This window comes from Chrysemys picta, chromosome 25 (assembly GCF_011386835.1).
Source record: "Chrysemys picta bellii isolate R12L10 chromosome 25, ASM1138683v2, whole genome shotgun sequence".
NCBI classification, from domain to species: domain Eukaryota; kingdom Metazoa; phylum Chordata; order Testudines; family Emydidae; genus Chrysemys; species Chrysemys picta.
The window spans coordinates 9,062,455-9,130,694 of record NC_088815.1 but is presented as its reverse complement, the minus strand read 5'-3'; the positions used below and the strand labels follow the sequence as shown (position 1 = coordinate 9,130,694).

Here is a 68,240-nt window from a genome sequence, read left to right as displayed (position 1 = left end):
ACCTAGCGCACGATCAGGGCACTTTTCAAACAGCCCCCTCCCGAGGTAGGTCACTGTCAGCGCAATTAGCGAGTGACAGAGCCAGGAGAGGAACCCAGGAGTCCTGGCTCTCCGTGCCCTCAGCCCTGCCTCTCGATTCTCTTTAGACCCAACTAGACTCTCCTTAAGCTGGCGAGGTTGAGGGGGGGAATGCACTAGAGCTCTCTGCTTAATTAGTAGCAATAGCTGAAGCACTTGAGAGACAAAGGCTCATCTCTGTCTGCCCCACTTTCACCAGCACTTGGGAGCCAGGGGTGGGGAGCAAACTGCTTGGAAGCCAGAAAGCACCCTGGATTCTGTCACCATGGCTGCACAAACACAGCTTCTGTTATCTACAGAGAGAGGAACAAAACCCTCCTCCCGCCCCCTTCCTGTCTCAGCTGCAGCTGATAAAAGAAGGAAAAATAAACTAAAACATCAGGAAACAAACAGGCAGGGAATAAATCAGCCTCCTTCAACACGTCCTATTTACATGAGGGGCCTTGGAACCGTTGGGTTTGCTTGATGCAGGGACTTATATTTCAAAACCAGGCTATCAATCCAGCCTTGCCAACCACTGGAGTGTCAACAGTCTGCAGCCAGGCCCCCCAAAATCATGAGGTTGGTTTAAAAATCATGAGGGTTTAAAAAAAAACCCATACACCTCTACCCCGATATAACGCAACCCGACATAACACGAATTCGGATATAGGGTGACCAGACAGCAAATGTGAAAAATCGGGACAGTGGGTGGGGGGTAATAGGAGCCTATATAAGAAAAAGACCCAAAAATCGGGACTGTCCCTATAAAATCGGGACATCTGGTCACCCTATTCGGATATAACCCGATAAAGCAGCACTCTGGGGGGGAGGGGGGGGGGAGAGGAGGGCTGCACACTTCGGCAGATCAAAGCAAGTTCAATATAATGCGGTTTCACCTATAACGTGGTAAGATTTTTTGGCTCCCGAGGACAGCGTTATATCGGGGTAGAGGTGTATATGGGGTCCCTTTTATTTGACTTCTGGTTTTGGAATCTTTAGGGTTTGCATTTGTCTCTACAACTCCAAGGGACAGAAATGAGATTTGGTGTAATTCACGTGACATCAGGGCTTTCAGAAAAGCGTCAAATATTGCGTGGCTTGCGATAAACCCGTGAAAACTGCCAACTCTGTAATAGCCACAGAGTCATAGAACTGAGGTCAGAAAGGACCATTATGATAATCTAATCACACAAGAAAGTTGCATCCTGTGACTCATGCATCAAGTTTAACTTCTGGTTGAACTCCAGTATGGCGTTTAGAAAGTCGTCCAGTCTCAGGTTAAAGAATTCAAGTGACGCAGGATCCGCCAAACCCCGACGTACATTGTTCCAATGGTTAACTATCCTTGTACGGCCCGGCTCCACAAAAGTAGTTAGACTCCTAACTTCCATTGCCTGGCTTCTGTTCTAGCCGTGGGAAGGTCGTGTGTATGGGAAAGGCTTTGCCTGTGTTAAATGTCTGGATCTGTTTTTCCTTTGGTGGAAAATGCCCTGCCTCCGCACACACATTTCCTCTAGTTAATGTTTCTTTGGTCCTCTAGCAATGCAACTTCGCCCCCGTTGTTCCAATCTGGGGCATGAGAGACGTCAATGGGAGATTTATTAAGAGAGGACTCACAGGAGTGAGCCCTTGCTCTTAAAACTCCCCACTAGTAAGCGGACTCACCTACATGAACTTGTTTAGTTTGCAGATTTCAGATCATAACAACAACTCACCAGGCCAGGCAGCCTTCCAAGATCAGGTTCTTGTAAATATCTCTGGCTGCCCTGATATTGCCACAGAAACGGCCCTGTTCTCCACTGCCGGATAAACAGTCACAAACATATGTAACCCCTGTTGTAATAATACGAATTATTTGATAGCCGGGTCTGGGGCTGGAACCAAATTTCCAAGGCCCAAGAGCTGGACCCAGGAGGCTATTTTCACTAGGTTGCTGATTCTCTCCAAGGTCTATCCATCAGCCCAGAGCTAAGAACAAGACTTCACGGAACCTCAGACACACAACATGGGAATAGATTTATTAGGTCATCCTACATGGGAAGGAGTGGTATCCAAGGGGTTAATTCTGGGGACTGTAAACCAAGCTGGGTTCTAAACCCAGCTTTGCCACTGACTTGCTGTGTGATCTTGCCCAATGTCTCTGCACCTCCATCTCCTCTGCTGTACAATGGGGATAACAGACCGGTGCTTCACAGCAGGGTTGTGAGGCACAAGCGCGTGCCTGGGGCGGCAAGCCGGGGGGGCAGCGTGCCGGTCACAGGGAGGGCAGCAGTGCGGCGGCCTTCGGCGGCATACCTGCGGGAGGTCCACCGGTCCCGCGGTTTTGGTGGCAATTCGGCGGCGGGTAGCCGAAGCCGCGGGACCGGCAGATCATCCGTGTGACCGCGGACTGCCTGCAGGCACGCTGCCGAAGGCCGCCTGACTGCCGTGCTTGGGGTGGCAAAAAACCTAGAGCCGCCCCTGGGCGCAAGGAACGAAAAAAAGCTGGCTGGGCAATTTGAGATCCTCAGATGGGGTGGAATCCATCCCTGTGCAGAGGGACCAGAACAAGATCTACGCATCCGTAAACTCTACGCCCCAGATTCTCAAAGGTGTTTAGGTGCCTAACTTCCACTGATTTCCTAACTACTTCTGAGGATCGGCCTACTTGAGTCACGGGAGAATTTGCTCCGCAAAGGAGGGAATGTCTTTCCCGCCCCCACCACAACGCCTTCTGCGTTGCCATCTCTATTGACTCAGGTGTCCCTGGCTAAGCATGGGAAGGAGTGGGGTTGGCTTATCAAGGAGCAGGGTGTATTTTTGACCAGCCCGTTTTGTGCAGTCCATGTGGCCCCTTGTCTCCTTGTTAGAATAATTTTTTATTGCAATATGTCCCCTGCTGCACCCGCCCCCTGTGCCACTTGCCTGGTCGGTCTTCTTTCCTTTGTCTGCCCCCTCCGTGGTCGTGTAACTGCTATTGTTCAGCCCCTGCAACTCAAAAGCCAGCCTGACCTAATTTGAATCAGCGCTATTGAATCCTTTCTTGTTTTATCTCCCGGCACAAGGGATGTGCTCCCAGTTCCATGGGCAGCCCAAATGAATGGCTAATTGGGGGTATTGTGAAGGCCGCTTTGTCTTTCAGCCCCGGTTGTCAACTTCCCTGCTTGATGGGGCTCTGAGCTCCCCTGAATGTCTCTCGGCTCTCGTGTAACAAATCATGCCGACGGTTGGGGGGCGGGGACCTTTGGAGCCATTCTGGTTTGTCACCGAAACAAAGCAGAGCACGACACTGCTCATTACAGCAGTGAAAAAGCCAATTGAGAAGGGGGTAATTCAGCCAGTGCAGTGACGGGAGCAATACACAGGGTCATTTACCCCTCACATCTAAATTAGCCCCTGCTTGCTCTTTTACGGTTGTTTAAACAACATCGAGAGGTTTGCAATTGAAACAGACAAAAGGCAGGAGGGGAAACCACCTGCTCATTGGTCACACAGCAGAACCGGAATAGATTCTAGGTGTCCTGATTGCCAGGCCAATGGCCTACCCACTGGGTAGCACCACCCCTCTCTGTCTTACTCTTTCTCATTGGGCCCGTCTAGATTATGAAATTGACCAGAATTAAGCCTGTTTATTGAACGTGGCAAGAGTGACTGCAATGAGGTGTTGGTCCTTATGGTCCCTCCGTGCCTTTTTGGGGGGCCCTGATCCTGCTCTTACGACTGCTGCGGGGATCGATCCACTCGTGCCCTGCCATCGCCTGGGCCGTGCTGTCTGTGCGAGGCGCAGCACAGACTGCGCCCTGTCCTTTCTCCAGAGTGTTCACTTATTGTTGGAGTTAAATAAGTCTTTGTGGTGTCGTTCGAAACCATCTGGTTTTGTCCTGGCTGATATTCACTCACCAGTGCTGCTGGAATGCTGGGAGACATTAACAAAAATGGTAATGCAGACAAGGTCCCACGGCTTCAGTGTGGCTATGGAATAATAAAGACCCAGGTCCTATCGCAATCTGAAACTATGTTTGCAATATTGCCAACCCCCAGACGCATGAGCCAGGCCCTCAAGAAATCACGAGATTGGCTTAAAAATCATGAGATTTTAAAATAAACCGATATAGATTTGTGTGGTTCTTTTGATTTGCCATCTGGAATCTGAGCCTTTGGGAGGCATTTGCATCACATTTGCAAGCTTTTCTCTGCAGCCACCAGGGCGAGAAACTTCCTTTTTTTAAAACATGGAAGCCAAGATCCTTATGTAACCTCATGACTGTAGGAGCTGGGGCTTTAAGAAAAACTCCAAAAATTGTGAGACTCATCATGAAATCATGAGATGATTTGCAGATGATGCAAAACGACTCAAGACAGTTAAGTCCAAAGCAGACCGCAAAGAGCTACAAAGGGATCTCACAAAACTGTGTGACTGGGCAACAAAATGGCAGATGAAATGCAATGTTGATAAATGCAACGTAATGCACATTGGAAAACATCATCCCAGCTATACATATAAAAAGATGGGGTCTAAATTAACTGTTACCACTCAAGAAAGCGATCTTGGCGTCATTATGGATAGTTCTCTGAAAACATCCACTCAATGTGCAGTCAAAAAAGCAAACAGAATGCTGGGAATCATTCAGAAAGTGATAGATAATAAGACAGAAAATATCATATTGCCTTTATATAAATCCCTGGTATGCCCAGATATTTAATATTACATGCAGATGTGTTCGCCCTATCTCAAAAAAGATATATTGGAATTGGAAAAGGTTCAGAAAAGGGTAACCAAAAATATCAGGGGTATGGACCAGCTTCCATATGAGGAGAGATTAAAAATACTGGGACTTTTCAGCTTGGGAAAGAGATGGCTAAGGGGATATGATACAGGCCTATAAAATCATGACTGGTGCGGAGAAAGTAAATAAGGACGTGTTATTTACTCCTCCTCATAACACAAGGACTAGGGGTTACCAAATGAAATTAATAGACAGCAGGTGCAAAACAAATAAAAGGAAGTATTTCTTCACACAACACAGTCACCCTGTGGAACTCTTCACCAGAGGATGTTATGAAGCCCAAGACTATAACAGGGTTCAAAAAAGAACTAGATACATTCATGGAGGATAGGTCCATCAATGGCTATTAGCCAGGATGGGCAGGGATGGTGTCCCTAGCCTCTGTTTGCCAGAAGCTGGGAATGGGCGATGGGATGGATCACTTGATGATTCCCTGTTCTGTTCATTCCCTCTGGGGCACCTGGCATTGGCCACCGTCGGTAGACAGGATACTGGGCTGGATGGACCTTTGGTCTGACCCAGTCTGGCCGTTCTTATGTTCTTAGGAGAGTTGGTAATACTGTTTGTCACTGGCTCAGCGATCAAACTAGGTGTCTGAACTCCCAGACAAGGTCATATTTACTGAAAGGTCCTTAGTGAATGGAGCCTTCTTCGGAAAAAGATGTTCAGGACAATGTTCGGGAGGGCAGCCCTGATGGTGGCAAAAGGCTTTGGTTTATTCTGTCTCTTCATTGGCAGACCTAGTCATTCAGCCTCAGATCCAGCCAGGAGGCATAAGTAAATTTAAGCACATGACTAGCCCCACTGAAGTCTACAGCTCCCAGTGAAGTCGAAGGGATGGCTCATGCGTTTAGAGTCACTTGTGTGTAAGTGCCTTCCTGGAGCCTGGCCAAGGACTGATGTCACTGTGTATGGAGCCCAGGTACCATGGTGCCAGGTGAGACAGAAAAGCCTAGGTAGATAGATAGATTCATTTAGTCCACATGTGAGTCTCTCTGATGAGTCACTCTCCAGCATATGGTTTTCTTTTCTAAAATTGCGCTGGCTGTGAATTTCTGCAGGCATTGAAACATGTCCTTGAGGAGCATAAAACTATAGACACAGCCTCAGCTCTAATCTCACCAAGACTTAACTGAATAGATGTCCCTGGAACCAGGTTCACTTTCACATACACTGGTAGGTGTTCAAACAGCTTCCTTCATCTCGGGGCTGCTCTCCAGCAAAAGCTGCTCTCACATACAGAGACACAGACACAAACATTCCAGTCTGGGCTGGTGTCCTCCTCTTGCCTACCATAACCGTGTCCACATACGGACTTTGCGTGCATGTCCCGATTGGGGAAGAGGTGGTTAGAGGAGATGGGTGCTGGGGTATGTGGCATGCACCATATTGTGCAAGCTCTGATTTCCAACAGGAGGGATTTTTCTTGTGATGAGTGGCAGTTTCTTTTTGCTCTTCATCAGGACTTATAGCCCAGCAGGGATCAAACTGGGGCAAGGAAGCACAGCTTTTACTGACCTTGACGGGGTTGCATCGACTTATATCCAGCACTGAGGCTGGTCCTTAGAGCTTGCCGTACTTTTTGGTGCAGAGGTCTGATTGGGCTGGCTCACAGCAGTTCAGTGAGCGATTACTTTTCCTGGGATGAGGCTTCCACTTGTGCTCCAGAATCCAAGCTTAAATTTATGAAACTAAAATAATAATCATCATTAATCACGATAATTAACTTGTCAACCCTTATGGTGGCAAAGAAAACCTTCAAAATGTAAACGGATGCGGTGACATCTGCCTGAGTCTGTCAGCTGCCTGAAACAAGATCTCTGAAACAGGTGTGAACCATCCCTACTGTTTGCAAGGAGGTATTAACACTGAAGTCTAATGTCAGCATTAGCCAAAGCACGTAAGAAAGACGAGAGATGACTGTGTTACGGAGAATTGAGTGGCCTCAAGTTGAGTGGGCAGAGTTGGGCTGTGGGCGGAGCGTGGGCTGTGGGCGGAGCTTGGGAGAACGCCTCCACTCATGTTTGTTCCACTCTCAGGATTGCCAACCCCTTTCAACATTGATCCATGTTTAAAAATCCTGAGTCAGCCCTTCCCCCACCCCCCAAAGGCATGAGTTTGGCTTGAAAATAAATCATGAGATTAAAAAACTAAAATAACATAAAAGTTTGGGGTCTTTTAATGTCTCTTCAGATTTCTGAGCCTCTAGTTTAGACAAGGGTTGTATTTTCATGGTTAAGTGGATCACACGCTGGACTGGGATGCAGGAAACTTGGGTTCTTTTCTTGGCTCTACCACTGGCCTGTGGGGTGACCTTGGGCAATTCACTTCCCCTCTCTGCCTCAGTTTCCCCATCTGTAAAATGTGGATAATGATGCTTTGAGCTCTACTGATGAAAGGTGCTATAGGAGGGCAATCTGGTGTTATTATTATTCATGCTTCTCTTTGCAGCCGTGAGGGCTAGGAACATACTTTTATTTAAAAAAATATATGGAAGCTGAGATTCTCATATAGTTGCATGATTCCAGCCTATATAATAGAAATACCAATTATCGTGAAACCCGGTAGAGCAGGCAACATTGCATGGTGAACCCTTAGGGTGACCAGATGTCCCGATTTTATAGGGACAGTCCCGATTTTGGGGGCTTTTTCTTACACAGGCACCTATTACCCCCCACCTCCTGTCCCGATTTTTCACACTTGCTGTCTGATCATCCTATGAGCCCTGGTTGTGCAAATAACCTGTTGGGTGACCTTGGGCACCGCTATGAGCCTCAGTTTCCCCATCTGTAAAATGGGGTTAGTGGCACTGACCTCCTAAGTAAAGGATCCTTTGAGATCTATTGAAAATGAGGTAGGGGTTATTATTATATTGTGCCCAGTCCTGCTCAGGGTTAACCTGGCAGTGCTGCGTGGTGGCCACGGAGAGCAATATTTGGCCCACGGGGTATTGGAGCAGAGGCAGGGCTTCTGCCCAAGAGTGTTGGAGCAGGCAAGGGAGTTGGCCCAGGCCCGAGTGGGCTGCTCAAGCCCTCTGAATCTCAGTGAGATCTCCGGCGCCGCCCTGCTGGCTGGCTCCATGCCTCTGACTCCGCCCCTCGGGACACCAGCAGAACTGCACCCAGCTTCGATGCGGCTGCAACGGAGGCTGAGTTGCTCCCCACACGGAGCTCCCCTTCTCTTCCCCCTTCTCCAGCAGCAGGTCCCTCACTCCTTCCACCCACCCCCAGAACTCCTCCAAGCTGCCTCCACATCTGCAGGATCCCGCATGACTGCCTGCCCTACAGGCCCCTCCCAGAGTCTTGCTCAGAAGGCCAAGGACAGACCTCTTGATGCTGCTGTCAGTTGCTTGGAACTCTCTTTCCTGAGCTGCGGGATCCTTGCTCTGCAAGGAGGGGAAGGAAGAAGGCCTGTCCTATATTTCTGCTCTTCTGCCGACACCTGGTGGCAGCTGCATCCACACTAGCCGCGACTTGGAGGCAAGTGGGTTGCTCAGGGATAGCACACCCGAGCCAGGCAGAATGCAAATCAATCAAAGGAAAATGCAAAGCTGAGACTCCCTGCCAGGCTGGCAGACAAATGAATCAAGCTGCTGAGTGTACCAGTTCAGGTTAGTTACTTCTTCCGTGGGTGCCCTCTACGCCGCGTGGGTTGGAATGGCTCTGTGGGCTGCTTACAGGCCTGAAGGTGAGGGGCTGGGGCTGGTAGCGGAGTGGAGGATATGCATGGAAGATGCCTACTCTGGCCAAATTTACAAAGTGGCCACTTATCCTAATTTTCAGAGGAGCCCAGCACGATGCAGTGCCCGATTGCTTCCTTTGGAGTTTGTGGGTTCTCAGCAGTTCTGAAAATCGGGGGTCTCAGGCTGGAGGCTCAAAAATGGAGGCACACAAAATCCTTGGCCTCTGTCATTCTGAGCTGGGCTTGTCACAAAGGGCTATAAGGAAGATACGCTGCCCTTGATCTGATATGCCACCATTTCAATGGATTCCCTTCCTGGGAAGCCTTGAAAAACCTTCACCAATTCCCTGGTGAATACAGATCCAAGCCCCTTGGATTTTAAAACAAGGAGAAATTAACCATTCCCCCTCCTTCCTCCCACCAACTCCTGGTGAATACAGTTCCAACCCCCCTGGGATCTAAAACAAGGAGAAATTAACCATTCCCCCTCCTTCCTCCCACCAACTCCTGGTGAATCAAGATCCAAACCCCTTGGATCTTAAAACAAGGAAAAATCAATCAGGTTCTTAAAAAGAAGGCTTTTAATTAAAGAAAAAGGTAAAAATCATTTCTGTAAAATCAGTATGGGTTTGATCAGATCAAGGGCATATTTGATCAGTATGATCTGAATGAAGTGGGCTGTAGTCCACGAAAGCTTATACTCTAATAAATTTGTTAGTCTCTAAGGTGCCACAAGTACTCCTGTTCTTTTTGCCCTTGATCTGTAGATTACATACACTTTAACTCCTCTGCAATTGAGAGGTACTGGGTGTTGAAAACCCCTGTTTAAATATACGATATGCCAATACCACGGGATGGATCTCGCAAGACAGCAAGCACCCTCATTTCCCATTATTGTCAACAGGAGCGGAGTGAACTCTTCACTGGATCACGCACATATTGCTCTTCATAGTTATTACTAACAATTAATATATTATACTACTCGTTAATTACAATGGCCCATATTCAGCCAAACACTTGCCCATGTGCTTAACTTTAAGCGATGTGTTGCCAACCCTTGCAATTTCACAGTATTCGGTGGTGCTTATTTTTAAACCCTCAGCTCCTGAAAGCAACACGAGACTCTCAATTTTCATTTAAAAAATATAAGTTTCTTGCTCTTGCAAAGAAAACCTGGAAACGTGAAGCAAGCACACCCTAAATGTTCTGAAATCAGAAGACAAATAAAAAAAAATCCAAATGTCTTTCTTCTTTCTTTTTTAATCTCATGCTTTTGGGGGCCTAACTCATAAGTTTTCAGTGTTTGTGGTTGGCAAACAAGTGACCAACGTCAGTCACATGGGTTAATGCATGATTGGAAGGCCTCTGGGCCCAGATCCTCAAAAGTATCCTCATAACTCCCATTGAACACAATAAAAGCACCCATGGAATAGAATAGTATAGACGAGAACCCATGCCTAAATTCCTCCGTAGGCCCTGATCCTGCAAAACCATTACGTGTGGGCATAGCTTAATGAATTGATTTAGGCTAGTCACACTCTTGAAGTTAAAACACAAACATTAGTGTTTGCTCGGCTAAGAGCCTTTTCAGCAAAGCATGTCCGCATGTACTCCAATATGAGTTACGCACATGCTTAAGTACTTTGCAACATTGGTTCCAATAATACTTAGCATTTAGACTTCACTTTATAATATGTTCAAAGTGCTTTACCAACGCTGACTTGCAACCAAGCTAATAGTGTTGCTTCATTGTTATTAATAATCAACATTTATTCTAATAATCAGTAATGAATTAATAGTACTTAACATTTCGGATCCATGCGAGTTCATTGCAAGGTTGAGGTATGTATTGCTGTTTGTATCTCCACAGCGCTTGACGAATTTTTACTTACTATATTCACAGATTCCCAGTATTTATAATTAATATTAATAATCAAAATATTTTGGAATCAGTCACAAATCTATAATATTTAGTGTTGATATTCCACCCTAGTTTTCCAGCTTGTTTTGTGAACTTTAACTTACTGTAAACACATTATTATGTGTTGTTAATTAATAATAAACCACCCCATAATTAATACATGAAGACTAATTAGGGCTTACATTGCACTTTACATTCTTAAAGTGCTGCTTGGCTTGTTCTTCTGTGTTTGCTGTGAGTGTGACTGTAAAATAAATATCAAATAACCTCTGGGTTTCTAACATTAATTATTTCTCAGACTTTTCAGCAATAGCCCAGAACACACAGATTTTTTCAGAGATATCATGACTTATGAGAAGCCTTTCACTCATGGGTTTCCGTAGTGTAGCGGTTATCACGTTCGCCTCACACGCGAAAGGTCCCCGGTTCGATCCCGGGCGGGAACATGGTCAATTTTTTTTATTTCTATTTTCTCAGTTTCATGCTCATTGAACATCAAGGTTTATTTAATCAATAAAAAAGAATCTTGATTTTAATTTCAAGTTAAATACCATGACCCTGCAGAGAATTCCTGTGGCCCCCTAGTGTTAAGCATTCTTCATTCATGACTGCTTATTAGAATAAAGGTTGATCATTACTTACAACTAAGCAATTAACAACTATTGTTTAAATTAAATTTTTGAATGAATTAAAAGAAAAAGAACACAGGCAGCTGCGTTGGCCGGGAATCGAACCCGGGTCAACTGCTTGGAAGGCAGCTATGCTAACCACTATACCACCAACGCGCTTCTGACGACCCTTCTCTGAGAACGCTACAGGAGAACAGCACAACTCTAGGAATGTACCATTTCCTATGTCTTGGAAGGGGGTAGTGACTACGAAAGGTATTCTGAGGACTAAACCAACGCCTGTGTGAGAAAGAGGGAGGGCTGGGCGAGAGAGAAGCCCAGAAGCCTCTTTTATCCTCCTCCCATTAGGTTTAGTTCCCTCCATGGACCCTCAAATCCCCGGCTGAACGATTCCATCCCTCTTCGGGAATCTTGGCTTCCCCTCCCCACGGTACAATGGTTGCGCCCAAGCTCCCCTATCCTCAAGAGTGGTTCCTCCCAAGCTCTTCTCCCGGGTGCCCCTCCCAGGGGCGGGCTGGTTCCTGGCGGACCTCCCCTCTCCACCCCGAGACCAGGGCGCTTCCGCGTCCGGGTTAAAGGTCGCGCCTGAGCAGGCCATCCCCCCCTTCCCCTCCCCGTTTCCGGGGCTGCTGTCTGAGTGTCCGGGACATGGAGCGGGAGTGAAGGCGCCACCGCCCCTCCCCTCCCCGCTGAGGAGCCGCCCCGGCCGGGGGAGGACGCCGAGCCCCGGGGTGAGTACGGGGGGGAGACGCCCCTCCCCGCCGGGGCTCTGACTCCCCCTCCCCAGCTTGAGGGAGGGGCGGGGTCACTGCCCCCCACATGAGGGGCGGGGTCACTGCCCCCCTCCCGCAGGGGCTATGGCGCGGAGGGGGGGGGCTCTCCCCCGGGGGCGGGGCTGTCTCTGGCTGGGCCTCTGTCCCCATTGCCCAGGAGGATGGGGAGCCCCCCCCCAGTGCCTGGGGGGGCGGGGGCTGTGTCATTGGCTCCCCCTCCCCAGATTTCCTGGGAGGAATGGGGAGCCTCGCCCCTATTGCCCTGGGGGTGGAGGGATGTCACTCTTCCCCCCCCCCCCAATCTCTTGGAGGGCGGGGGAGTCTGCTCCCCTGGCTGCCTCCTGGGGGTGCGGGTGGAGTGGGGGGGAGGAGGAATGTGCTCACTCCTTATTGTCGCAGGCAAGCGTCGACTCACCCTTTTGGCAGCTGGGCCGGAGGTTACAGTGACACACATTCCAGCTGCCCTCTTTGCTTGGCATTGCCTTGGCAGCCGGCTCCCTCCTACAGAGAAATAACCGCTTCTCTGGCCTGGCCTGTGACAGGAGCTTGGGCAGGGCTTCTCCGCCTTGCCGTTAATGCCAGTCGCTGTTGGCAGCTGCTCCATGCCAAGCCCTATTCCTCTCTGTGCAAGTTCTTATTGATTCCCCTATTTTGGGGTAGGTAGGTCTCGGAGCATCCAGACAACGCAGGGAACCATTTAAGGCTGTTGGGCCTGGGGGTGACAGCATCTTTGTGGGGCTTGCAGATGCAGCAGCAGTCCAGGGTCTTGCTGACGAGATTATAATTGCCCATCTTCTCAGCCTCTCTGCCAGATTTCTGATTTCTTAGGTCCCGTTAGTTTGGGTCATCTTCAGTTGGGAGCCATGGGCACTGCTGTGGCTCTTCTGCATAGAGTTTGATCCCCTAAGGGATTGTGAAAGGGTGTCCATTGGGTCAGACCCAATTCCAGTCCTGATGTGGTTCATACGCGCATCTAAAACTGTCCCCAAAATATTGGCTGTTTCTGCCTAGCCCCACTTTGAGCTTTCCGGAGTCAGGGAACATCATTGCCTGAAGCTCTCCCTGATGGAGAGGGCAAGTGAAATCGCCTCTGTACCTAGCCTCCCCTAGTGTACTGTTGGGTGATAAGAGGTGGTGGTTGTTTGGACAGGCCCAGGGGTCTGCTAGTGAAGGCTGTTAGTGCTGCAGATCTGGGGCGTATTTACAATCCAAAGCTCTACAAGGGGATGGGAGATGAGGGGGAGGTCCCATTGTACTTTCAGGATTTTCTTGGCTAGGATTTTGGGTGAGGGAAGAGTTATGCCTTAAAGACCCATTCCTCCTTACGGTCTTAAGGAGCAATAACATCTTGTAAATACCAATGACCCTGGACGTTTTGTCGCAGTCATCAGGGTGTTGCTGAGACAGAGAATTGCCAGCTCTGTAAACAAGAGGGGGTTATATTCTTGGTGGAGCTGGTGCCTGAAATATATGCAACAGACTTGAGTACTCTCTCTACTCTAGGGCCTTACCGCAATCTGGGCATTAAAGATTGAGATCATTCAGAAGATTTTAACTGGGAATTTGGCAGAAGGAAAAAGCTGCTGACTACCTGCATGGTTCACTGCATACTCTGAGCTTTGGTGCTGAAGAGCTAGGAAATCCACCTCTTAAAATATCTGGGTATTAATATCCCATATGGGTTAATTGGGATGGAACTGGACTGCAAAGCAAAGATATCCCCAGGAAGCTGCTCGGTAGGCCCCAGGCTGTGTCAGCAACATGATTGATGGAGGACTCCTTTTACAGTATTTCATTCCCATGCCAGGGGGAACTGCGGTTACATGAGATCTGTTCTTTCTCTCTCCTCATCTAGTTTCCTGTCTTGCCCAAGGCTCGCTGAGTAGTTAATGCAGAAGATAAAGAGGGTTCGTCTGGAAAACGAGACTGCAGGAAGTTGGAGAAGGTAACTTTCCTGGTCTCTATCGGGATCTTTGTGGCCTTTGGGACCAAGTGGTCAGAGGGCTACAATGAACATTCTGAATGAGTGATGGACACAATAAACCACCACCTGTTAATTCTGCCCATGGCATCCTGTGTCCAACTGTATTGAGAGTGCCTCAAACGTTTGAGGAAAATTACTTCTTTCCTACTGGAATTTAGGTTCCAGGCTTTAAAAGGTCTTTGTCTGCATTTGTCTACCCTAATGCTCCTCACTCCCCTACCTTTGCGGTTTCTCTTCGGCCTAACTTTCTTAAATTTCCCCCCTCCCCAAAACCTGCAGCCACGTAACCTTGTCAGATGTGGCAGATTAAGCAGGATGGTAAAACAGTATATTCGGACATCTTCAGACTCTTTTGTGTTGTGCCTGAGGAATACTGAACGTAGGATTAGAGGCTGACTGTTCCACTTCCACGGAGATCATCTTGGATCTTGGGCCATGTCTATGCTGCAGGGTCTTGAGCAGCATATTTATGGTGCTGTAACTATGCCAGTTTAACCCCATTGTGTAGACGCACTCTGCAGCGATGGAAGGGTTTTTTCCATTGCTGTGGGAAAACCACCTCCCCGAGTGACTGTAGCTAGGTCAACAGACGCATTCTTCCATTGACCTAAGCTGCATCTACACCAGGGGTTAGGTCGGCGTGGCTGTGGTGCTCGGGAGTGTGGATTTTTCTCACCCCTGAGTGCTGTAGCTATGTCAACCTAAATTTTAAGTGTAGACCAGGCCTCAATCACAGTGTGTTCTACAGACAAAATTCACCAGGAAGGGGAGCAGTGGGGTTAGTCACTGTGGAATGCGTGGTTGCAAGTATGTAAAATCTGGGTGTGAATGGACTGTCCTGGACTTAGGTCCCTGAAACCTGATCTGGCCTTGAAAGCCCTTCTTGCGAGGAGCAGTGTTGTTTGAATGATCACGTCACTAACCTTGAAGAGGCTTCACCAATTGGGTGGGAATTAGCTGTAGGGTGGAACGTCTTCACTTGCATGAAAGCTATTTTGTTTTACCAGCTGAGCAGACTTTTAAGATCCAAGCTGCCGTGGGATTTGGGAAGAGAGGCGTGTACCCAAATCACTGCTCTATCCCTCTTTATATCCTTATGTTCTCTGTGATGTATTTTTGATAGGCAGCCGTTTGCCTTGAAACACAGTATTAGTTACTTTGAAGGGGAAGGACATTAGACTGAATTTAATTCCCCCTGCATGGTTCTGCATTCACACCGGACAGACTCAAGAGTGTTGACACTCTGCAAAGTCTTGGGAGAAAGTTCCTCAAAGCTTGGTCCAATGTTTCATCCCGTTGTCCGCTGTCTCTGCCACTTTGGCTTTACTTCTGCTGCCTGCCGTGGCCTGATTGGAAAGTACTTTTCTTTGTTTAATTTTCAAGCTGTGATTTGTTTTGTTGGTTGGCTTCAGGGTCATAGATATTAGGAGTCGTGGGGAGACGTTTATTTTGAGGTCTCCTTTCTGTAGCGTCCACATTGTATTTTGCTCTCTGCACCACTGAGAGACTCAGGAATTGGAAGCTGCCATTTTACTCAGTCGCTGTAACTTAACGGAGCCAAGCTGTATTTTAGTTCAGTTTTTCTGGCCTCGTGTACTGTGGTCTGGTCTGCTGGTTATGCAGAGCCCACTCCGCTTTCTGGGTCTCAGGCAGCAGATTCTGTGTGTGGTTTGGATTGCTACTTGCCTAATCTCAGGTTAGTCTCTCAGAATGAAGTCCGGAGAGTAACAGATTGGAGGAGGAACTGTAGACTTTCCTTTTCCCTCTTGGTTAAAGGAAAAGAGGTTTGTGTGTTTGACATCACAAGAGGTATTTATTCATTAAGAGGGAAATCGAGTTGTCATTGTGCTTGACCGTTGAAAGGCATAATTCTATAGGACAGAATGTCTAATTGATAGTCAAATGAGATCAAGATGTAGGGAAGAAAACTTTATTCTGAAAAGGCTAGTGGAAGGTAGTGGGGAGTCCTCCAGGAATGCAGAAAGATTTCCTGGCAGAATCATTTGTGAGATAAAGTGGATTGAGATGAAACGATCTAACACTGGTTTATGAATTAACCACCCACCCTCGACTCCCGCCAGAATCAAATTGGGAGAGGGCTTGTTCAGGTCCTACAAGGTGCTGAGGCTGCACTTTCAGAGAGTTGGTGTATATTTCATGCAAATTAAATACTCAAGTCTGACAGGCACATGGTAGGATGGTCTCCTGTTGGAATGCAGACAAATCTCTTAAGGGGCAAGCTGCACTCCCTCATTTAAGAAATGTGACTTTAAAAAGGAAGTCTTGGTTAACGCTGGGCTGTTTAGAACAGGGGGCTTTTTTAAACTCCTATAGACCTTATTTACTACATTGTTATATTGATGCAGCATCCAGGATGGTGATTCTGTCAAGGTGATGAGACCCCTCTGGTTTCATTTATTTTCCAGCAAACTGAAATCTTTGTCCCAGAGTAACAGAGCTTTGACCCCATAAGATGACCATGAAGAAAGATGGTCCAGCGGTTAGGGTGTTAGCCTGGGACATGGGTTCCTTCCCTGCTCCAGCACAGGTTCCCTCAGTGTGTCAATTCCTATTTGTAAAGTAGCACTTGATAAAAGCATTGGCCTACCTCCTGTGGTGGTGTGAGGATAAATACGTATTGAGGTGCTCAGATACCATGTTAATAGGTAGGACTAGGAAATAATAAAGGGACTAGTGCTGTGGTGATTTGAGGGTGCCATTGCAGAAATGTCACTTTTTTAAGAAGAAAATGAGCCTTGCAGATTAGCTTGCTCTTGGGTTACCTGGATCTATGCTCCCTGGGCCCTGGTTCCACTGAAAATAAGGTCCCCGCTCTGACTTGTGGGCCCTTGCCTCATCTGGAATAAGGTTGATCAAGGGCAGTGTATCCTGCTTCTGGACTGTGCAGATCCCAGAAGTGCCTAATGGCTGGAGGGGCTGAACTGGAAGGTTTTATGACTATGGGAGATGGGTTGTGGGTTTTATATAATGTGATACTTGGGAAATCAATGAGGGATTCCTGCTGATTATGCAGTAGGAGTCCAGGATCTGCATTATTCCTGTGCCACTTTCCATTAGCCAACTCAATTGCACTGGTATCTTATTTTGTCATTTGTGCCACTTCACTCCCGGTTGCAGCAGCACTTCAAGTAAGGCAGGTGTCATGCCTTCGCTAAACCTATTTGAGATGCTTATCTGATCTCTGCAGGACTGGAAGGGGACTTTACTTCTGTATTCCCACAGGTCAGAAGTTTCTCTGTGCTCACCCATACATTGATGGTATCTTCCAATCAGGACCTATCCCATCTAAATGCCTGGAGTATGTTTCGCTTAGGTCAAATGATTAAGCACTTGCTACACCAGGTGCTTTCCTGCCCTGACTGATTTAACAGTTGACTTTTTTCCTGGAAGAAGTCCTGCAAATGAGTCTTGGGCTCAGTTAGCATCCTTTACCAAGTTGGGCGTGGGAGATGGAGTATTCCTTTCCATCTGGTACTGTTTGTTTAACTGGTAACCTTTATGAATGTGTAGGTAACTTTAGGATGTGTCCTTAGACGTTACCTGAATGCTCAGAGCTCCCTGTGAGTGAATGGAATGTGCCTAATCCGATTCCCCACATTAATTCATCTCCCCCACCTTCTTTCTCAGTTTCTTGACCAGTTCCGAGGGGGAAGAGAGGATGACTGCAGTGGATGCGCTGTCAGACAACACTGAAGTGGTCGAGATGGAGGACGCGCCTTCCCAGTTCCTGGTGGAGAAGCATTCATGGGATGGGCTGCGTGACATCATTCACAGCAGCAGGAAGTATTCAGGCATGATAGTGAACAAGGCGCCCCATGATTTCCAATTTGTCCAGAAAACAGAAGAATCCAGCCCACATTCTCATCGCCTTTACTATCTGGGTAAGCCTGGCTTCAGCCAGCCACCTTAATTAGTAGGTCACCTCGATAGTCCCTTGGCAGAGCCAAACCTGTCTCTGTCAGGAGGGTAAGCTTTGTTGGCTGATGTCTCCATTCATCGCTAGGCAGCCCGATGCCAGAGAGGAAGGGGGAAAAGAGAGGATGGTCTTGTGGTTAAAGCACTGGATTGGGACTCAGAAGATTTGGGTTCAGTTCCTGGCTCTGGTGTAGGCTTCTTGTATGATCTTGGGCTAGTCTCTTAATCTCTCCATGCCTCAGTTCCCCATGTGTTAAATGGAGATTAGCCTGCCTCTCTCCTACCCTTTGTTTAGACTGAACACTCTTCAGGGCAAGGACTAGCTGACCGCTTACGTATAGTGGCTGACCCAAATAGGGCCCCAGCTTGGAACCTCTGTGGGCCACTGCCTCTTTTCCTTTCTCAGGTGGACTTGGTTTGTCAGTTCTCCGAACTATGGAGTATTACCTCAAAAAAATGGGGATAATTTGGTTCTTTAAGCAGGTTGGCTATCCAGGGACCTGATAACTCGCCCTATGGTTATTGTATCCTTGCAAGCCCAGTGCATTTCATTGATTGGCCAGGTGATATCAGTTTTTTTCATAGAGGCAGCCCATCAGGCAGTCTTGTTGCTATTTTGCCCAATAAACTGGAAGAGCCTGACCTCCCTGTGGGTGTTGAGGATAAATCGGTGCTTGTAAATACTTTGACAAGAGGAAAAATAACTAGATACGGGTTGGGTATTAATGATGTTTCCTAGAGAAATATTCTGTTCCTTACCAGAGACTTGAGAGAAGACAGATCTTTGTGCTGTACCAGTTTATCGTTATAGGCAGAACCATGATGAAACTAATAAGCAACAGTTAAATACAGTGGCTGGATTTTATAAGGGCTGGATAATTTTATGGTCCGTAATAATTAGTTTTACAGGCTGTGAAAGGGAAATATTTCATGCTCCAGGGCAAAAGCTGATCATTACAGGGCTCAGTAAAGAACTTCCCCCACGTGCGACACTCCACACAACTGACCATGTTTCCCTGCAGTGGCCCCATTTTCCTTTGAAGCCTTGGATACTGGATTTGATGGACCAATGGTATGACCCATTCTGGTAACTCTAGCGTGCCTGTGACTGTTACTTATTGTAGTCCTCCGTACATTTTCATAGAGAAATTAGTGGAACAGGCACCCTGCAAACAAGTTAAACAGATGTGTTAAGAGGGAGGGAAAAGCATGTGGGTTCCTTAGTGAGAGAGTATGGACAATAATGGCTCTTCATTAATGAAGTTTGTCCATGTGTCAGACCAGAATACACACGTTAGATCCCCTTGGTGCTGGTTCTTTGGTGTAAGTGACAAAAGGTAGCCAGATGTTTAAGTACAGTAGGACCTCAGAGTTATGAACACAAGAGTTATGAACTGACCGGTCAACTACACACCTCATTTGGAACCAGAAGTACGCAATCTGGCAGCAGCAAAGACCAAAAAAAGAGCAAATACAGCACAGTACTGTGTTAAACGTTAACTATTAAAAATAAATAAAGGGAAAGTTTAATTTTTGTGGACAAGTTAAGGAAACTGTTTCTGTGCTTGTTTCATTTAAATTAAGATGGTTAAAAGCAGTGTTTTTCTTCTGCATAGTAAAGTTCCAAAGTTGTATTAAGTCAATGTTCAGTTGTAAACTTTTGAAAGAACGACCACAGCGTTTTGTTCAGAGTTATGAACAACCTCCGTTCCCAAGGTGTTTGTAACGGAGATTCTGCTGTAGTTGGCTTCTGAGTCTCATTTAATGTTAGTAATTTTTCTCCATCGTGTCAGGAGTTTCTAATTCATCGTCCTAGCTGAAGTCGCACAGTGGAATGACGATGATGATTCTAGTACCCAGTGTTAGATGATATATCCATATGTTTGATGTTTAATTTTCATTGCTCCCCAAGAAGATATATGGAACACAGGAGCAGATTAGATGTTGGCCGACTACATCTCTACCTCGATATAACGCTGTCCTCGGGAGCCAAAAAAATCTTACCACGTTATAGGTGAAACCGCGTTATATTGAACTTGCTTTGACCCACTGGAGTGCGCAGCCCCACCCCCCCGGAGCACTGCTTTACTGTGTTGTATCCAAATTCGTGTTATAGCAGGTCTCGTTATATGGGGGGAGAGGTGTATTTCAAAGCAGTGTCTAGTAATTCAATTTCAAAATATCTTAACTTCAAGGCATTCCCACAATATAGGGTAAAACCTTCCTACTCTTTTACAGCCTCATTAAGCTGGGGTTGAGTTGCCTGTTCTGTTTGATCCGTACTGCAGTAGGTAGTTATTGTGAAGAATCTGATTCTGGTTTAAGAGCTGTGCCTGTTGACGTTTCACCAATATGCTTAAAAGCAGCATACCAGTATTTTCCCACGGTTAGCATAAGTATTGCTTTCCAAGCATCCGTGTGGATCTTATTGGCGTATGCCCATTGAGGAGTGGGGAGGAGCGAGCAAATATTTTCTATTTGACCTTTGGAAAACTTTGATATCAGAACTGAGCATCTTTTCGACTTCATTTAAGGACCAAAATACAAAGTATGGAAAACTGGGGGACAATTCTTTTGCAGATACTGACAGTAGAGTCGTCCTAGATAATATTAGTACAGTACGAGAATATCCATAGATCGATCTGGAGGTTCACAGGTGGTTGTAGTCACGGCCTAGAGAATGCATCTGTAGTATTGTCTGTGTCCCTGACTGCAGCCTGTTCTGTTTGAACATGTTAGATCTTTCCTGGGCTGTTCCCATAGATTCTCGTGTTGTATCATGGCAGATGCTGCTTATATTAAACACCACATGCTCAGCATTTCAGTGTTTCTGCATCTCTGAAGATTCTATGCTTATAAGTTGCTTTGCTTCCTGAGTTCTTATAACTATATTTAAATGTTAATTGTTGTAAAGTGAATTTAGTGACAGAATAACAGGCTTGGAGACTGAAGGCTTCCTCTTCTGCACAGAATAGATGCCACAGGGACAGTAGCATGGGAACCTTCCCCCACATGGCATCCTGTCAGTGTACTACAGCCTTGATCTAGAGCATCCCCACCAGTAAAGGTGAAAGGAAACATTCATTGTCTCTGGTGCCTCTGCTGAAACTGCCAACATAGTTGCCAGCTGTGTTAGGTTTTTGAGGTTGGAAATTGGACCGGCACAAATAACTTCATTTTACCATGGCCACTGAACAGCCAGCAGATAGCAATGCCTTTTGGCCAGTATTCAACAAAGCCCCATTTGAACCTGGTCTCTAGGACCTAACGCTGTAACAGGCTGGTTGTGTTTGTTGGAACGCTCTTTCCGGGTAGCAGATCTTCGTTGTGCTGAGGAATGTTAAGAGGGTTCTGCTGACTCGGACACACCAGCTACAGGGGTCAGCTCGCTAGAGTGAGGATCTAGGGTGGCGGCTGAGCAGACTGTAGAGAGGAACCCTAGGAGCCGCCAAAGCTGGGAGAGGGTTCGAGTAGGACTTAGTCCTGTTGAAAAAATTGCATGTTAATAAAATTAAAGCATTTGGACCCTATGCAGTAAGTGGACTGTGTAAGAGCAGGTTGAGAAAAACACCTCTTAAAAAGTTCCTGAGCCATCTAGTCTTCCTGAATATTTAAGAAAATGGCCTTGTGTATCTGCCTTTCCTGGGTTAGTCCTGGCCGACTTCTCTGAAATTGCCCTGATTGTTTTGTTTTGTTCTTCCATACAGGGATGCCATATGGTAGCCGGGAGAATTCCCTTCTTTACTCAGAGATTCCCAAAAAGGTACGGAAAGAAGCCCTGCTACTCTTGTCATGGAAACAGATGCTGGATCACTTTCAGGTGAGGCGCCTCAACGTACTCTTTGCTGTGGTGGTGCGTGGGGACCCAGGCTGACAGTAGGATGTTGGAGTGGTAGCTGGTATGTTGGAGTTCGGTGAAGTGGCATGTAAGGCCAGGAACCAGGAGCAGGGCTTGGTGCTGTGGGCATGGCATTGGTAGAGTGCTGTGTGGGAAGATGCCTTCCCCAGTAATACAGGAGAGTGGCTGGTGTGCCAGGCATGGGGCTGGCAGTGAGAGCATGGAACAGGGGCTGGCAGTGAGAGCATGGAACAACAGCTGGCAGGGCAAGGACTGGTTTAACGTACCTAAGTCTCCTGTTGCCTGCAGCCTACCTCCAGTTATAAACCAGTAACATAAACTGTTGGGAGAATAGACCAGAGCTCTGGCTGTCTTGGCCAGACTCCCCCACCTGCCCTCCCTCCATTTGCACATTGATTACCATGTTTATTTTTGGTAACTTTGTACTTTTATCAAATGTGTAGAATAAGGATCAATCTGCCGTCTGCATTCTACACATACATTGCCAGCTAGACTCACATAAACCAGATTGAATTAGGAAGGGAAATGGATTCCCCCTCCCTATCTTCACAGGGGCCTGGTGTTCTGGTACCATTAATAATTTGCCAGCCTCAGCAACAAGAGGGTGGAAGGTGTGGGACTGGCTTTTGACTTCTCAGGTCTTCTGCTAAGCAGAGATTTCAAGTGCCTGGAACTACACTTGGCTCTTCTCAGTCCCCTTGAAACTAACTCAAGAGTCCTGGAATAGCAGTTGTTTGCAGTGTCTGACTTGGAAGCTGTATATGAGAGGACATGGATAATGTCATTAGGTGAATTGGCTGCTCCTAATTTGCATAAACAAGCGGCAGCTCTTCCTCCGTTTTAAGGTGGAGGTGCCATTCATAGACTACAGGTCCAAGCCTTTGGCTCAGATTTGGTTGGGGACATTGCAATTGGAAGGTCATGGGGGTGTAGCCTTTGTGGGCCACGCTTTCACACTAACAATGGTGGTTGCCATGCTGTAGGACTGCTGGCTGCATTTGGCTAGTGGGTTACATTCTGGCCACTCCTGGATTAGCTGGTCTCATTAATAAAGTGTTGCCATTCCTTCAGACCTGCAGATTGTCTCTCTCTGTCGTTCGCAACCAGGCAACCCCTCACCATGGGATGTACTCTAGGGAAGAAGAACTCCTGAGGGAACGCAAGCGTCTTGGGGTCTTTGGAATCACTTCCTACGATTTCCACAGCGAGAGCGGCCTCTTTCTTTTCCAGGCCAGCAACAGCCTCTTCCACTGTCGAGATGGGGGCCAGAATGGCTTCATGGTGGGTCTGCTAACGGCTGTTTGGGAGGTTTGAGGGATTCCGCAGTTCAGAGTGGTGTTCCCATAGTGGACACCTCTTGAGTCAGACCTTGGCTCTGGTCTACCATCAAGTCTTGTTTTCTTGGTCTTGGTTCCTTTGTGGGTGGGCTGGAGCTATCGAGAAGTTTGTGCCTTTGTTTGAAGCTGAAAGCAGAATAGGGGCACATCATGTGCCTTATTTCCCCAGGTGTCTCCAATGAAGCCGCTGGAAATCAAGACCCAGTGCACGGGACCTCGAATGGATCCCAAGATCTGCCCTGCCGACCCCTCCGTCTTTTCATTCATCAATAACAATGACTTGTGGGTAGCAAATATCGAGACAGGAGAGGAGAAACGGATGACTTATTGCCATAAAGGTAACCAGAACTGCTCTTCCACATCTGGAGGAGAATCACCTCTTACAACAAGAGTCTGACCAGAATGATTTACTCCTGTTTTTCATCTGAGTCTCATTCCCTTTCTGGATCAGTCTTTCTATTAACTTCAACCGCTCTGCTCTCTTTTATCTGCAGGTTTATCCAACGTGTTAGATGACCCCAAATCGGCAGGTGTAGCCACATTTGTCATCCAGGAGGAGTTTGATCGGTTCACAGGGTACTGGTGGTGCCCCACAGCCACCCTAGAAGGTCAGTTCTCTGCTTAGCCCTGGAGAGGCCAGGCTGCATTGGTAACATAATTAATGGCCCCTTTAAGGTGCTGAGTTCCAAGTCATTCATTATGGGATGTGCACTGTGTGCTGGTAAATATTTGTGTGAATAGTTAGTAGGTGCGGCATGACCCTAAGGGAGATGTGGAAAACCAGTAGGCCCAGTATGTGCTGCTGTGGTGGTCCTTGCAAGTCGATACAATTGGGAAACTGCATGATGGCAAATGGACCTATCTTGTCTTGTCCTAGGTTCAGAGGGTTGGAAAACGCTGCGGATCTTGTATGAGGAAGTGGACGAGTCAGAGGTGGAGATAATTCATGTTCCTTCACCTGCCCTGGAGGAGAGAAAAACGGATTCCTATCGGTACCCCAGGACAGGTCAGTGAGGCGCAGGGGAGCGACTAATGCAGCTGCTGCCTCATGCAGGCTGAAGCATCATCTGTGCTATCGACTTTGCATTATTAATCTAGATACTTACCAGGATTTAGGAGAAGGTCCGTAAATATTCAGGACAGTCTCTGAATCTGTCAGCACAAAGTTCATTGCAGGAAGGACAGCTAAAGTCCAACTTAAGTAAAGGGATTGCTGTTACGAGATGGAGGGTATCCCTTTGCCATATTGCTGAGTGCACTTGGAATCCCACCTTCTCCATGCTGGGAATGCTTGTCCCTGCATTCATTCACATGGGCAGGCATACTTCTCCACACATGGAATCTCTTATCTCCACACCAGCAATGCCATTCCCCAGGTGTATATCCACACAGAGCCAGATAGCATCAGGTTTAGATTTTTGTTCTCCTGGGATGCTCCGACCGCTTGCCATCTGATAATGGTGTTCTCTCTCATTGCTTCTTCCTCTGCAGGTAGCAAAAATCCCAAGATCTCATTAAAACTGGCAGAATTTAAAATGGACAGCCAGGGAAAGGTAAGCCGTGACTACTGCAACAGGAGCGACAGAGACACTGTGGCACCGTATAGACTAGCAGACGTATTGGAGCATAAGCTTTTGTGGGAGAATACCCACTGATATTTGCAACAGGAGGGTTCTCCCGTCAGCATAGGTAATCCATCTCCTTGAGGGGCGGTAGCGAGGTCGACCAAACTTTTTCCGTTGACCTAGCACTGTCTAAACCCAGTGTTCGTTCGGCTTAGCTACGTTTCTCAGGGATGTGAGTTTTTCACACCCCTCAGAGACATAGCTAGGCTGCTGTAAGTTTTCATTGTAGACCAGCCCACAATGTTGAAACATCCTAGTTTTTTAATACTCTTTTGGTCTCTTGTTGCAGATCGTGTGCGCTCAGGACAAGGAGCTGGTGCAGCCTTTTGCCACGTTGTTCCCTACGGTGGAGTACATCGCCCGGGCTGGATGGACCAGAGATGGCAAATAGTACATAGTTTTTCTACCACACACTACCCCCCACCCGCCCCACCAGTTTACTGAGCTATTACAGCCACTCACTGAAGAAATTTGCCTGTCACCTTCCACCATAAAGGCCTGGTTTTAAACCCACAAAAGCCAGTCTTGGCTGCCTTGACTCAGCCCCTGCAATAATATGGCCTTACACAGCACATGTAGTAACTGACCAAGTGGAGGACAGAGTGAAGGGCTTCACGTTTTCTAGCTTTTGTGGGTTTTAAGCCAGAACCGTAACACTGCCACAAGTGTAAATGACAGTGATGTAGGGTTACCATATTTCAACAAGCAAAAAAGAGGACGGGAGGAGCCCCGCCCTAGCCCCGCCCCTGCCCCTCCCACTTCCCGCCCCCCCAGAACCCCCAACCCTCCCCCCGTTCCTTGTCCCCTGACTGCCCCCTCCTGGGACCCCTGCCCCTAACTGCCCCCCGGGACTCCACTCCGTATCTAAGCCTCCTTGCCTCTTGTCCCCTGACTGCCCCAACCCTTATCCACACCCCCACCCCCAGACAGACCCCTGGGACTCCCACGCCCCATCCAACCACTCCCCACCCCCTGACAGCCCCCCCCCAGAACTCCCAACCCATCTAAACCCCTCTGCTCCCTGTCCCCTGACTGCTCCGATCCCTCTCCGCACTCCTGCCCCCTGACAGCCCCCCCCAGAACTCCCGATCCATCTAAACCTCTCTGCTCCCTGTCCCCTGACTGCTCCGATCCCTCTCCACACTCCTGCCCCCTGACAGCCCCCCCCAGAACTCCCGATCCATCTAATCCTCTCTGCTCCCTGTCCCCTGACTGCTCCGATCCCTCTCCGCACTCCTGCCCCCTGACAGCCCCCCCCAGAACTCCCAACCCATCTAAACCCCTCTGCTCCCTGTCCCCTGACTGCTCCGATCCCTCTCCCCACTCCTGCCCCCTGACAGCCCCCCCCAGAACTCCCGATCCATCTAAACCCCTCTGCTCCCTGTCCCCTGACTGCTCCGATCCCTCTCCCCACTCCTGCCCCCTGACAGCTCCCCCCCAGAACTCCCAGCCCATCTAAACCCCTCTGCTCCCTGTCCCCTGACTGCTCCGATCCCTCTCCCCACTCCTGCCCCCTGACAGCTCCCCCCCAGAACTCCCAGCCCATCTAAACCCCTCTGCTCCCTGTCCCCTGACTGCTCCGATCCCTCTCCCCACTCCTGCCCCCTGCCCCCCCTTACCCTGCTGCTCAGAACAGGGTGTTGGGCTCTGTGCCAGCCGGACACATGGCTGAGCTCCCCTGCACAACACAAAACCCGGTCCCTGGCCCTGCACAGGGTTGCCGGAGCGGGCTGCAGGAGGAGGAGCTGCCGGCCGGCTCAGAATGCAGGGAAGGGGGGGTGGGAGGAGGAAGCTGCTCCGGAGTCCAGCCCGGGACTTTCCTGCAGCCCTCCCAGCCGCTCGCTCTGCCTGGGGGGAAATCCCGGACATTGTGAGTGCTTTACAAATTCCCCCCGGACGCTATTTTTAGCACACAAAAGGAGGACATGTCCGGGTAAATCCGGACGAATGGTAACCCTAAGTGATGTATTAAGTGTGACCCCTCTCCCCCGGGAATTCAATTAAAATTCCATGACTAGGACAGTTAACCCATAGGCACATGGACACAACACTCCTGATAGGAAATGAGAACTTTATAAAGGGTCACATCATTAAATGGAACAATGATTTGTCCTGCCGCTGTCTGTGACCATGCCAGAGGCATTAGAGGAAGGTGAAAAATTCCCACAATGCACCTAGTCTTTTGTGCATTCTGTATATTGGGAGAACTCCTTTATCTCCGCAGAGCCAGCGTACACTTCTGGAACGTTAGTCTCTCAGCTGGTGTAGCTGTAGAAGTTGTTAATGGTCATAACATCCAGCCCTGAAGGACTGAGTGAATCTGTATTGGGGAACTTCTTGTTTGGCTAGATGGGAAGGGGTTCTTGTATTAGGGTGTGTGTATTTTCTAAGGGGTGCCTGGAAGATTTAGCTACATGGTTCCCGACATGCTTTACTTTGACAGTATATCGTTGTTTCCAAGTACAGCAGAAAAATAGTCCAGAGACCTTGGAGGTGAAGGTCCCGGCTCAGTGATTTGCTTTTCCAAGTACAAGAACCACGTCATGTTCATTTTTTCCCTTCCCCCACGCAAACCTGGATGATTCTCAGACATGCTGTGGCTCTCTTTTTCTTTAAAATTGTTACAGGACCCCAAAATAGCATCTGGAAAAAAATTCTTTCCTACTAAAATCTCTTTAATTTTGCTTAAAAAGCTTGCTAAGGTTTTGGCCGGCTTCAATCCAGATCATACTTGTTTTGGCTATTTATAAATTGTTTTCAGGAGATGTAATTTCTGTGGCTGATCAATAACTGGAGCATGCTGCACTTTCCTTTGGGCCTGTTCTTGATTAATTCACCATGCCCTAGCGCTAGGTTTACTCAGCGTTACATAGGAACCACAAGGCAGCGTTCTACTTCATGATACAACTGCCATGCACTAGGGCTCGTCGAGGTAGGCAGTACTCATTCGTTTATGAAATCAGGTCATGATCAGCAGGGTATCGTTCATGGGAGAACCTGCTCCTTCATCTTTCCCAGTTTTATAAACCCCTTCTGTTGTGGACACAGGCCCGAGGGGTGTCCAAACCAAGCAATGATGACCTGCCTCCTCTAGCCAGGAGGACTGCAATAGAGCACCACTCCTGATTAATCAGCGGTCTCCCTTGAGAGAGACGAAGCTGAGACTGGAGCAACTCCTTCAGTTTGCACTGATCTTTGGTCTGTTCCTTTCCCCACTCGCATAGCCAGGCAAAGGAAGCTGCAAAGTGGTTATTTTAGTTTCTCGTTTTGTTTTGGGGGCTCATGATAATACAAGTGGCCCTTGCTACCCAAGGAGCGGGGCTGCCCACTGAAAAGTTAAATTCTAAAAATGCAGCTCTGCTAATTGAGTTTCTTTGTAAATGGCCATTCTAGCAAATTCCCAAACAACCTGCCTGTATGTTACCCATGTACAATACCATGGATGCCTTGGGATTCAAATTTATGAGTCTTTCCAATAAATATGTAAGGCCGGAATGAGGGGGAGCCTAAATCCCCTTCTCGGCTGAGGAAAAGCTAGTGTGTTCTTGACATCCAAGATCTCTGTTCTGCAATGCTGTCAGTTTCACCTTTGCTAACTTCTTTCTTTCCAAGCGCCTGGGCCATGTTCCTAGACAGACCTCAGCAACGGCTCCAGTTAGTTCTCCTGCCTCCAGCGCTCTTTATCCCAGTACCAGAAAGTGAGGAGCAGCGCATCGAATTTGCCAAAGCCGTGCCAGAAAACGTCCAGCCATACGTGATCTATGAAGAAGTCACAGATGTGTGGATAAATGTAAGGGCACGGGGCTGTCCCAAATTAGAAATGGGCCTCTGGGTTTTCCCCCATCCTCTTGAGTGTGAGACGTGCAACCAGCTTGGCCTTTGCCGATGCAGGTAGCCCTAGGAGACTGATAAAGTCCATGGTTACTCTGGCCCATGTCAAACTCTGATTGTTCAAAGGACTGGTAGTGGGATAATAAAGAACGGTCACCTCTGGGTTACTGGTTCAAGCCTAGGTTGGAAAAGACAGTTCATGGCAGTTGAATGGCCAGAGTGAAATGAGTTAGTGAGTCTGACTCTTAATAGACAGCTCTCCTCCTTGCAGACCTCATTCGCTGTGGTGCTAATTGACTTCTTCGTGAAGGTTCTGGCAGAGAGGTCAAGGAGGGAAGGGATCTTGAAGAATGAACTATCCCCAGCCCTAGAATTGGTTCCTCTGTCAGGGTTTAGGTAGTTGATGGACACGGGACGAGGGGACAAACAGGACTTCAGTCCCCGGGGCTGTCAGTCTGACGCAGCTTGGCTTTAAAAAATTACACGGGAGGGGTGAGGGTGGAGGGCGTGTCTGCTGGACATGGGCATTTGAAAGGCCTCGTGGGCTCACTTGTGTCCTGGGGCCAGATGGAAAGGCTGACGTGCCTGGTTTTTTGAGCACGCAGGGCTTTCCTTTGGTGAGACGGTAAGTGAGGATCCGGCTTTCCCCACCATCTGTCATTTTGATTTCCCATGAAAGTGCAGGGGTTAGTGTTGGCTCCCTAAGCTGTGCTTCTGTGTTATTCCAGCATAGAGGCTGCCTGGCTCATGGTGCTTTTGTCCATCTCTTGTCTGCTAGGTTCACGATATCTTTTATCCTTTTGCCCAACTGGAGGGTGAGGAAGAAGAGCTCCGCTTCATCCGAGCCAACGAATGCCAGACCGGTTTCTGTCACTTGTACAGAGTCACCGCCATCCTAAAGCAGAGCACCTATGACTGGACTCAGCCATATGTCCTTAGCGAAGGTGAGTGCAAATCCCCTCCCAACTGCGAGGAATATTCCCTCTCCTTTCTGCCTCACCCTCGTCAGGAGGGCATTTCCGAATGTACTCTGCTCTTGCTCTCCGGCAGTGGGGATCTGTGTCTCATCCTTGCACTCCCTCTTTTCTAGAAGACTTCAAATGTCCTATCAAAGAGGAGGTCGCCCTGACCAGTGGGGAATGGGAGGTGTTGGCGAGGCATGGATCCAAGGTACCGGTTACCTTTCTTTTCTCTTGCAGTGCTCTGCTTCTGTACTCACTGCCCACAATCCTAGCATGTACCTTGTGCTACAGGCTCTTGGGACCAGCTACAACCGTTTAGGCTTCATTTTGTTTCTAGTTTCCTTTTTTATTGCTGCCTTCGCTTCCCCCAGGAGCACTGTAGCCGAGTGCACAGAAAGCTGATTGCCTTTAATCAGGTCTCTTATTGCTCCTTCTGGGAAACCACGTGGATCAGGCCATAAAAAGGAGTCGAGTGAGGTTTAATAGCCACAAAAAGACATTCTGTGCAAACCCATCGTGGGGCTGGATTGCGGCATTTTAACCCCAAAAGGCATTTGGGAATCGGGGACGTTACCTGGTGCTTGGAATTATCTGCTTCCATCTAGCTGATCCCTCTGCCGAGCGTTTTGAGAAACAGGCTGGGGAATTTAGTGTGATGGTGGAGAGGAGGGAACTGTGTGTCTACAGAATAGCCAGATAGGTGTTTTATTAGCCTGCTGCTGACTTATGGAAGGCCCGGTTCCTTTCTGCTTTAAGAATGAGGTGGCCCGCAACCTAATCGCTCCGACCCAGTCGGTTTCAACTGAAATTACGAGCCTGTCTGCTCAGCCCCAATTAACCTGGATTTTCACTCACTTCACACTCTTGAGGGCATGCAGCTAGTCTCAGCGGCTTTTCCCCGCTCTGGAATTCCTCTTCTGTCCCTCACCCAGAGAAGCCACGTGGGATGTCCTGTTCGTTTTGGCCACGGTATTGTTCTGTGCACACGATGGCTGAAATTGTACTGGCAGCAATTATTTCAACGCGTTGGTTGCTCTGCAGGGTTCTATCCCTGTCTTCTTGGCTAATGTAGATGGATTTCTTCCTCCCTCTCTTCCCCCCCCCCCCCGCGCCATGCTGGCCAAACTCTGTTGCAGACCCCAACGAGGCTGGGCTAAGAATAGCATTCGGGATTCAGAAACCTTAAGTTCCCTGTGAAGTTTCTAAAGCGGGCGGCTAGCTATGGAGCTAAGCGCTGCTAGAACTCAGATTAAAAGCCCTATTCTAGTCTAACGTTACAACTCTTAACGCAGCGTGACCTCCTCCAGGCTGGCCGGCCAGATCGTTTTAGAAACGGCTTGATCTGGACCGATGACTAAACAGAGACATGCAGTTGAATTAGTTTGGGGACTCTGTCATGGGGTAGTGGCTATTCCGCCCCCCGCAAGGAGTGTAGAGCATGAACGTATAGCATGGTGGTTGGACAGAAATGTTGGAGGTGCGCGCTGGTCAGGGAAGCAATGCTGGAACGCTGGGTAGATGCATCTGTGCTCCAACAGGGTTTCAGTCAGAACGAACCGAGCCAGAACACCCTTTTTTCCTGGCTTTGCTCTTTAGCACATAGGCACAGTGAGGCTTCCCCTGGACAGCTGGCTGTCTCCTCCGGTGCAAAGGACTGGGCTTTATCCTGTCTTACAGAACATACACAGTGCTTCTAGAACTTACCAGCTCAACAGATCTCATGCGCTAACCATTAATACCACAAGCACCCTGTACCGCTGCGATGTGTTTGATTAAGGTATATCTCCATATATAAAGTCAGCTATCTCATAGAACTGGAAGGGACCTTGAAAGGTCGTTGAGTCCAGTCCCCTGCCTTCATTAGCAGGACCAAGTACTGTCCCTGACTTTGCCTGGTGACAGATCGTTGCAGTGGGGGCAGGGAGCAGTCAGCTGTTTTCCCTTTGACACTGAGCCCTCTGTTCTCTTGGCAGATCTGGGTGAATGAGGAGACGAAGCTGGTGTACTTCCAAGGCACGAAGGACACCCCATTGGAGCACCACCTCTATGTGGTCAATTACGAGTCCCCGGGCGAGATTGTACGGCTCACCACACTGGGCTTCTCTCACAGCTGCTCTATGAGCCAGGTCTGTTTGCCCCGTCCATAGGATACCATGTAGGCTCCCTATCTTCCGGCTAGTATGAGTCCTGGCTAGTAATGATCCATGAGGGCTCCCTTAGATGCCGTGGCTGCTTGCTGGACTCTGATGGGAGTGATCCGGTGCCTACCATGATCTCCTGATGGGACTCCATAGATACCATCATGGGAAGTAGAGGTCCCTGCTGGTGCTCATTTGGAAGGCTTCATGATGGACTTACTCCTCTGGAGGAGTAGTGTGATGTTAACATGCCCCAGAGAGGAAGGCATGGGGGGGGTTTGGGGCGGGGGGGGGAATAAGCGTTGGCTAGTTCTCAAGGCCCTGGTAGGGATACAGACCCCCACTGAAGTGGCCTGAGGGAATAACCATCTTCGCTTAACCCCCATCAACTGTTTCTTGCCTGTAGAACTTTGACATGTTCATCAGCCACTACAGCAGCGTCAGCACCCCGCCCTGCGTGCACGTCTACAAACTGAACGGCTCGGCTGACGACCCGCTCCACAAACAGCCCAAGTTCTGGGCCAGCATGATGGAAGCAGCCAGTAAGTCTTCCCCAATCCCCTCTGTGCTAGGCGACCTAGCCAGGAGAGCATCACTGATACCAGTAACTGAACGTGAGGGAAAGGGAGAGGCAAAGACCGGTAGATGGCAAATGACCTGGCTGATTTCCACCCTCCCATGGTGAAGTTGTGAAATCCTTGGAGAGATCTCTTCAGTGGATTGCTTGACGCAGACTGGGCATTGCTGGAGCCAGAGGGGCCCTAATGCTATACATTGGTACTACCCACCCCTTGCAGAAGTTGTCACACTCCTTACAGGGTGCCAGGTTGACGGCTGCATGTGAATCTGGGGTTCTTTCCTGTGATGTTCTGCAGAGACGGGATGGGTGGGGATCCACTGACCGCTTCATCCAAGGAATGTGTGTAGCTGCTGGCTCCTCCTGTACTCCTGCTTTTGGTGCCCATAAAGAATTATTTTCAGCTCACAGCAGCTGTTGCACCCTGCTGGGAAGGCTTTCTCCCTCCACCCCATCCTCTTCTCCCCTTACAGGGTCACACTGGGCTGTGCATGGAACGAGGGGCTCGGAGCACAGCTTGGTGAAGTTTTGTATTGGGTTGTCCCAGCGCTGCGGGTGGTCAGTTCCCAGGTGCGGTTGGAGAGGGGCTCTTGTAAAGGAGGTTTTGCTAAGATCTGGGACAGTCCGTTCATCCTGAAAGGGAAGGTGGGGAGGGACCCCCGGTCTGAGGCACGTTGGGCAAAGGTTGAACTCACCTGGTTTGGGCTGGGGAGGATGATGAAAGCATGTTGTCCTTAGCCTGGTAGCTAGCGTCTGAACTGTTTCCCGCAGGCTGTCCTGCAGATTACATCCCCCCCGAAATCTTTCACTTCCGTACCCAGTCGGACGTAGAGCTCTACGGGATGGTCTACAAACCTCATAACGTCCAGCCTGGAAAGAAGCACCCCACGGTGCTGTTCGTCTATGGAGGCCCTCAGGTAACGACCCAGCCACGGCCAGGACCAACCGCTGACCTTGGCTCTCCTCCGTGAGCTTGGTGGTGCGGTCCAGGACAGAGCTCTCCATAACTCAGCTCTGCCAGGGAGGGGGAAGCACTCTGCATGATTGGAATTGGACAGCTTTGCCTGGAGTATTGTAAACCCCCTTTGGTGAACTGCAGATGGCTTCTCCCATTTAATCCAGAATTGCATAACTTCCCTAGTTAATGGCTTTTGCCCATCTGGCAAAATTGGTTGCCCAGCTCAGAACCTGATGGAATCTGGGAAGGCCAAGACTAGCTTTCTGCTAGTACAGAGCCCAGCCGCGCTCAGTTGCTACTGTTGGGGGCCTCTAATGGCTGAAAGGCTAAAGATTTCACTGGGGGAACGTTCCATGTGACTTGTCCTTTCTCCTGCTCTAGGTGCAGCTAGTGAATAACTCCTTCAAAGGTATTAAGTACCTAAGGCTCAACACGCTAGCGTCTCTAGGCTACGCAGTGGTGGTGATTGATGGAAGGGGCTCTTGCCAGCGAGGACTCAAATTTGAAGGGGCCCTTAAAAACCAGATGGTAATATCCTGTTTTACGGTGTCTCCTTTCACTTCCTTCCCTCTTCCCGTCTCTTAGAACAGCCTGACTGTGTGTGTGTGTATTTCCCTCACTGCCTTGTTTGGTGTCTCTTCAGTTACAAGGGAGGAGACAAACTGACCTTACACCTTCCTGTTGCCTCCTCCTAGGGTCAGGTGGAGATAGAGGACCAGGTGGAAGGTTTACATTACGTAGCAGAAAAATACGGGTTCATTGACCTGAGTCGGGTAGCCATACATGGCTGGTCTTACGGGGGCTTCCTCTCCCTCATGGGCCTTATCTGTAAGCCCCATGTATTCAAGGTGAGTCTGGCTGGGGTCGGGGGTCCTTCTCTAAGTCCCTGCTGCCTCTGGGAGGAATAATACTGGGCAGGGAGGACTAGGGCTCTGAACCTGTCAGTGGCCTTTACTCTTTGTTGCCCTTGGTGGCTTGTGGACCCAGACTGTAATGAAGTGTGAAAAGTCCCTTCACCTCAGCCTGCTGCTAGCACGCCAGAGCTCCTCCCCAGAATCCGGCAGGTCAGCGTGCATCACACTTGCGCTCTGGGTTTCAGGCTTGGCATGGGGGACTCAAGCAGGTGGGGTTTAGGCACTGTGCAGAGGGAGACACTAGAGTGTGCTGAGCCAACAGATTATTTGTCTGATCATAGCACCTAAGAGCCCCAGTCCTGGGTCAGGACCCCATTGTGCCAGGTGCTGTACAAAGACAGTCCCTGCCCCAAAAAGGTTTAATGACATTGCATCCCCCAACGACTGGCTGTAGCATGGCTTCCCATGAGACTGTCACTGCCAGCACTGCAGTAGTGATTTTAATTCTTGAATTGGAAGGAAAATAACACATGGGGGAAGAAATTCACCAACCATCCAGACCTCTAAGTCCCTGACTCCCTGGTTGTGGGATACTCCAGTGCAAATGACCAGGGTTGGCAGGGGAGAATCACCACCCCCCATTACCTGTTTGGCAGGTTGCTATAGCAGGTGCCCCTGTCACGGTTTGGATGGCGTACGATACTGGATACACCGAGCGGTACATGGATGTCCCAGAGAACAACCAGCAAGGTTATGAGGCCGGCTCGGTGGCGCTGCATGTAGAAAAACTCCCCAATGAGTGAGTACTGCGGGGTTGGATGCTCATAATTGGAAGCCCACCCTCTGGGCACCTGCACTGTGAGGAGTGGTAGAGAATCTGTAATGCTTTCTGGTGTGTGGGGCGGGTGTTGACGTTCTTAAAAAGCTTACAGGAGTAACCCTTCCTGGTTTGTTGATTGTGCCTTGGGTTCTCCTCCCTGGTTCCTGAAACTCCGCTCTGCCAGCACTGGCCAGTGTAGAGCGTGTCAGGTACACTGGCCACCAGTTAGCACCAGTGAGTCCAAGTCTCCCAGGGAGAAGAGTCCTGGCCAGAGCAGGACACATCACCTTCCTGCATGGTTGAGCTGAGCTCCCTTACTTGGAAGGAAGATGATGACCAGGGAGTCTAGCTAGAGGGTCTAGTTGGGGAAGAGTCTGTTCAGCTTGGAGAACATCTGTTCGGAGGGCCCTGAAGGTTTGTTTGGGTGGTTCCAGGCCCCATTTAGCCTTATTTCTGCTCGGCTCATCGCTGCCTTCTGCAGCGAGCCAGGGTGGCATCGTGCTCACCACAGGGAAGAGGCAGGATTCCAAGCCTGTGGCACTGCGCCATGCCAAGTGGGCTAGGGGCTGGCTGGCAGCTCCCTGCTCAGGGCTCCTGCAGGGCTTTGCTCTGATTCTCATCCTGTCCCATCTCCAGGCCAAACCGCTTGCTGATCCTCCATGGGTTTCTGGATGAAAATGTGCACTTTTTTCACACCAACTTTCTGGTCTCCCAGCTAATCCGGGCTGGAAAGCCTTACCAGCTGCAGGTAGGAGGGACTGGAGTGAGGTGGGAAGGTCTCTTTAGCCTGGAGGCAATGGAAAACTCCCCTCCTCCACCCCCCCCCCCCCCCAAGGGGAAATATGAGTGGAGCATGGATGCTCTTTCACCTGGAGAAGCTGAGTTCTCTCTCCTATGACTTCCTGTGGGACTGGCTTGTTGGCAGCTGACTGCACAAGCCTGGCCAGTAGGTGGCACTCTGTCACTGCTTGATCCACTGCGTGTTCCAATACTGAGTCGTAGTTTGGAATCTGGACTCTCACCTCTTGGCTGGTGTTTGTCCTTCTTCCCTTGCACTCTACGGCTGGGAATCTCATTTCCCCAGGTGGCCTCTGCCCTCTGGCAGTAGATACTTCTGTTGATGCCACTGAGTGGGCTTCTCAGGCCTTTGGCTCGCAGATAGCATGCCACCGTAATGGAGCGCCGGGGTCGCTGTCTCTCTGAACCGTCATTTGCTCCCCTAAAATGGACTACATCTTCTGAACCGAGCGGCAGGCTAACGGGAGGGAATGGCTCCATGTCTAGTTGGTAGCCGGTATCAAGCGGAGTGCCCCAAGGGTAGGTCCTGGGGCCGGTTTTGTTCAATATCTTCATTAATGATCTGGAGGAAGGCGTGGACTGCACCCTCAACAATTTTGCAGATGACACTAAGTTGGGGGGGAGAGGGAGATATGCTGGAGGGTAGGGATAGGATACAGAGGGACCTAGACTAATTAATTAGAGGATTGGGCCAAAAGAAATCTGATGAGGTTCAGCAAGGACAAGTGCAGAGTCCTGCACTTAGGACAGAAGAATCCCATGCACTGTTACAGACTAGGGACCGAGTGGCTAGGCAGAAGTTCTGCAGAAAAGGACCTAGGGGTTACAGTGGACGAGAAGCTGGATACGGGTCAACAGTGTTCCCTTGTTGCCAAGAAGGCTAACGGCATTTTGGGCTATATAAATAGGGGCATTCCCCTCTATTCAACATTGATGAGGCCTCGTCTGGAGTACTGTGTCCAGTTTTGGGCCCCACACTACAAGAAGGATGTGGAAAAATTGGAACAAGTCCAGTGGAGGGCAACAAAAATGATTAGGGGGGCTGGAGCACATGACTTATGAGGAGAGCTGAAGGAACTGGGATTGTTTAGTCTGCAGAAGAGAAGAATATGGGGGGATTTGATAGCTGCTTTCAACTTCCTGAAAGGGGGTTCCAAAGAGGATGGATCTAGACTGTTCTCAGTGGTACCAGATGACAGAACAAGGAGTAATGGTCTCAAGTTGCAGGGGGAGGTTTAGGTTGGATATTAGGAAACACTATTTCACTAGGAGGGTGGTGAAGCACTGGAATGGGTTCCCTAGGGAGGTGGTGGAATCTCCTTCCTTAGAGGTTTTTAAGGTCAGTCTTGACAAAGCCCTGGCTGGGATGATTTAGTTGGGGTTGGTCCTGCTTTGAGCAGGGGGTTGGACTAGATGACCTCCTGAGGTCCCTTCCAACCCTGAGATTCTATGATTTATTCCTAGTTAACGGCCATCCCTTTTGCTTCTGCGCAGATCTACCCCAACGAGAGACACAGTATTCGGTGCCCCGAGTCCGGAGAGCATTATGAAATCACACTGCTGCACTTTCTACAAGAATACCTCTGAGCGCACAGGCCTCTGCAAACTGTTGGACACTGACAGCTCAACTCTGCCTCCTGCCGCTGCCCCCCCTCCCCAGCCCAAAAGCCTCCTCATCCAGTGGACAAATCACTGAGTGCCCACCCCCAAACGGGGGTGCTGCCTCCAGTGAGGGGGAGGGTGGAAATCACCCCTCCAGTTTCCTCTGGACAGTGCCACCTTCCTTCACTTTCCAGCTGGAGCTCTGCCCTGCTCAGCCGCTCTCCTCTCTGGCCTGGCTGTTAATGCTTTATTTTGCTGCTACTCCCTCTACGCTGGGAAATCAGTGGAGTGTCTCCAGAGGCGGAGGTCTGCCTCTTTCCTTTTTCCTTCCACTGCACCTCCACTCACCTGCAAGAACTCCGTGCCTGTGCTGGAGATGGACGAGGCAAATCAGCAAGCTGCCTTAAGCCAGGAGGGAGAGGGTGATCCCCTGCTGCGTCCTGTGGAGTCTGATCACTGCTGCTGCTTCCTGGCCCGTACGTGACGAGCGTCTGAGCCCTGGGATCTGAGAAGAGCTCCGTAAAAGCATGCAACACTAGTCGTGTTTTTTTTTTTCTTAATTTTGCATAGCAGATTGGGGGAAGCAGCTGGGGTTGGCGACAGTCAGCATCCTCGGGCACCTTTCTCCGCTCGCGGGCAGAACCGTGCCAACAGAGAGCATGGCAGCTGGCGACAGCCAGGTCAGCACTCGCCTCTACAGAAACCGCAGCAGCAGCATCTGGATTTTGCCACACACAATGGATATTTATGCAACTACTCCCCCCCCCCCCCCCCTTCTCTCTCCTTCCCGCCCCTCTACCCTTCTTCGTGCTGTGTCCCGACCCTGCCTTTCTCTCCTCACCCGTGCCCTGAGCTTTCAGACGTGCACTGAAATTGGCCGTGCTTCAGTTCTCTGCGGGTCAGTGACTGTTTCCCTCGCGCATCTCTTTGGTGAACACTCTTCTGGTTTTTATTTTCCTACTCAACGGGAACTGCAGTTCCAGGGAGGGGGGGGGTCGAGCAATTGCACCTCAGGGTCGCACCCGCCCCCGCAAGCCAAGGGTTCTGCCAGGGGCGAAGAAAAAAAGAAACCCACCCTAATGAACCACATCAACTTGCCCTCGAGTATTTTAAGTGCGTATTATGAAAAGAAAATATTTTTATGGATTCTTATTCTTTTATAATTATGAGTGTACGATGTAGCGACTCATTAAAATATTGGAAGCAGACCCAGCAGTGCTCTCCCTGGTCTTCAGACTGCCTGGGGAAGCTCGGGGAGGGAAGCAGTGTCTCGTCTGCCGTGGCCGACGCTGCTGGCGGGGTGAGCGCAAAAGGCTCCGTTTTGTTGCTGCGGATTGGGAACGTAGTACGCCCCTACAACATTCCTCCGGAAAACCATGAGCTGGTGGTTGAAATTGCAGACACTGGGACTCGTGGATTGTAAGCCTGCCACCGGCTGAGTGCGTCCTTGGGGGGAGGATGTGTTTGAAAAGGTTGGCCTCAGGTCCGTATTTAGGTCCCGTAATAAGTGGCCTGACTCTTCAAGAGGAGTTGAACAACCAGCAGCTCCCACTGATCGCTGTGGGAGTTGGACACGCTTGCAACTTGACATCAGGCCACATAAGTACTTCACATTTGACATCTTAAGGGTCTGACCCTGCAGTGAAATGTGGGCAGGTGGCCCCCTGGGCAGAGCCCCTCCGCATGGGTTCTCAGGCCTGCCTGTGCTCATCTCACGGCACAATTGGGGTGGGAAGTTTGAAAAAATCGGCATTAATTTGACCCTCTGTGTAAGGGAGTAATGCATTAATTAAGCCTGAGAGAGATGGAGCCAGAGGTCCTGTTCAGGTGCAGAGTATTATCTCTCAGCCAGGGCATCTACTCGATCTTTGAAGACTGAACCTAGAAGATCCTCCTACCTGGTGGCTACTCACAAAATCTCCCTCTCCCCCCGCCTTTCTTCTCTTCTATCTTGGCCTGACGGTGTTGTAATCTTGTTCTAGCTGCTTCAGGAAGTCCTGTGGGGTAAAAGACTGAGCAGCAGGGCTGGGGGAGGGAGATGTGATGGAGGAAGTTGCACACATCTGCAGTTCCCCGAGTGAAGGTACTGGTGGCCCCACATTGCTGTGAGAGAGAGAGAGATTGGAGTTGCTTGTGCTTTCTCCCAGCCTTTGGAGATCCAGGTAAGTAAGTGCCAGTCAACAACAAAGCCTTTGTGTGTTGCCTGGATTGTTCCTCTTCTGTCTTCCTTAATCCTAACGGCTTCCTCACGACTGAAAGCAGGATGGATTGCAGGACAGACCTGAGCCCTTCGAGCCCCTTATTCCCAGCCTGCTGTGTTCTTTCTTTTCCCTCTTCTTCTTTAGACTATGTGGTAGGTGACCAGCAATGACCCAAGAGCCTAAGGCAGTTGATTGTAGTTGTATTGTGCAGTAAGTGGACTTAATGCTTCTGCAACATCTTTTTTTAAAGTCCTTCTCCTGAAGCGTTTACAAATCTCTCCGCTACTGCAATCATCCAAGCTCATCCCTTGAATGGGTAAGACTATTCCATGCCATGAAGAGGGGCTGTTTTTTCTGTGGCGGGGATTGAGCGCTTGAAAGACAGTAGCTGGGAAATCAACCTACTCCAATCTGGCACTGCCTATTGGGCACTGCGGACAAATTATGCGAAGAGTCTCCACCTTATTCCTTTCAGCTGCCCCTTACCTCCTACTTACCTCCTGTATCGCTGAAGCCAGGTTCAATGCACCTTACTGCATCTGTATCTCAAAGGTAGCTGCTGACAGATGTTAAATGCATTGCACCTGGACGTGAATGGTATTTGGGATTCGGTGTGAGTGTTGATAATACTCCATTAGAATGGGACTGACCACCAGAGCTGGTTGGGAAAGGAATTCTTTCCCTGTGAAAAATTGAAAAAACAAATTTGTCCATCTTCCCCTCCCCCCCTCCCCCCCCTGGTTTTCTGCAATGTGGAAAATGTTCTGGTGTTAAGGGCCAGAACATTGTTTTTAAAATATTTCCCCCCTCCCAGTTTTTGGTTTTGACAAATAACGGGGGGGCGGTTTAATCAAAAGCCACTTTGTCCCCCCCTCAAAAAAATGTTTTGATGGAAAACGTTCTAGCATTTCCCTTGATCACTGCACAGTGTTATATTAGTGTCAAGTCGTGGTGCAACTGTGTGGGTCCCAGGATATTCAAGACCCAGGGTGCGTGAGGTAATGAAAGATCTCGAACGATTACAGCCCCCACCTTGCCTCTAATGTTTAGGGTCAAGGAAGCTATGGATGTCTGAAAGCCCTTAGCCAATGCTAGGTTAATGAGAGTCCTGTGTGTTCAGAACTAGAAGCTTTGAGCCCTCGGATCGCTTTTTCACCACTGAGCCGTGTTGAAACAGTATTGCCACATTCTGGAGTGTTGTGTTGCTCTGTGAGGCAGAACCCGCAGCTCTGCATTATTTACAACACTGCAGTGGTTTATAAGGTGGTGGCTAGAAGACAAACAAATTCTAGGGCAAGGGGTGGGTGGTGGTGGGGTCCTGCAGCCCTGGTAGGGGGAGGATTCTTGTTACACAGCTGGAAAAATGAAATACACCATAAAATAAAGTATGCTAAAATCCACCAGAAACTTCTCCTGAAGGGAGTTTGCTGAAAACATCTTTACCAGTTTCTAACCTTCAGCCAGCCCCCTTCACACGATGGTGCCAGCAGCTATGTTTAGTACTCACAGTTTTGTTCTCCATTAACAGTGCAGCCCCTCTTTTCCACCCCAGAGCTAGCTGCATTTTAGAGGTGGAAAAGAGGATTCCTTTGCTGTAGCCCTTCAACTATTTCTAGGCTGTTAGGCAAGATGCCATCATCCAATGCACTTAACATTTGGTAGAAATTCTACCTCTGCTCTAACTTTAAGGCCGATCTGACTTATGTAGCTGCTTGATTGCCACCACTTGGCTTCAGCCACCCTTTGCAGCCTTAACTATGGAACGACCGGCCTTGCTCCACAACAGCAGGGTGAAAACATTTAGTGTGTATCAACTCTACCCTTCATTCATTGTACACCTGCTTGGCCTTGGGGTAAATGATTGCACAGGGGACAGGGAAATGGAGAATCTGGTCCACCAAGGAGGTGTTAAGGAGTAGTGCGTGCTGTTTCCACCCTCCTACAGCAACGCTTACCTAGAACGAGGGGGTCAAAACAATTCAGCAAGTGCTAGCTTCCTGAAGTAACAGATCTAGGGAATCCCTGACCAGCCCAACCCTGTATGCTCTCTGGGAGGAAATGGGAGAGGAAATCAACTTGTTCTGGTGAAGCTGACACAGGAGTAAGGGGCTCTTTGGGGATGGTCGTCTATCCGCAGTCACAGCTGGATTCTAGCTGTCACAGGCTTCCCAGTGTGAGGCACCGTGCCTCAGTTTCCCCTCTGTAAAATGGGGTTTACTGATATTGCAACAAAGTCTAGCGGCCCCAGTTAGGGAGCAGGCAGGGAGCTGTATGCAGGATGGTTTTGCAGCTCCTTTGGGTGCTTAAGTGCTTGGAGGGAGGAGACTGTCAGATCTACCTCCCCTTAACCCTAAGCATTAGACAAACCTTCCTACAGTCATCCTGAGCTGAGTCCTAGCGGGTAGGGCCCTGAGCTTAGAACCGAAGGCTCAATCCATCACGCACAGCTCTGTGTTCACCCACGCCTTGCTCTAAACCTCAATGCAAAACAACAGCCTTCTCTCGCCTTCCCCCGGTTTCTCTGACCTTATCCATCACACATGCTATTTCTGCCTCCGCTCGCAAACGGCTCTACTTATCAGCGCTGCGGGAGGACGTGTGATAGTTTGCAGCAGCCACAGCCCAGGGAGGGAGGGGAAGCGCTCTACTGTGTAAAAATGTTTCAGACACATTTTCTCCCAGCAGTAATTTTCAACCAGGTCTTTGGGCTGGGCTGGGCTGGACTCTGGCTTTCTGGCCAATAGGAAAACCAGCTTCCTGGAGATGTTTGTGCACAGTTCTTCTAAGCTCTTGCTCATGAGAAGGTTTGGAAAGATTAGATTTTTTTCCCTCAAATTGGTAAATGTCAGTAGATTTCATCACACATGCACACACTGACCAAAAAAATCCCACTGCTGATAACTGAAACTGACAGGCAACGTAGCTTGATAACTTCTCAGAGTTTGATTTAAGGCTCTTGACTTTTTCTAGAGTTTGACAGGTGATGTTGCCAACGGGTGTTTTAACAGTTTATGAAGCTTTCACTTGTTGAATGTCAGCACCGACTGTTAAAGAAATATTGCCTGACCCCCTCCCCCAATTTCCTGTAACTGTGAAGATAAAAATGGTTTTAAGCATTTTCCCCCTCTCATTTTGCACAACCATGAAAACTTGATTTTTAAGCTTTTTTTTAAAATCAATTTATCTGTTGAAATTATAAAAAAAATACAAAGTGGGTTGTACCACTCGCCTTGTGATGTTTGCCAGTTAGCAGCACCAAGCCTTGAGCTAAATACTTTGGGGACACACACTGAACCCCCAACCTCTTTGTAACCAACAGAGCTGGAGGCAAGTCTCTGCCCAAGAAGTGTAGGGAGCGTCTAGCCACTGCAGCGGGGAGACTCGTGTTATCTCAAGCTGATCTAGCGTTAAGAACAGTTCTGTGGATGGTGTAGCTCTGCAAAGCCCCCTGAGCTTGGATCCCAGTGGGCAAACAGGGGCGCTAGCCCAAACTGCTGCCCACGCCACATGTCTGCACCTATTCGCTCAAGCTAAGCGAGCGTGAGTCCGTCTGCTCGGCCTGGGAATCGTGCAGTGTAGACGTACCCTTAGAATTCAGCCAGAGAGGCTGATCCAAGCCTGAGGTGGAACAGAACCAAGGTCATTGCTGGAAGGTGTCACAGAAACAGCCCGGAGTGGAAGGTGAGGGAGCTGCAAACGAGGGAGGCAGGGCCGAGGTCGAGGGCTGTTTGTGAAAGAAGGGGCGAAGATGAGAATGATGCACCGGAGTAGTGATGTGTATTGATGAGAAGGCAGACTGTACAGAAAGAGAAGTGACGGACTGGATAAGAGAGAGTCAGGGCCAAAGTCACTTGGGGGAAGAAAGCTACCAGAGGGGTTCCCCTGGGCTAGTGACTGGCATGTGCTAAAGCCCCCAGGATCTGATCTGGATATGGAGAGGGAGAGAAACCTTTGTAGAAGGGCCCAGATTTTCCTGGATGTATGTGACCGCTTTCTTCACCAAATAGGCGTTGAACCAACAAGAGGTGGAGCCATTTAGATTTGGCTTTGGTGAGCAGTGAGGACCTCAGAGAAGAGCTGGTTGTAGGGGACAACCTTGGCTTGAGTGATCATGAGCTAATTCTGTTTAAATTAAATGGAAGGATAAACAAAAAACTCTGCAACTAGGGGCCTTGATTTCAAAGGGGCAAACTTTAAAAAACGAAGGGAATTAGGGAAGCGGACTGGACTGAAGAACTCAAGGATCTGAAGGTGGAGGTGGCTCGGAATTACTTTAAATCAAAGCTGCAGAAGCTCTCTGAAGCCTGCGTCCCAAGCAAGAGGGAAATATTTGTAGGGAAGAGTTGCAGACCAAGTTGGATGAGCAAGCATCTCAAACAGGTGATTGGAGAACGCCTACAAGGAATGGAAGATGGGAGGGATGAGCAAGGAAAGGTCAGAGAGTGTAGGAATACAGTGAGAACTGCCAAAAGCTAAGCGAAGTTGGACCTTGCAAAGGGAATTAAAGCCAATAGCGAAAGGTTCTATAGCCATATAAATAGAAGGAAAGAAGTGGGCCTACTAACCACTGAGGAGGGAGGAGTTATTTAAGTTAAGCGCCCATGTGGACACAAGAACAAATGAATAGAAACTGGCCATCAACCAGTTTAGGCTTGAAATTAAACAGTTTCTAACCATCAGAGGAGTGAAGTTCTGGAGCAGCCTCCCAAGGGGAGCACTGGGAGCAAAACCCTCACTGACTTCAAGAAAAGTTGATGGAGGGGAGGGGATGGGATGGTGGGGCAGCCCACGATGGCATGTAGCTGATCTCATAGACTTTAAGGTCAGAAGGGACCATTATGATCATCTGGTCTGACCCCCTGCATGCTGCAGGCCACAAAACCGTCCCTACCCTTCCCTTGACTCTGCTGATGAAGTCCCAAATCCTGTGTCTTGGTGACTTCAAATTGCAGAGAACCCTCCTGCTAGCGATCCCTGCCCCATGCTGCGGAGGAAGGCGAAAAACCTCCAGGGCCTCAGCCAATCTACCTTGGAGGAAAATTCCTTCCCGACCCCAAATATGGCGATCAGTAAGACCCCGAGCATGTAGGTAAGAGTCTCCAGCCTGACCCTTGTTAGCCATTATACTATTTACCTGCTATTGCTCGGTATTCCCCACCAATTATGTTTTACCATTAAACCATTCCCTCCATAAACTTATCTAATTTAATCTTAAAACCAGACAGGTCCGTCGCCCCCACCGTTTCCCTCGGAAGGCCGTTCCAATATTTCATCCCTCTGACGGTCAGAAACCTTCGTCTAATTTCAAGCCTGAACTTCCCCACTGCCAGTTTATATCCATTCGTTCTCGTGTCCACATTAGTACTAAGCTGGAATAATTCCTCTCCCTCCCTGGTATTTATCCCTCTGATATATTTAAAGAGAGCAATCATATCCCCCTTCAGCCTTCGTTTTGTCAGACTAAACAGCCCGAGCTCCTCTAGTCTCCTTTCATACGACAGGTTTTCCATTCCTCTGATCATCCTAGTGGCCCTTCTCTGCACCCGTTCCAATTTGAGTTCATCTTTTTTAAACATGGGAGACCAGAACTGCACACAGTACTCCAAATGAGGTCTCACCAGCGCCTTGTACAACACTAGCCTCTGCGACGGCTAGCAGCAAAGATCTCCAATGGCTGGTGCTGTGACACTAGATGGGGAGAGCTCTGACTTACTCCAGAGAATTCTTTTCCTGGTGTTTGGCTGGTGGGTCTCGCCCATGTGCTCAGGGTCTAACTGATCACCATATTTGGGGTCAGGAAGGAACTTTCCCCCAGGTCAGATTGGCAGAGACCCTGGGTTTTTTTTGCCTTACATAAGAACGGCCATACTGGGTCAAACCAAAGGTCCATCTAGCCCAGTATCCTGTCTATCGACAGTGGCCAATGCCAGGTGCCCCAGAGGGAGTGAACCTAACAGGTAATGATCAAGTGATCTCTCTCCTGCCATCCATCCCCACCCTCTGACAAACAGAGGCTAGGGACACCATTCCTTACCCATCCTGGCTAATAGCCATTCATGGACTTAACCTCCATGAATTTATCCAGTTCTCTTTTTTTGCCTTCCTCTGCAGCATGGGGTGCTGGTCACTTGCAGGTTTAAACTAGTGTCAATGGTGGATTCTCTGTAACTTGAAGTCTTTAAACCATGATCTGAGGACGTCAGTAACTCAGACCGAGGTTGGAGGGTCTATTTCAGGAGTGGGTGGGTGAGGTTCTGTGGCCTGCAATGGGCCAGAGGTCAGAGTAGAGAATCATGATGGTCCCTTCTGACCTCAAAGTCTAGGGGGTCAGTTAGGAAAGAGCAGAGGGGGGGCAGAACCTCCCTGTGAGTGGGGAAAGACGGTCCCCGAGGTTCCTACCTGCTCCCAGCCTGTTCGAGCCCCTCTGGGTCTTAGCCCCTGCTCCCCAGCAGCTGCTCCAACTTCTCCAGGTCCCCCTGTTGCCTCTGCGCCCCTCCCCCCAGCTGTGCCCAAGTTGACAGGGGAGCTGAGCCCCCAGGACATTTCCAGTGCTGGTGTGTTCACCCTCTGCCCCAACTGCTTCCACCGCCTCTGGGCTGCAGCAACAGCAGCCCTGCCTGGCTGGGAGAGTCCTATTTCCTGTTGATGTCAGGCGTTGACACCAGTGGGCTCTCCTGGTGCTGCGCAAATGGGGTTAGCCTGGGGGAGAACTGCCAGACTGGATCAGACCCATGGGCCAGCCGGTCCAGTCTCCCAGCTCTGACCAGGGCCAGCATCAGACATTTCAAGGGAAGGTGCAAAAAAACTCCGCTGGAGGCCGATGTGCAATAATCTGCCCCACCCTGACAATCTCCTCATCCCTAATACAGAGCAGCTTGAGCCCTGACGCCTGAGCGTTTCTCTCCCTTCCGCTTCTGTGAGCATTAACTAGAGCCACTGGTTACGCACAGAGAAGGCCAAGCCCTCCTTGAACCTTGCTCAATTCTTGGCTGCAAAACGGTGACGCCCCCCTGGGGCGCGGGGCACACGCCGGCAGCATGTTGCAATAGCCCCGCACTGCTGGCAGGGAGGAAGCCGGAGGCTGAGTCATTTCCAAGCGGCAAAGGTTGGGTGTTTTGTCCTCATGCGGAGATGCTGCTGGCGGACGCCTCCGTTAGGTGGAGCAGAGTTACGATATGATCGGCGAGAGCCGGCCGTGCGCTCGGCCCTGAAGAAAGCCAAGGTGCAAATGCAGTCCCTGGCCTGGGGAACCTAGCGTGCTAGCTGACAGTGCGGGCGGCACCCAATGCTGTACAGACACACAGGGCTCGGGCAGCAGAGCCGGAAAGCCAGATCTTCAGGTGGCTGCTGTGTTTAACTTTCTGAACCTCTGTTGAATACAGTGGGAGGAAGGAGGAGGGTGGGCAGTGTGCAACCAGTGACCTTGCAGCTGGTGGGGGGGGAAAGGGCCCAGCTGCAGGACCAGCTGACAGCCCCAGGCCAGACCTGGAGCTTGGGCTCCGTCCTCGGCCTCCCAGCTGAGACCGAGAACGAAGAAATCACGGGCAGTGGCTGATCTTTGAGGTGTAACCAGCTAGAAATTGGACTGAGAGCCACCCACTGATTCTAGTAGCCACTCCGCAGCTGTTCAGGTGACGGCACATTTCAGCTCTGGGCTGGATTGGAGCTGCCAGGGAGAGCGGGGTCTTTGACATGAATTGCCTAGGGCTCTATGTTGGGAGGTTTCCCCATCAAGTTGCCGTCAATGGTGGGGAGGGGACGTCGTAGGCTGAGTTACAATTGGGAACTGAGGACAAGCTGCGCTTCTTGGCTCCTGTCCCCCTCCACACCCCGGCTCGGTGAGATGCCAAGAGCAGCCAGGATTGAACTCTAACAGGTGCGTTTTAACCCACCCAGCCTGAGAGAGATGCAGCTGCCAGTGCTGGTGGGGTCCCTTGTGGTCCTGCTGGGTGCGTCCGGGGCACGGGACCCTGCCCTGGAGGAAGGCTGGCGAGGATGGAAGACCTTCCACGCTAAGGACTATCCTGAAGTAAGTACTGCGGCCCCAGTGACTCTTCGTGGCTTGGCCACTGTGACCGTCTCGTCGGCTGGCCCCCGGCTCGCTCCATCTCCTTCGCTCCCTGGGAGCGGGATTTCCTCGCTCGGCTGCATTTGAACCAAACCGAGTGGCTAGAGCCCGAGCTTCAAGGATTTGGGGGTAGGGGAGAGGGAAGTAGCGAGCAAGGCCTTCTCGCAATCCAGCGCTTCCAGCCCCAGCTGCCAGAGAGCGAGCAGCACCCACCGGGCCGTGCGAAGCGGCCGGGGCACGGCCAGACTCGACTTCCCGGAGAGCCGTGGTGGCTTGGCTGGGAGGTTGTAGGACCTGGATGTCAGCTGCCCCTGTAGGGGAGCTTTCAGAGTAACAGCCGTGTTAGTCTGTATCCGCAAAAAGAACAGGAGGACTTGTGGCACCTTAGAGACTAACACATTGATTAGAGCATAAGCTTTCGTGGGCTACAGCCCACTTCTTCGGATGCATATAGAGTGGAACGTATATTGAGGAGATATATATACACACATACAGAGAGCATGAACAGGTGGGAGTTGTCTTACCAACTCTGAGAGGCCAATTAAGTAAGAGAAAAAAAACTTTTGAAGCGATAATCAAGCTAGCCCAGTACAGACAGTTTGATAAGAAGAGTGAGAAAGATTCAATGTTTGGAATAGCTGTTGCTTCCTTCCTCGCTGGGGTCTGATGGGGGATGGGGCGAGCCCCAATGGCTGTAGGGGTTTGGCTGCTCCTCCACCCTCTGGGAAGCCTCAGGGCTCCCCCAGCTCCTGTGGGGTTTCAGCCACTCGGAGGGTCCAGCCTCATAGGCTGAATTTTGGCACATCTGCTCCCAGCTGGAAATAGGGAGATTCGGGGGTTAATGGAGCTGGGAAGGAGGGGTAGTCTCAGGGGAATGTAGCCAGGCCTGGGAGAGGAGGGGGACATGTGCTCTGCCCCCGTACTTCAGCCCCTGCAAGCAGCTGTGGTGCATGGAGAATCAGGGAGGATTGGGAGCAGGCAGGAAAGCTACCAGCTCTCAAACGTTGAGGCGAAATGTTTGCTGCTTTCTCTTACCCTCGTTGCTCTGCCCTCCCCAGCCCCGCGGCCTGTGCTCACCGGCTGCACAGAGCCTGCCCAGGCGAGCCGAGCTCCTGGCCGGCTCGCGGGTGCCCGGATTCCCACGCGTCGCCCCCCTCAATGGAACTCAGGCCAGGCTGGGGCCAACCACGGCTCCCATCACTGCCTGCCTGCTGGGTGTTTGCTTGCAGGGCGCGGGGGCCATGGCCAAGTGTAACCATGCTGTCGTTCCGTCCCCTGGCAGGAGGCGGAAGCTTTCCGCAGGACGGTCTGGGAGAAGAACCTGCGGCGGATCGAGCGCCACAACCTGGAGGAGTCTCTGGGGAAGCACAGCTACCGCCTGGAAATGAACCACTTCGGGGACCTGGTAACCTGCCCCCCGGCGCGGATCCTGGCACTTGGCTGCGGGGCGAGGCACCTGTAGGACCAAACCCGAAGCCTCCTCCGTGGTTTCTCCCTCTGCCTCACATGACTCCCCACTTCTCGCTGGGCCCGGCAGATCCCAGCTCCCGGCCCACCCGTGACTCCGCTCCCTTCGCCCCATCCACCTCCATACCCACTGCTGCCCCCACTCACGTCAGGGCCCCGCTGTTTTATAACTTTCCCTCCTTCAGCACCTGCCTCTTCATTGGCCTCCTAGCTGCCGTTGGTGCAAGAGCCTCCTCCTACGAGCTCCCCAGTCTCTCCGTGGGGCTGTCTCCCCCTCTCTCAACATCATCAGCTGTCTGATCTGTCTGTCTCCTCAGGGGTTGGGGGCCAGGGCCAGGGCTGAGAATGCAGCTCCTCTGTTGGCCAGGAGTTCTCGGTCGCGTGCTCTCCGGATTTAAAACTTTCCTTCCCCTCCAGACGGACGAAGAGTTTAACCAGCTTCTGAACGGTTTCCTAGCCGAGCGGCACGGCGGGAAGGTGCCTCTCTTCCAGGCATCGGCTGCTCGGGAGACTCCCAAGGAGGTGGACTGGCGCGCAAAGGGTTACGTCACCCCCGTGAAAAACCAGGTGGGTGCCGGTGCAGAGAGCTCCCTGCTTGGGGCCTAACCCCTCAGCCAGCCATGGAAACCTCCCAGCCCCAGAGCTCCCTGTCACTGGCCCCCAGAGCCTGGGTCAAGGCAACCCTCAGGCGGGCCTGGCTGCCTGTCCGAACAGCGTCGCTGCCTGGGGTTTCCTGGCTGATAGATGGAGGGGCCCTTGGTTGCCCCTCTGGAATGTGCCCAGCCCGGGGCCTAGAGGACCGCCTGGCAGGTGGCTAACCCGCGTGGAATTGGTCGGCCCTTGGCCTGTCCTGGTTCCCATGAAGCCCCATGGAATCGGCCTTTGTCCCCCTGGGGTCCTGCCTCTGCCTCCCCAAGCGCCTTTGCCTGGAGTTTGAGCCTGATCCAGCCCCTGCCGTGCAGGAGTTGGGTTCACTTCGGCCACGTGCCCCGCCGCGTTGGGGCGGGAGCCGGGATCGCTAAAAGCAGGCGGTGGTGGGAATCTCTTCCCCCGTCTAACAGCCACCGCCAGAGGGAGCAAGCCCCAGAGGCGAGGGTCCCCGTTGCAAATCCCCAACCCTGCCACGGGGCGGAGGGGCAGGCAGAGTACCCCAGCTGCTCTCTGCTGCTGCTGCTCCAGTTCCCCGGCCTCGCGTTGGGGCTTGGACCCCTTTCCCGCCACTTTCCAGCGAGCAAGAGCTTGTAAGGCCCTGACGATTATCTAAGCCGCCCGCCTGCCTGCATCACACAGCCCAGGGAACCTCCCGCTGGGATTCTTGCACCGAGCCCAGCAGCTCCCGGTTGAGCTAGAACGGTGGTTCTCAACCCGCGGCCCAATCAGCACACGGCCCATGGGACGTCCTCCATGGGCATACGGGTAAATAGGTTGAGAACGTCTGAGCTCGAACCTGTCCCCCACCTACCTGCCTTGCTTTCTGCAGGGCCACTGCGGGTCCTGCTGGGCTTTCAGTGCCACAGGAGCCCTGGAGGGCTTGGTCTTCAAGAAGACGGGCAAACTGGTGTCACTGAGTGAGCAGAACCTCATGGACTGCTCGAGGAGGCTGGGGAACAACGGGTGCCATGGGGGCTTCATCACTCGGGCCTTCCAGTACGTGCGGGACAACAAGGGCATCAACTCGGAGCTCAACTACCCCTACTTGGAGAGGGTAACGTAGGCGAGCGTGGCCTCCTGGGGCGGGCGGCTGCTTCTCCAGGGAGCAGTGCCCGAGCTCCCGTTCCATCTCCTTTCTCTGCAGGACGAATTCAGCTGCCATTACAACCCCCAGGACAATGCTGCCAACTGCACCTCTCTCATGCAGATCCAGCCAGGCAACGAGACCGCTCTGGAGCAGGCAGTGGCCACTGTCGGCCCGGTCTCCACTGCTGTGGATGCCAGCACCTTCCACTTCCACTTCTACAAGTCAGGTACCAAACGTCCCAGAGAGTCTATGGCCAGAAGGGATCACTGGGATAATCTAACCCAGTGGTTTTCAACCTTTTCTCATTTGCGGACCCTATACCTTTTGAATGGAGGGGCGGACCCCTTTGGAAATCGGAGGCATTGTCGGCAGACTCCCAGGAGTCCACCGGCCACAGGTTGGAAGCTACTGATCTAGTTTGATGTCTTGCATAATGCAGGCCGTAGGACTTGCCTGAATTAATTGCTAGAGCACAGAGGTGCAGACTTTACAATGTGCGGGGGGGTATTTGCCCCACCTTGGCTCTGCCCCAAGCCCTGCCCTCACTCCGCCTCCTCCCCCAAGGCCCCACCCCCACCCCCACCCCACCCTGCTTCTTCCTGCCCCATCCTTGCTCCTCCCTCCTCCCCCCCACAGCCTCCTGCATGCTGTGAAACAGTGGATTGTGGCGGGCAGGAGGCGCTGCGGGGAAGGGGAGGTTCTGATAGGGGGGCTGCCGGTGGGTGCTCAGCACCCACCATTTTTCCCCCGTAGGTGCTCCAGCCCCAGAGCACCCACAGAGTCAGCGCCTCTGCTTCAGCAGATCTTTTAGGAAACCTTGATTTAAAAATTGCCCCGGAGGGAGAATCCACCGTGAGTTCCAATGGTTAATTACCCTCGCTGTGAAAAGTCTGCCCCTTATTTCCAGTCTGAATTTGTTTAGCTTCAACTTCCAGCCATTCGATCACATTACGCCTTTGGCTGCTAGACTAAAGAGCCCGGTCTCAAATATTTATTCCCCCTGGAGGTACTTAGAGACTGGTAAGTCACCCCTTAGCCTTCACTTGAAGCTAAATAGAATTGAGCTCCTTGCTTGAGTCAATCACTATGGGGCGTGTTTTCTGAGCGACGTAGTTATACCAACCTAACCCCCGGGTCTAGTCAGCACTACCGCGACAGGAAGCCTTCTCCTGTCAACAGAGCTACTGCTTCTCAGGGAGGTGGAGTACCAACCCCGAGGGGAGAAACTCTCCCATTGACATAGGGAGCATCTTCGCTAAGCGCTACAGCCGGAGACCAGCCCAGATTCTTTGATCGTCACGATGGCTCTGCTCTGAGCCCTCTCCAATTTATCGATGTCCTTCTGTGCAGACCAGAACAGGACACGGGATTCCTGCACTTTGGCTCGGGGCTTTTTCACTGAGCTGTCCGGGCTCCCATCCGGAATTACTGGGTCTGTCGCTTAGTTTCATCTCACCTCCCGGGGGGCACTTGATTACCTCCTTCCCCAGCTGGCCTGCTATCTGACAGCCTGCAGGGACAAAGCAGGGCAGCTCCGGGTGGCTTCAGTCCAATGCCCTGGGAGAGTTCTTCCTTCCGATCCGCTGGGACCTCCCTCATCTCACTCCGGCTTTGCTCTCCCCAGGAGTCTTCACCGACAGCCAGTGCAGCCAAACAGTGAACCACGCGATGCTGGCCGTGGGCTACGGCACATCCCAGGAGAACGGGAAGAGCGCCCCCTATTGGCTCCTAAAGAACAGGTGAGGGGGAGTAGCCAGGCGAGAGACTCTCCCCGAGACACCCTTGGCACACTCACCTCTGTCGCCTTCTGGCGGCATCCAAAGCTGCCTCCAACCCATGCCCTCTGTGAAAATGCACCCCCCCACTTCCTCCCCAGCCCCCAACTGTATGTGTACACTCATCAAGGGGGTTCCAAAGAGGATGGATCTAGACTGTTCTCAGTGGTAGCAGATGACAGAACAAGAAGCAATGGTCTCAAGTTGCAGTGGGGGAGGTCTAGGTTGGATAGTAGGAAACGCTATTTCACTAGGAGGGTGGTGAAGCACTGGAATGGGTTCCCTAGGGAGGAGGTGGAATCTCCTTCCTTAGAGGTTTTTAAGGCCCGGCTTGACAAAGCCCTGGCTGGGATGATTTAGTTGGGGATTAGTCTTGCTTTGAGCAGGGGGTTGGACTAGATGACCTCCTGAGGTCCCTTCCAACCCTAATATTCTATGATTCTATGATCAAAACTCGCCACGCCCCCAAGATGTACATCCTCCCCTCAGATTGCATGTGCACACACACATGTAAACTCCCCCCCTTACCCCTCCTGCAGGACACATTGGGCCAACTCAATCCTGCCCACCAGCATGCAGGTGCCCACGTGTGAACTCACAACCCTTCACCCTGCTCCCCGACCGTACGCATTCCCAAGGCCTCAGGATGGGCACTCGTGCAAGCTTGCACCCCCCCACCCCGGAGATCTGTCTCGCTCTAGGCCTGTCTTTGGATTTCTGCCGTCTCAAAATGAAAGAGCTAAGCAGCTGTCAGGAGCCAGGCGTACGTGGACTGAGCGCTGGGCAAGCCTCCCCCACCTTACAGTGCCTCAGTGCCACGTGGCTCCTTTCCCTACCCTCTCCCTGGCGGCTCCTGAAATGAGAAGGCCAAACCTGCTAGTTGACGGAGGGGTATTCTGGAGAAATGGCTAAGCTGAGGCTGCCAGATTTATTCCATTTGTGATCGACGGCAGAAGGGACATGCCAATGCACAGCGTCCCGCTGCAGAGACCAAGCGTTTGGTGCCTTCACTGGATGGTCTGGAGAACCTGAGATCAGCCAGTGGACAGCTGGTTAGGCAGATGCTCAAAGCATCCTTGAAGCTGGCCTCTAGCACGGTGGTTTTGAAACTCTTTTTCTGGGGACCCAGTTGAAAAAAATTGTTGATGCCCGTGACCCAAAGGAGCTGGGGATGAGGGGTTTGGGGTGTGGGAGGGGCTTGGGGCTGGGGCAGAGGGTTTGGCTGCGGGGGGGGGGGGCTGGGAATGAGGGGTTCAGAGTGTGGGAGGGGGCTCTGGGCTGGGGCAGGGGGTTGGGGTGCAGGGTGGGGGGTCAGGGCTCTGGGCTGAGGGTGTAGGCTCTGGGGTGGGGCCAGGGATGAGGGGTTTGGGGTGCAGGAGGGGGCTCTGGTTTTGGGCGGGATCAGGGCTGGGGGTTGGGGTGCATGAGGGGGTCTGGGCTCTGGGTGCAGGCTCTGGGGTGGGGCCGGGGATGAGGGGCTTGGGGTACAGGAAGGGGCTCTGGGTTTAGGGTGGAGTTTAGGGCAGGGGATTGGGGTGTGGGGTTGGGGCACGGGCTTACCTCGGGCGGCTCCCGGGCAGCGGCACAGCGGGGGTGCAAAGGCAGACTTCTCTGTCAATGGGAGTGCGGAGCCGGTGCTCGGGGCGGGGGCAGCGCGTGCAGCTCCATTGCCCCCCCACCTAGGAGCCGGACCTGCTGCTGGCCGCTTCCGGGGCGCAGCGTGGTGTCAGAACAGGTAGGGACTAGCCGCCTTAGCTGGGAGCACTGCAGATGGGACTTTTAACGGCCCGGTCAGCGGTGCTGACCAGAGCCCCCGCGACCCAGTGCCCGCAGTTTGAAAACCACTGGTCTAGCATATTGGGACAACTTTTCTTTCTCATTATAATGTTCAAACGCCCTTCAGATCCCACAGAGATTCTCTCATGCTCTCTTCACTTTATCTTCCCGCAGCTGGTCTGAGCTATGGGGCGAAAAAGGTTACATCCGGCTGGCGAAAGGAGCCAACAATCACTGTGGTGTGGCCAATCAAGCCAGCTATCCCGTCTTGTAGCCGGTGCTGGGTTTTCCTCCTGCCCTGGGCCTGCATGGCAGAAGGCCTCGCATACTGCGTGGGTTTTTTTTCTTCCCACAGTCTAAATGACTTGATCGTCTCCAGCATGGAGATTCTTTTTGCTCCTGGCAGTGATTTCTGGGCTGATTCTTAGCTGCGATTTACATGGGTTTAGAAGCGATTAAAAGTTGTGCAGCAAATTGCTCTTGCAAGCCTGGGTAAGTCCTGTTCTGGTCACGCCGCAGCATCGCTGAACGAGGCTTAGTGTTCTGTCCAACGTAGTCATAAAATAAAGAATGTTTTCCTCTCAGTGTGAAAACCAGTCTCCTTGTGGGTTTGAAAGATGATTAAAGATGCTTCTCCGTAGGAGCTTTCTATACACCTTACAAGTTCCCTTAGCTGTTGGATCCCATTTTCCTCTTTAGCTAAAGCCCAAAAGCCCGTGGAGACCGTGCCAAACCGGCTGCCAACAAAACCACGAAGATGATGATGGGAAGGTGTAGAAGTGCCTGTAACCTGAGTCTGTATTGTTAAAGCACTGCCTCTGTGCAGGCATGATCTAAGACCGCAGAGCTTACTGTCTTGAAGATACATATTTACAACCAAACAGGAACAACAAGGCAAGAAGCCATATAAAGAGGTCCCGTTACATTTGCTCCCCAGACCCTCTTTATTCGGATATGATGATGCCAGGGAGAAAGAAAGTGATTAGAACCCCATCAAATTCTCTATATCATTTTTCATTTTATTTTTGGGGGGAATTTTGTGTGGTTTCATTTTCTCCAGCCAGAGGAGGGTCAGATGCTGGTTCCAGTGGAGTAGGAAGCCGGGGTGGGGGGAGTTTGCAATGCAAACCCACCCCAGACTCTTTGGCCCTATGCGCCAGCTTGCAACGCTACTCACTCAAATTTGGCCCAGCCATCTCCCACCATCATGACAGAGGGGCAGCTGGGCCAAACCCAAGTGCTGCTGCTACCCCGTGCACTAGGTCCCCAGGCTCAACCTCACAGGCGGTATCTGCCACTGCAGGGGAGTTTTTGTTTTATTTTACACCTTGTTTTTCATTTTCTTTGGTATTTGTAAAACAAAAAACCCACGGGGCTGTTAAAATGACCATTACCCAACAACGTTTGAGTAAAGCAAAAGGGGAGTACTGCCCAATGGTTAGAACGGGGAAGCAAGAGAACAGAGCACTATTCTCAACTCTGACACACCTTGGGGCCCATTTCTGTGCCTCGGTTTCCCCATCCCCAGCAGGTGGGTGAGAATACCGCCCAAATGGCCTGCCGTGGAGTTTGTAAAGCCCTTTGAGGCCCGCTGGAGAAAGGGGATAGCAGCTTCATCTATTGTTGCAGTGAGGTCTCATGTGCTTGGATCCCCTTCCCATCAATCCCGCCCTTCTAGGCTGTATTCCTTGCTTGTTACAGAAGCAGCAGGTGGCTGTGGGCGAGGGGTAAAGCTCTCCGCTGAAAGCTAGAGTCTGGGAGGGTGGCCCCTGGTGCTTCATGCCTGCGACTGTTCAAATCTGTCAATGTACCAGCCCAAAAGAGTGACCCGTAGGTCACCCCTGGACCTCAGGCAGCGAACACCTGCCCATGCCAGCGGCAGACATCCACCTGTCTCTTCGCCAGGCTTCCAAGAGCTCTGCAAACCGAGCAGCATCAGCATGTGTGAAGGGCGGGGGGAGTCCAGAATTCTGCTCAATGAGCCTTGTTACTGCTGTCGCTGTTCTGGCCTATTCTCGGGACGCTGCACCGAAGCTGCCCTGTGCCTTGGAAGCCTGGTTTGACAATTCGCTTTGCAGCATACAACACTCAGCCCAGCTGGTGTCCTTCATGCTAAGCCTCCCGAGATTTATGAGAGAATTAGCAGCTCCTTCAGCTTTATTTGCCCCTCGCTCTGTGAAATCGCAAGCTGCACTTATGGTATAAATCAAGCATTTCACAGCCAGCTTCAGGAACAGTTAGATTGATTTCTGCGCTTACAGGCAGCAGCGCTGGCTCTCCGCAGCCCCTCTGTCAAAGAGCAGCCAGTCCCTCATTTTTAGCAGGGGGCCTGGGCTGGTTAAGGTCATTGCATGAGCATATGACCCAGACCCAACGGACACTGACCTGAAAGAGATGGAGGGAAGAGGAGATTTTTTATTTGATGGTTTGGGGGTGGGGTGGGGGGGCTAATTTAGTGCTGGCCTATTTGACAGCCCTGGAGAATGAAATCCTCTCCTTATCAAATAGGGGCAGTGAGCAGCAGTGCAAACTTCTCCCATGGTGTGCGGCCAGCATACTGACCTGTAGGGGGTGAAAAGGAGCCATTCAATCCAGTAAAAAGAACAAGGAGTCCTTGTGGCACTTTAGAGACTTAACAAATTTATTTGAGCATATGCTTTGGTGGACTAAAACCCACTTCATCAGATGCATGCAGTGGAAAATACAGTAGGAAGATAGATAGATAGATATACAGAGAACACGCATGTATCTGATGAAGTGGGCTGTAGCCCACGAAAGCTTATGCCCAAATACATTTGTTAGTCTCTAAAGTGCCACAAGGACTCCTCGTTCCTTTTGGTGATACAGACTAACACGGCTACCACTCTGAAATTCAAGCCAGTGTTGTTGTAGCCGTGTTGGTCCCAGGATATTAGCAAGACAAGGTGCGGGAGGTAACATCTTTCATTGGACGTCTGTTTGTCCAGAAGATATTATCTCACCCATTCAATCCTCAACTACCCTGCAGGACCCTTGCCATGGAGGGCATCATAGCAACGGCTCTGCACATGCCATTCCTATGGTAGCGTTCCTAGAGCAAGGTCACCATTGATCACCCAGTGCCGCTGTTCGATTGCTCTGCGAACCTGCTCCTGGCAGCACCAGTCGAGACAGCCGTCACCGTGGCAGAAGGAAAATGCCGTCCCTGCTGTGCAAACGGTGCCACAGCTCTACAGTGGCACAAACATCTGCTAAGAGAAGCTGCCCCAGCGTCACTGCCGCATGCCTGGCGAATGTCATCCCCACGCCGCACCACGAGCCCTGCACGGTGCCGCTATGTGGACGGCATCCCCACGGTGCTGCTCCTTCCAACATGCTGCTCCAAGAAGCCGTTGATGCCGTAGAACCGCACCAACACGCCCCCGTGCAAAGCCACCCACCTGCCCCACTCTGCAAACAGTCAGCTGGGCCTCCATTGTGCAAACACCACCACCCTTGTGCAAGCGCCCTCGTGCACACAATGGGCCGTCGCCCTTGTGCAAGCGAAGCGCCCTCGTGCATGCACTATCCCCCACACCACCCTAGCTCATGGCAAGGTGGGGGCCCAGTCTACCTCCTTGCTGCCCTCAGGGCTCTAGGGAGTAGAATGGGAATGTCCCCAAAGGGTTAATCTACCAGCCTGGTACCTCTGCCCACATCCAAGATGGCCGCCTGGGGATGCTCCTCACGTGATCCGGCTCGGCCTCGTTCTGAATTGACCTCTCCGGCTCGCCGTAGGGAGGCATCTCTTCCAAGATGGCGGCGCCCAGTGGAGTAGGCGCCTGGCGGCTCTGGGCTGGGCTAGTCCCCGTTCTCCTCCTGTTCGCCACGGCCGAAGAGGGGCCCAGCACGGCCGAGTTCGACGTGCGGCCCGGCGGGATGGTCCATTCCTTCTCCCGGAGCCTGGTGAGGGGGGGGAGGTGTATGGGCACGACGCCCTGATTGGCTGAGCCGCACGTCGCTCAAACGTCCCGCCACTTTGATTGGCTGAGAGCCAGGGCGGGTTGGAGGATGACGCGGAACTGGGAAACGGGGTGGGTCTCAATGTGGCCGCGTCCGGGCCGCTTCCGGCCAAGTGGCTCCCGGCGGGGGCAGGCTGAGGGGGTTGGGCGGGGCAGTCCTGAGCCGGGGGGCGGGGCATCGGGCCTGTAGCCCCGCCCCCTTGCTTCAGTCTGGAGCCCCTCCCCGAGTTGCTGTAGAGGGGGGTCGCTCCATGGGCCCCTCCCCAGTGGTTTTTTGGGGGTGTTCATGTGTAACCCCCTTTTGATAGGAAGAGGTAGCCCCCCGCCCCCCCCAGTACACACCCATCGCCTGCCAAAGGCCTGTCCTGTGGGCCCCCCAGGTTCTCAGGACAGAGGCATCCAATGAGTCCCTCCGCACCCCCCATCCCTGCGTGTCTGTGACTAGACCCCTGCCACCCTCCAATGACCCCTGCCCACAAGTGTCCCCTCTGAGCCCTGCAGAGACTGGCCCCCAGCCTGCAGGACCCCCACTGCAGCAGCGTCGCCAAGCTGAACTGGATGCTGTATGAGGGAAGGACCACACCAATCAAGTGCAGCCTCAAGGCTAAGGGTTGCCAGGTGTCTGGTTTTCGACTCTGTTAAAAGTCCGGTTGGTGGTGCGGCAGAGGCCCGGGGCTAAGGCAGGCTTCCTACGTGCTCTGGCTCTGCGCCGCCCCCGGAAGCGGTCGCCAGGTCCCTGCGTCCTCTAGGTACTGGGGTGGCCTGGGAGGCTCTGCATGCTGCCCTTGTCCCCAGGGCCAGCTCCGCAGCTCCCACTGGCTGGGAACCGTGACCAATGGGAGCAGCGGGGGGGTGGCACCTGCAGGCACAAAGTCAGAGCTGCCTGGAGTGGCCACCCATGTGCCTAGAGACCACAGGAACCTGGTGGCTGCTTCCCCGGAGCGATGATAAATGCTGCCGGGAACCCACACCCTCCTGCACCCCAAACCCCTCATCCCCAATTCCACCCTAGAGCCCACCCCCCCGGTTGGAGCCCTCACACCCTCCTGCACCCCTACCCCAGCCCGGAGCCCCCTTTTGCACCCCAAACCCCTCATCTCTGGCTCCACCCCAGAGTCTGCACCCCCAGCCAGAGCCCTCACCTCCTCCCATACTCCAACCCCCCACCCCACCCTGGTGAAAGTGAGTGAGGGTGGGGAAGAGCGAGCAACAGAGGGAGGGGGGATGGAGCGAGCGGGTGGCAAGGAAGGGTTGTTCGGTTTTGTGTGATTAGAAAGTTGGCAACCCGACTCAAGGCAGCTTGCAGCAAGGCCCCTGCTTGAGTACTAACCCAACTAAACTTGATCCTGTGCATAGAGGAAACAAGATATTATAGCCACGTTCTGGGGGAAATTGTGAATACTTCACCACTTTCTCATGCTTGGAGAGAAAATTTAAGGGCTTTTGGCAAATCAGAACCTAAATTCCCCCTAGCTTCTCCAGGTTACATATGTTCTGTACAATGCCAAGCAAATTGCTTATGCTCAACTAATAGCTAGTACCATAGCATATCTTGTTTTAGAAAAACTACTGACTTTTCTCTGCTGTTTTCAAGGGGGAGTACACCTGCACATTCACATACGCGTCTCAGGGAGGGACCAATGAGGTGAGTTATTTGAACACTTCACTTAAGAAACACAGGTGCAGAGGCTTCAAGGAAGTAGAATAAGAAATCTCTCAAGAGGTCTGTCTGTAGAATGACTGTAGCTAATTACTTTGTTCACCATTTTTCTGGGGCTCTGGAGAACATTAGTCTATTTAGATTCCTAGATCTTGCAGTGTAAGAATAAGGAACAATTGCATCCCTCTTTATAAGATAATTTCTATATCCAGAAAGACCTCTGTTTCTATCACAGCAACCCAAAGTGTTTAAACATCTTGAGCAGCCCCCCTGCAAAAATAATTATTGACTTAAATTAATAAATCTTGCGTCTTTTCCACTGCCTTCTGATCGTTGCGCCTTTAGGATTCGTGTGTTCAAGCTTTTCTCCACAACCACCAAGAGTCTTTTGTAATCCCCTGACTCAAGGAGCTGGGGCTTTAAAAGATCAAACAAACATCATGAGAGTTGGAAACACTGCATGTCTGCAAAAGAGAATCACCTGTGTCAGCCTCACCTGTGGATGAAGTCTTTGTGTGCTACAATAAGGCTGTGTTTAGCAAGTCCTGGATATCTGTAATGTTTATATAGCTTTGTAGTTAGTTTTGCTTTTGAGGGCATGGGGCAGAAACTCTCTCTAGAAGAGCGTGGTATTTTCCAACCCCTTACTGGTGCTGGGGAAATCTATGTGCAAACAACCAACAGGCTTTCTGTTCTTAAAGAGGCTTGAAGACTTTATCATTACTTGTATTGCAATAGTACGTAGGAGGCCCAGACGTGGATCACGGCCCCATTGCTGTACAAACAGAACAAAATGACTTTAAATTCTTGTGGCAGTTTCCTCTGGAGAAGGGTCAGCCCCTGTAGCATGAATGGGGTTATGGCTTTTCTAGGGTGGGGCAGGGGGCCGCTGCTGCTCCACCCTTTCGTTGGTACTGACAAGAAGCGGAGCTAGAGGAAAGGGTTCCCCTGTATTCCACCCGCTAGAAGTGAAGCTATTAAAAAGAGCCACGGGTAATTAAGTGGCAAACGGTGTTTAATTGTGTATGTGTGGTTTTAACAAATCACCCTTTGTCAACGCAAAATTTGTCAGTTTTTTTACTTGCATAACTGATGCAGCAAGCCCAGAGGTGTCGGGGCTCTGAACGGCCAAGCCCAGAGGTGTCGGGGCTCTGAACGGCCAAGCCCAGAGGTGCCGGGGCTCAACTAAGCCCTGGCACAAATTAAGCACTGCCCTTCGTTTGAGAATCATGTTCTGCCCTTCTCAAGCTTTCCCTCCTCATGCAATAAAGCCACAATATGAAGAATGTGACTTTAAGTTTCCAGTCTTGGTCTTTCTCATGAGATCCCTCCCCGGGAGTGTCAGTTGTTGCGGGGGAGGCTTGTGATGTGTGTAGCTAGCACCATTGCTTTGGGCATGACTGTAAATGCTACCGAGATTTACTGTTCAGACCTTTTCTCTCCACAGCAATGGCAGATGAGCATTGGAGTCAGTGAAGACAACAAACTCTTCTCCTGTTCAGTGTGGAGGTGTGTGGAATCCTTTTAAAATTATGCCTTGTTCTCTGTACCTGGTCCCTTGAATCCCCTCTGCTCTCAGTATTCAGTTCTCCAGAGAGCCTCTCTGTGTGGTAGACTCTTTCCCACTTTGCACTCTCCTGCAGAGGTCTGAGGCTTTTGGGTCATTTGGTAACATGTTTGGATCTGGTAGGGGTCCGTTTTAACTCTTTTCTTTTCTTCATTCGGTGGCTTGTCCCTCCTCATGCTGCAGCTGGGATCTTCTGCGCTGAGGCCTGGTCTCCACTAAAAAGCCAGGTCGACCCAGCTACAGCGCTCAGGGGGGTGAAAAATCGACACCCCATCGTGACTTAGCTATGCTGACCTAACCCCCAGTGCAGACAGCTGGAAGAATTCTTTCAACCTAGGTACCACCTCTCAGAGGAGTGCCCAGTAGGAGAACCCCTCCAATCAGCATAGGTAGGGCCTACACTGAAGCGTTAAAGTGTAGACAAGCCCTCAGACTTAGTTGGCAGCCAGGATTCAGGGTGGAGATAAACCATCGCACATTTTCATGCTAGGTGGTATTTCCCCTTTCCCTAACTTGGAGTCCCTGGTAACAGATGAGCCTAGCTGGATTCAGGCTAAACCCTTGTGCACATTATTAGGGGGCTTTTGCCCCCAAAGGAATCTTCAGGCTTCCAGCAGCCTCCTTAGCCTGGCAGCAGTTTGTAAACCCTGCCGTCCCCCAGCCTTTCCTCACTAGGTGGAAGTACAGGAGAAAGAATATCTCCATACCGCACCTATCTCCTAGAGCTGGAAGGGACTCAGAAAGGTCATTGAGTCCAGCCCTCACAACCCTGGTACATTCCTGAAGGAACAGTACACCCTGTGATCACTACCTATCCTATCTCCTAGAGCTGGAAGGGAAAGGTCAAATCCAGCCCCCTGCCTTTCATTAGCAGGACCAAGTACTGATTTGGCCCCAGCTCCCTAAGTGGCCCCCTCAAGGATTGAACTCACAACCCTGGGTTTAGCAGGCCAATGCTCAAACCACTGAGCTATTCCTACGCATGTGCTCACTGCACCTCTGTCCTTTCTTGTGCTGGGCCAGTTCACAACAGGGACGTCCAGCCTCCAGCAGAGACCTGCTTCCTTTCAGAGCATTTCTTCCCACCCCTGTTGGCCAGTAAGAGAGATACACGTCACCTCCTCCCTCAGCTGAGTGTGATGTCTGTAATGCTTCCACCCCTGCTAGCTGGGAAAGCCATGGGACGAAATTCAGATCCCTATTTCCCTGAGCGGCAGTGATGTTCTAATCGCCGGGCCGGCAGCGCGCTCCTGTTCTGTGCCTTCTGGATAACCTTTTCAAAGTCAAAGATTTTGCTCTTCCTTTTCAGGCCCCAAGGAAAGTCTTATCTCTTCTTTACCCAGTTTAAAGCTGAAGTGAAAGGAGCAAAGATAGAGTATGGCATGGCTTATGTAAGTCCCAGCTGCTTACTTTGAATGGGCATATGGGAGACGGGCTGTACATCAGAACGATCAGACAGCTGTACTATAAAATGTGTGCAATGAAATCATTGCTCTGTTGTGCACTGAATTAAAGCGTGGTTCTGGACAGAAACGTGGCTAAAAAGGGACCCTTGTGCAGCATACAGTACCTGCCCCCTGAAAGTTTTTTGACCGGTTGCTGGCTTTATGGACACCAGTTGCTACTCTTGTCAGTAGTTCCGAAGCAATGCTGCTATGGGATGCATGGGGAGGGGAGCTGTGGCCCAATCCATCCAGTCATTCATTGTGCAGTGTGTCAAGCCTCTGTTGGACCCGTTAAAAGATACAAAAGGTTTCTAGAGAACCACAGAAATGAGAGAGAAAAGACTTTTTAGTTCTGTGGTTCATAGCTTCTTCTATACTGGAACCCCATGTTCCAACAGAAACAAAATTTTCCCCTCCTCCCCCGGTTTATGTAGCCATTAAAAAAGGAAGGGAGCTTATAACCCCATGGAACCTCTTTATGACCCCCATGGTCCAGTCCATTCCTCAAACCGTACTCCTGGCCAGTGCAGAATTGTCCTCCTGCATGCTATTCTGCAACGCTTTGCCCTATCCAGTTCTAAACGTCTCAAATGATGAGCCTTCCCAGCACCTCCCCAGGGAAATAAAGTTAAGAGGAACTAGGATAAATTCCCAGAGATTGGCCTCTAAATTTCCTTTGCTGATTTAATCCCTTGACCCCAGTTGTTACAAGCTACAGGAGCCAAAGCGATCTTTGGCAGTAGAGCCAGATTATTATTTTGTTTAACATGGAAGCTCTCTGGATTAGCTCACAGGGTAAAAATTCTTCTTTCCCATTTCAGTCCCAAGCTGCGACGGGTGGACAGAGCGACGTCCCCTTAAAGGCGGAGGAATTTGAAATCACCGAAACCACAGGTATGTAGCTATCTAAAGAGCAGAGGGTGACTCGTGAGGGAGATGAGGTCACTTATCCAACATGAGAGAGAGAGAGAGAGCTCTGTATATCCTGGGGAAATGGGCATTTAGACTAGATGCAAATGTGCAACAGAAGTATGGAAAAACTACATACACTACCCAGGTGGATGGTTGTGGTATATTTTGATCCATGTCTGGAGCTTGGCAGTCTAATAGGGGATGGATAGAAAGGCACCTGTGCCCTGGATGATTCCGAATCACAGGTGGTGTATTAATGGTAACCGTGGATTGTGAGCTCGTTGGGGTAGGAACTGACTTTTTGGTGCTTGGCTGTACGGCACCTAACAAAATGGGGCCCTGAACCCTTCCTGGATCCCATAGGTGTTACCACACTATGTATGTGCAGGGGGGACAATGACTTTATTAATAAGCCTCTAAGGTGGGGGGTTCACCGGCCAAATATTTTGGTGGCCTCAGAGTGTGGTCACCAACCCTTCCTGGTGGCCACGCTCACACTTTTTCCTAAAAACACTTAATTAGCTTTAGGTAAAACAAGTAATTACAATGATTTGGATTACAATCTATTTATTGCCAGCTAGTAAGTCTGTTGTGAAAAGTGATATTAACAAGCATACAAGTATCGCTTTTCACAGCAGACTTACTCAGCCCTGTCAAGCCTGGGGACAAATTAAGCCCTGGATGGAGGGGTTGAGGCAGCGGGGGGCCAGGGGCAATGGCAGTGGGTCGGGGGAGCCCAAAGCCCTGGGACCAGAGCTTGCCCCCCCTCTGCCCCGCCACGGTGGCTGCATTTGAGAAACGCTGCAACTACACTCCACATGTAGGTGATCAGTGCAGTTCAGTTTTTGATTTGCCCTCTCGAGCTCTTGGAAGGAACCGGCGGTTCTCATAGTTGATGCTTCATCGTCCATTTACTCCCTGTTGTGTTTTCTCTCATTCTAGTGGCTCACAAAGAAGGGAAGTTCCGTTCCGAACTGTCCAAACTAGTGATTGTAGCGAAAACGCCCCATGACGAGTTGTGATCCGGGGACCTAGGGAAGGGGCTTGTCTCTCGGCTGGAGAAGCGTGGTGGATAAAGGGGACTTTTTCTTAATTGCTGGTTGTCTAGGGTGTTCTTTCCTGTTTCCCACATAGCAGTATATTGGGGTCCGCTCTGAACTGGACTCGGCGGTGTTAAGACAGATACCCTCTGTCTTGTGTCAGAGTAACCAGGTGCCTGAGATGCTGGAAGCCTTTGCAGCTGGAGACTTCCTCTGAGATTCTTGATCTGTAGCCAGCCATTCTGTTGCCTGCTTTCTGCTTCAGTGATCAGCTGAATAGGGTAAAGCTCTCCTCTAGCTGTGTCTCCTTATCTTCCTTGCTAAGCAGAGCAATGCGGAAAGATAAGGAGCAGGATTTTAACAAGGTTTGCTAAAGGAAAGTAGTTAACTCTCTAGTCTCTGGAGAGGGAATAGGGTTTCTGCCCAGAAGCGTGACAGGAAGAACCCATTAAACGGGTAGTAGGGGGGGGCACGGAACCGGCCAAACCCATTCACTGTCCTATCTGGTCAATAGTCACCACCGAGCAGCATTTGGTGAGTTGAGGAGGAAACTCTGCCCTACTGCCCAGATCAGAATTTGGCACCTTGGCATAAGAAAAGCAGAACTGTGGGGTCCACACAGGCCTTGTTTATTCTGATACCACACAGAAATCCATCCAACGAGGCATCCATTATTCAATACAGTTCCGGGACTATTTTCGTATATACTGAAGTGATTTTCTTATTTAGTCTAATAACTGTGAAGGAATCCAGAATTCCCTTCATCTGTATATAAAAAAATAAAATTAAGCAAAGCATCTTGTCTCCAAGTTCGCTTAGACTGGTCACTCTGGCTGTTCCAGCTTCTTACCGTCTCTATGATTGGGAGCCCGGAGTGTGGAATAGCCTTTGCTCTTCAGTTTGACATCCAATCAGCAGACACCTGCAAAGCCTCAGACTGGGTCTCCTTGGTTGGGAGGTTGACATGTCATAAGACAAAGGCCACTTCAGGGAGATAACCCATGGCCTATGCTTGAGGAACCTAGAAGTTAGGGATGCAAAGGATCTGTTGCAACATTGAATCCATCCTCCTGCCAGAAGCTGTATCAGACATTTCATCATCTAGTGTAGTCCCCAGCCATGGTGCAAAGACAACACTAAATCTATGAGTTTGTCCCATTCTCCCAGTAGCTGTTGCTGGGTCACTTGTGTGTTGGACAGTAGTTAGGGACTGGTTAACCTACACTCTGTAGAGTCTACGTGTTTTTCGGAAGTCTGTTGTGTCTTGTACTGAGATTTTTAGAAGCCTACTGGATTTCCGGAGATGCTGAGAACTCGTAGCTCTCATAAAGACAGAAAGAGGAAGATTTTTGGGGAGGTCGAGTGAGGGAAAAAGGGAAGTTCCAGGCAAGGCCCATCTCTGAGGGACCCTCCTTGTACAGTTGCTATATAGACACGTTCCTGGTGAGTTCTGAGGTATGCTACATCATGCACTGTCGTACCAATGACTCATGATTGAGGACTCTTGCCGAGTCCAGAGAACTTTTCCCCACAGAGATGTTCCACATAATCTCAAATGGTGCTGAGAATAGAGCAGTAAAGCATTTTTCTGTCAGCGTTCCAGCCCTTTGCTGCCGCATCAATCAGACCGGTTCCGCTTCGGTTTCTCTCGGCACATCTGCCAAGACGCCAGCTGGCTATCGACAGGCTGTTCCAGGCCTGGGCTTCTCGTCAGCACAGATTGACAGGCGCAGGATGGTAAAGTAATAGAGATTAAACCTCCGCTTGCAAACTTTTACAGCTGCGAGCCCCAGAGGTGAAGAGCTGCCGTACACACCATGCCGCTGGGCTTTCTTATAGTCACGCACCTGTAGCCACTCCTTTCCCCTGCATCCCCAGCTGCCTTGCACAATTAAATTAGCTGCGAGAGTTCAGAATAAGCCAAATTAAACACAGGAGGCTGGGGCTTTGCAATTTTAAAAGCCTGAAATGTATCAGTGCCTCGAACCAGCAGCAGAAAAGGTGTTTATTCTGATACCAAGCTGCTCTAAATCTACAGGGGTAGCATTAGTGAGCTGCTGCGCTGGAGACATCCCTCGGAATAGGAGGCCCAAGGAAGTCACCGAGATAAGGCAAGGCTGCCTTTGTGAAACAGTTGCTCTGCTTAAAGGACCATTTTCCAAGCACAATGCAGAGATCAGAGAGCTGAAGACAGGCCCTGGAGGGTGGCATCCGGTTCAGACCACGGTCTCGTTCACACCCTGCCTTTCAGTTCATTCTTAAAAGAGTGAGAAGCCAAAGAGCGGCTTTATCCGGGGCACGGCCCCGGCCCTCTGGTAACGCGGCTGCAGAACACAGCACTTGGGTTTGTGTGCCGAAGGAGAACCAACACCCCCGGCTCAAGTGTTCTCATTCGCCTTTGAAGGCCGGCCCCTGGTTGAATGGTGGCAGTAGAGTAAAGCCGTCAAACTTTATTTAAAAGAACGGTGGCTGGATGATTCGAATGGCTGGCCAATGGGATTATGGAATCACCTAATTGATGGTGGTGCAATGGCCTATGCCCAACAAACTGGTCTCGGGGCTAATTCCCACTAAATAGGTGATGACCACAATTGACCCCTCCTGGCACCAAGTTAGCAGGGGGTGAAGACCCAACTACCTTCTCACCCTCTAGAAATGGCCCCTCCCGATCAGGGTTGAGGTGGGGGGGAGGGAAGCTTGCCCAGCCACTGCCCACCTTGTACCTGCTCTGTGGACAAAAGTGGATGGTTAAGGGCTGGAGCACCATCGTCCTTAACTGGAAACAGTGTGGCTTAGTGAACAGAACACTTGCCTGCAACTCAGGAGAGCTGGGTTCTGTTCCCAGCTCAGTTGGTGACCTTGGACAATTCACCTCCCAGTTCTGTGCCTCGGTTTCCCTATCCATAAAATGGAGACAATGCTACTGATGTCCTTTAGAAAGCACTTTGAAAGGCGCTAGGTAAAAGATTGGGATTAGTGAGCAGGGCTGTGGTTCAGAGTCGCACACATTCTAAATAGCGGGGGCTGTCAGAGGGGACACAACAAGTGCCTAATCTGAGCTCCTGCTCCCCAGAGGCCCAGCCCTGCACGGGGTTAAATGCTCTCCACTCACATGAACATGGGTAGGATCTCTAGGTGCCCCAGCACCTCAAGGTGCTGGAACATAGTTCTGCATCTCCGCTTTCCTGGGCAGAACCCTGGTGCCAAAGGAGAGGTCTTAGGCTAGTACTTCTGCTTAAAAAGCAAAAGCAAAGCGAGGATCTGCCAGCAATGCACCCTGGTTACTTACAGAATTGGTAACCAAACCCTGTACTGTGCTCAGGTGGAAGATGCAACTTTATTTATTCACCAGGGCTACATTTTTTTTTTTTTTAATTTATTGGAATCTAAGACGTTGTTTCCAACCTACGACATACTAGGGAAAGTCCCAGAGGACCAAATCTAAACAATTACATTGATATAATCAGCCGGAGAGGGTGATGACAGAGAAATTCAGTTCA

At 50.7% G+C, this 68,240-nt stretch overlaps 4 protein-coding genes and 2 non-coding genes across 18 annotated transcripts in view; 4 read left to right on the top strand and 2 right to left on the bottom strand.

The window, feature by feature from the left end:
• The first annotated feature begins 10,801 nt into the window (after nt 1–10,801).
• On the top strand, nt 10,802–10,874 carry TRNAV-CAC (transfer RNA valine (anticodon CAC)). The gene has a single exon. It is a non-coding gene; the product is annotated as a tRNA-Val (tRNA).
• A 267-nt stretch (nt 10,875–11,141) lies between these two features.
• TRNAG-UCC (transfer RNA glycine (anticodon UCC)) lies at nt 11,142–11,213 on the bottom strand. The gene has a single exon. It is a non-coding gene; the product is annotated as a tRNA-Gly (tRNA).
• Nucleotides 11,214–11,623: 410 nt separating this feature from the next.
• Nucleotides 11,624–38,319, top strand: DPP9 (dipeptidyl peptidase 9). 4 transcript variants are annotated; one of them, XM_065578436.1, is made up of 21 exons: nt 11,624–11,788; nt 13,686–13,775; nt 17,463–17,716; nt 21,458–21,570; nt 22,717–22,890; nt 23,116–23,284; nt 23,441–23,554; nt 23,824–23,952; nt 24,438–24,499; nt 24,861–24,961; nt 28,184–28,361; nt 29,181–29,346; nt 29,496–29,572; nt 31,338–31,490; nt 31,909–32,044; nt 32,851–32,996; nt 33,419–33,565; nt 33,733–33,885; nt 34,548–34,690; nt 35,348–35,459; nt 37,004–38,319. In XM_065578436.1, exons 2-21 carry the CDS (start codon nt 13,720–13,722, stop codon nt 37,094–37,096), a joined length of 2,676 nt encoding a protein of 891 aa, XP_065434508.1. In that variant the 5' UTR covers nt 11,624–11,788; nt 13,686–13,719; the 3' UTR covers nt 37,097–38,319. The 4 variants fall into 4 exon arrangements, with proteins under 4 accessions (XP_065434508.1, XP_005281230.2, XP_005281232.2 ...); XM_005281173.4 differs by having other exon boundaries at nt 22,681–22,890; nt 29,493–29,572; XM_005281175.4 differs by having other exon boundaries at nt 11,641–11,788; nt 29,493–29,572.
• Nucleotides 38,320–39,125: 806 nt separating this feature from the next.
• Nucleotides 39,126–54,729, top strand: LOC101930955 (procathepsin L-like). Of its 3 annotated transcripts, none has more exons than XM_005281172.5 (8): nt 39,126–39,273; nt 47,209–47,341; nt 48,663–48,785; nt 49,265–49,414; nt 50,328–50,552; nt 50,643–50,811; nt 52,210–52,324; nt 54,311–54,729. In XM_005281172.5, the coding sequence occupies exons 2-8, from the start codon at nt 47,219–47,221 to the stop codon at nt 54,408–54,410; spliced, it is 1,005 nt and encodes a 334-aa protein (XP_005281229.1). In that variant the 5' UTR covers nt 39,126–39,273; nt 47,209–47,218; the 3' UTR covers nt 54,411–54,729. The 3 variants fall into 3 exon arrangements, with proteins under 3 accessions (XP_005281229.1, XP_042697435.1, XP_042697434.1); XM_042841501.2 differs by lacking the exon at nt 39,126–39,273 and adding an exon at nt 46,400–46,534; XM_042841500.2 differs by lacking the exon at nt 39,126–39,273 and adding an exon at nt 46,430–46,652.
• Nucleotides 54,730–57,878: 3,149 nt separating this feature from the next.
• On the top strand, nt 57,879–65,549 carry MYDGF (myeloid derived growth factor). The gene is made up of 6 exons (XM_005281179.4): nt 57,879–58,060; nt 59,711–59,761; nt 61,224–61,285; nt 62,653–62,734; nt 63,610–63,682; nt 64,643–65,549. Exons 1-6 carry the CDS (start codon nt 57,911–57,913, stop codon nt 64,720–64,722), a joined length of 498 nt encoding a protein of 165 aa, XP_005281236.2. The 5' UTR covers nt 57,879–57,910; the 3' UTR covers nt 64,723–65,549.
• A 2,512-nt stretch (nt 65,550–68,061) lies between these two features.
• The window catches only part of TNFAIP8L1 (TNF alpha induced protein 8 like 1), an 18,514-nt gene continuing 18,335 nt past the window's right edge, over nt 68,062–68,240 (bottom strand). For all 8 annotated transcript variants that reach the window (XM_065578444.1, XM_005281176.5, XM_065578442.1 and 5 more), the window contains exon 2: nt 68,062–68,240. This exon is cut by the window's right edge and continues 1,983 nt beyond it. The gene's annotated coding sequence lies outside the window, so the exon portion shown is untranslated.

Bases quoted from the DNA above. Each gene is read 5' to 3' on its own strand.
- DPP9 (XM_005281173.4), top strand. From the start codon at position 13,720: ATGCAGAAGATAAAGAGGGTTCGTCTGGAAAACGAGACTGCAGGAAGT. The intron at 29,573-31,337 runs GTACCGGTTACC...TTCTCTTGGCAG, and splicing joins TGGCGAGGCATGGATCCAAG to ATCTGGGTGAATGAGGAGAC. The intron at 35,460-37,003 runs GTAGGAGGGACT...GCTTCTGCGCAG, and splicing joins GAAAGCCTTACCAGCTGCAG to ATCTACCCCAACGAGAGACA.
- LOC101930955 (XM_005281172.5), top strand. From the start codon at position 47,219: ATGCAGCTGCCAGTGCTGGTGGGGTCCCTTGTGGTCCTGCTGGGTGCG. The intron at 48,786-49,264 runs GTAACCTGCCCC...CTTCCCCTCCAG, and splicing joins TGAACCACTTCGGGGACCTG to ACGGACGAAGAGTTTAACCA. The intron at 52,325-54,310 runs GTGAGGGGGAGT...ATCTTCCCGCAG, and splicing joins TATTGGCTCCTAAAGAACAG to CTGGTCTGAGCTATGGGGCG.
- MYDGF (XM_005281179.4), top strand. From the start codon at position 57,911: ATGGCGGCGCCCAGTGGAGTAGGCGCCTGGCGGCTCTGGGCTGGGCTA. The intron at 58,061-59,710 runs GTGAGGGGGGGG...GCTGTTTTCAAG, and splicing joins ATTCCTTCTCCCGGAGCCTG to GGGGAGTACACCTGCACATT. The intron at 62,735-63,609 runs GTAAGTCCCAGC...TTCCCATTTCAG, and splicing joins TAGAGTATGGCATGGCTTAT to TCCCAAGCTGCGACGGGTGG.